Raw genomic sequence first — 60,948 nt, forward strand, 5'->3', positions numbered from 1 at the left:
CCCTAATCCTCTTTGTTGTTCTTCTCTGCACTCTTTCTAGAGTCTCAACATCTTTTTTACATCGTGGCGACCAAAACTGAATGCAGTATTCCAAGTGTGGCCTTACCAAGGCATTATAAAGTGGTATTAACACTTCACGTGATCTTCATTCTATCCCTCTGTTTATGTAGTTATGCAGAACTGTGTTGCCTTTTTGGCAGCTGCTGCACACTGCTGACTCATATCTAAATGGTTGTCCACTAGGACTCCAAGATCCCTCTCACAATTACTACTATTGAGCAAGGTACCACATATACGGTACCTGTGCATTTTGTTTTTTTTGCCTAAATGTAGAACCTTACTTTGAATTTCATTTTGTTAGATAGCACCCAATGTTCAAGTCTGTCCAAAGCACCTGAGGGTAGAACAAGAAGCAATGGGTGGAAACTGATCAAAGAAAGAAGCAACTTAGAACTAAGGAGAAATTTCCTGACAGTTAGAACAATTAATAAGTGGAACGACTTGCCTGCAGAAGTTGTGAATGCTCCAACACTGGAAATTTTTAAGAAAATGTTGGATAACCATCTGACTGAGATGGTGTAGGGTTCCTGCCTAGGCAGGGGGTTGGACTAGAAGGCCTCCAAGGTCCCTTCCAACTCTGTTGTTATGTTATGTTATGTTAAGATCTTTCTGTAATTTGAGCCTATCTTCTGGAGTGTTGGCTATTCCTGCCAGCTTGGTGTCATCTGCAAATTTGATGAGTTCCCCATCAAAACGACGCTATAGAGCACTGCACAACAGAACAACTACACACAAGAACAGTTTTTTCCCGAAGGGCATCACTCTGCTAAACAAATAATTCCCTCAAGACTGTCAAACTATTTACTAAATCTGCACTACTATTAATCTTCTCATAGTTCCCATCACCAATCTCTTTCCACTTATGACTGTATGACTGTAACTTTGTTGCTGGCAATCCTTATGATTTATATTGATATATAGACCATCAATTGTGTTGTAAATGTTGTACCTTGATGAACGTATCTTTTCTTTTATGTACACTGAGAGCATATGCACCAAGACAAATTCCTTGTGTGTCCAATCACACTTGGCCAATAAAAATTCTATTCTATTCTATTCTATTCTATTCTATTCTATTCTATTCTATTCTATTCTATTCTATTCTATTCTATTCTATTCTATCTATCCCCTCGTCCAAGTCATTGAGGAAGATGTTGAAGAGTACTGGGCCTAAAACAGAGCCTTGGGGTACTCCACTGCATACTTCCCTCCATGTGGATGTAGTTCCGTTGAGGACTACACGTTGAATGCGGTTGGTCAGCCAGTTACAAATCCATCTGGTGGTGGTGCTGTCTAACCCACATTTTTCTACTTTATCTAGTAGTGGGTTATAGTCTATTTTATCAAATGCTTTACTGAAGTCCAAGTAAATTATATCGACAGTATTCCTCTGGTCTACTAATTTTGACACTTTGTCAAAGAATGCAATAAGATTAGTCTGGCATGATCTGTTTTTGACAAACCCATGTTGGCTTTTGGTCATTACTTAGTTTGCTTCTAGGTGTTCGGTGATTCGTTGCTTGATTATCTTTTCCAGAATCTTCCCTGGTATTGAGGTCAGGCTGATAGGTCTGTAGTTTCCTGGATCTGTTTTTTTTCCCTTTTTTGAAGATGGGAATTACATCAGCTCTTTTCCAGTCTTCTGGCAGCTCCCCTGTGCTCCAGGATCTTTGAAAGATATAGTTCAGTGGTTCTGAGATCACGTCTGCCAGTTCCTTCAGAATCTTGGGGTGTAATCCATCCGGTCCTGGTGATTTGAACTCGTCTAGGGTAGACAAGTGTTCACTTACCATTTTCTTCCCTATTTTGTTTCTAATCTGTTTGTTGTGGTGCTGTTTTTGATAGATTGGATTATATTTTCCTTTTGTGTAAAGACAGATGCAAAAAATGAGTTAAGTAGATTTGCTTTCTCCCTGTTGCTTGTCATCTTCTTGCCACTTTCTCCCAGCAATGGGCCAATTGTTTCCTTGACTTTTTTCTTGTTTTTAACATGTTGGAAGAAGCTTTTTTTTGTTATTTTTTACTTTTGTCGCTAGCCTTTGTTCATTGTGAGCCTTAGCTTTCCTCACTTCATCTTTACAGGCTCGGGCTATTTGCTGATATTCTGCCTTAGTTATCTGCCCCTCTTTCCACTTTTTATATTTGTCCTTTTTGTCTTTCCATGCCTTATCCTTGGCCTGGTCTCGGGGTGCTCTTATCTGACCATTGCTGTGGTAGTGAATCTTCCTCCTGGCCCTCAAGGCCAGCCCCTCCACATTTTACATAAGATGGTAGGCTTCAGATACCCAAAATGTAAAGAATAGGCAGGGGCTTCTCCTTCCTTGTTCCAGAAAGGAAGAGCAGAACCGGCCAGTTGAAATCACAGGAAAAGAGGCTCGGTTTGGACGACACCAGGAAATTCCTGAGTTGTCAACCTGTGAAATAGGCACTAACAGGAAGACTGAGTTCTCCCCCCCCCCCGCCCGAGGTCTTCAGAGCTGTTTTAAAAGATCCTGCACTGAGGATGACTTCAGGACCCAGATCTAGGATTCTATCATCTCAAAGGGGAGGCTTCCTCCATCTTCTGGACTAGGCTCTGCAGGGCTGGAGAGAGTGCTTAGGGGTTTCAAGAGCTTCTGGTTCCACCCTTCCATGGCTCCACGAGGTCTCCAGAGGACCCTCCTCAGAGAGGTCCAGAATCATCAGGTTCTGCTCCTGGCCTGTCATGCAACCAGGCATCTCCTGCAGTGTAGACCTTGGAAAGGTCCAAGCAGATGCTTGGGAGGATGCACTTGTCTTGTGCCACCCTACTAATACATCCCCGTTCCTCTTTTGTTGGTGGTAGCTTCCAAGTCAACAATGGGACCAGCTGAACTAACCCATTTCTGTTGTTTTCCCCTGATTTCACAACTGTTGTCTTCTGGAGCCACTTCAGTATCAGCTACCAGGTTCTACCAGCTGTTTCCAATCTTTCATTCACAGGAGTGACTCTCTTCCACTCAGTCACTCCTGTCTCCCCATAGCTGGGCTCTTGCGCATTTAACTCGATGAGGCAAAGGCCTCATGACCACATGTGCAAGCTTATGAATCCAACCACTTAGATGTGTTTATGAGAGAATATATAATAATAATAATAATAATAATTATTATTATTATTATTATTATTATTATTATTATTATTATTATTATTTAATTTTTATACCGCCCTTCTCCTGAAGGACTCAGGGCAGTTAACAGCCAGATAAAATACAGTACAATACAATACAATAAAATCACTATTAAAAAACTTATTCGATATGGCCAATAAAATTAAATTATAAAATACATATTATGAAATAAAACCCCATTTAAAATCCAATTTAAAAACCCCTCTTTATGCCAGTCCTGCTTGGAAGAATAAATACGTCTTCAGCTCGTGGCGAAAGGTCCAGAGGTCAGGAAGTTGTCGAAGTCCTGGGGGAAGCTCATTCCAGAGGGTAGGTGCCCCCACAGAGAAGGCTCTCCCCCTGGGGGTCGCCAGCCAACACTGTTTGGCTGACAGCACCCTGAGGAGACCCTCTCTATGGGAGCGCACCGGGCGGTGGGAGGCATGTGGTAACAGAAGGCGGTCCCGAAGATATCCCGGTCCTAAGCCATGGAGCGCTTTAAAGGTGGTAACCAGCACCTTGAAGTGCACCCGGAAGACCACAGGCAGCCAGTGCAGCCTGCGCAGGATAGGTGTTATATGAGAGCCACGAGTGGCTCCCTCTATCACCCGCGCAGCTGCATTCTGGACCAGCTGGAGCCTCCGGGTGCTCCTCAAGGGGAGCCCCATGTAGAGAACATTGCAGTAGTCCAGACGAGAAGTGACGAGGGCATGAGTGACCGTGCATAGGGAATCCCAGTCTAGAAAGGGGCGCAACTGGCGAACCAGGCGTACCTGGTAAAAAGCTCTCCTGGAGACGGTCGCCAAGTGATCTTCAAAAGACAACCGTCCATCCAGGAGGACGCCTAGATTGCGCACCCTCTCCATTGGGGCCAATGATTTGCCTCCAACAGTCAGCAGTGGTTGCAGCTAACTGTACCGGGATGCCGGCATCCACAGCCACTCGTGCAACCGCTGTAATGAGCCCTGTCAGTAATCAGCTTAAATAGGCTGTGCAAAGGCACCCAGTTAAGGCCTTAAGAGTCTTTTGTCAATTTTGAAATAATATAGTAGTTGTTTTAGTAAATGTAGACATCCAGTGCTCACTTCTAGCTGGGAAAATCACTCATGATATATCAGAAAGGTGATGTTTCATCAGCAAAGTTAGGGGAGTTTTTCTGGGTCTCCTGCAAAATTTGAATCCATTCCTTTGTGCCTGCTTGTTTTTGTAGTCCTGGATTTAATCTTGCTTTCCTTCTTCATTGACTTTGTCATTCTAGCTTAAATCCAGTCTGGTTCAACTGAAGGCTCTATGTCTGTCGTTGAAGGTGCGAAGAGGGGAGGCAGTTACCAAAGGTGGTCAGAAGATGGAAATGCTTCTTCCTGGGTTCCTGAGCCTGCTGCTTCCCCCCCCCCCCATTCTAGTTTGGACTTGGTTGTCACTGCAAAAACCAATTACCACATACGGTAGAGCTGGGGTGGAGATGTGGGGGAAGGAGAACCAACCATGCTTGCCAAAATAAGCTAGGTGGGTGATAAATGGGGAGCTGCTCAGACTTTGGTATAAGTTGGGCGACTATCTAAGTATTATAAAGTATTATAAAGAAGGAAGGAAGGAAGGAAGGAAAAATCCTTGGGGTCACCGTGAGACCACTTATCAGAGTAAAACTGCCTGCTACATAATCTCCTCCTGTTCCATCAATGGAACGAAGAAGAGAAAAACGGAAATTTATGCTTCCGCATTCAGCACCACGGACGGGGATCTTTTGCCTCCCCCCACCCCAGCCCAAATTCAGCACCTTGGACAGGAGTGCTATCCTGGCAACCTTGTCCAGGGTGGGCAAGCAGGATATGGAAACAATGTGGGAGAAATTGCCCCCTCTGCCCACCATCCTGGGGGTAAAAGAGTAGAGCCATTGTGTGAAAGCTGAAGACCGAGGATGATCACGGACCAAAACAGGGTGACAAGTGCCTCACTGAAGAGAGGAGCAGAAAGAATACAATTTCTTTTTTATTGGTCAAGTGTGATTGGACACACAAGGAATTTGTCTTGGTGCAGATGCTCTCAGCGTACATAAAAGAAAAGGAGTTTGTTTATGCAAAAGGTGTGTGTGAGAGAGAGAAGGAGGGGAAAGAGAGAGGAAGAGAGAGGGAGGGAGGGAGGGAAGGAGGGAAGGAGGGAGGGAGAGGACAAAGGTGTCCTTTAGTTGTACATGGCACAAAGCAAGTGACAAGAGCGCTGATCCCAAAAGAAAGTAACTCCAGCGCATCCACTACAGACCCCTTCGGCCGAAGAGGTTGTAGAAAAAATGCTTTTAAAAGTAAAAAAGAAAAAAAAAGTTGGCCACGCCCACCCAGTCACATTACTCCCCCACCAAGCCACGTCCACAGAACCAGTAGTAACAAACTTTACATTTAACCATTGCACTTCTCACCTCCATTCCCCAATGCAAGTCATCTATTATCTATCTACAGTATCTATCTATTTATCATTTATCTATCATATATCTATCATCTATCTATCTATCTATCTATCTATCTATCTATCTATCTATCTATCTATCTATCATCTATCTATCTATCTATCTATCTATCTATCTATCTATCTATCTATCTATCTATCTATCTATCATCTATCTATCATTATCTACCTACCTACCTACCTGTCTATCTATCATCTTTCTATCTATCTCCATCTATCTATGTGTAGTCTTCAATGGAACTATATCCACATGGAGGGAAGTATGCAGTAGAGTACCCCAAGGCTCTGTTTTAGGCCCAGTACTCTTCAACATCTTCATCAATGACTTGTACCAAGGGGATAGATGGGGAACTCATCAAATTTGCAGATGACACCAAGCTGGCAGGAATAGCCAACACTCCAGAAGATAGGCTCAAGATACAGAAGGATCTTGACAGACTTGAACATCGGGCGCTATCTAACAAAATGAAATTCAACAGTGAAAAAAGTGATGTTCTACATTTAGGCAAAAAAACCCAAAATGCACAGGTACCATATATGTGGTACCTTGCTCAATAGTAGTAATTGTGAGAGGGATCTTAGAGTCCTAGTGGACAACCATTTAGCCAGCATATGAGCCAGCAGTGTGCAACAGCTGCTAAAAAAGCCAACACAGTTCTGGGCTGCATAAACAGAGGGATAGAATCAAGAACACGTGAAGTGTTAATACCACTTTATAATGCCTTGGTAAGGCCACACTTGGAATATTGCATTCAGTTTTGGTCGCCACGATGTAAAAAAGATGTTGAGACTCTAGAAAGAGTGCAGAGGAGAGCAACAAAGATGATGAGGGGACTGGAGGCTAAAACATATGAAGAACGGTTGCAAGAACTCGGTATGCCTAGTTTAATGAAAAGAAGGACTAGGGGAGACATGATAGCAGTGTTCCAATATCTCAGGGATTGCCACAAAGAAGAGGGAATCAAACTATTCTTCAAAGCACCTGAGGGTAGAACAAGAAGTAATGGGTGGAAACTAATCAAGGAGAGAAGCAACTTAGAACTAAGGAGAAACTTCCTGACAGTATTAATCAGTGGAACAACTTGCCTGCAGAAGTTGTGAATGCTCCAACACTGGAAATTTTTAAGAAAATGTTGGATAGCCATTTGTCTGAAATGGTGTAGGGTTTCCTGCCTGGGCAGGGGGTTGGACTAGAAGACCTCCAAGGTCCCTTCCAACTCTGTTATTATTATTAGCATTCATCTAGCTAACTATCTAATGTAAATGCCGCCCATCTTGCTATCCAAAGTGACTCTGGGCAGCTTCCAGGATAAGCAAGAGTGTTTTCCAACCCAAAGGTAGGAATGGAAGGGGCACAAAGTCAGGATGGAGCCTTGATCTGTTGGGGAGGCTCTCTTCCCACAGACGGTATCTAGAGAGAAGCTCCTCTTGGGCTCCAGTTGCTCCAGACTCCAAGCTCTGCTTCTTTCTGCTCACCTTTCTCCATTCAAAAAGAAGCACAGCATGACAACTTTGTTGTCATGTATGTATCCTAATGTACAGGCTAAATGTTGGAGATGCGATTGTGAAGATGCCACTTATTACCATATATGGTGGACTTGTAAAAAAGTTAAAGCATTTTGGATTAAAGTATGGTGGATCATGCAGAATATTTTGAAAAAGAAGATTAAGTTTACCCCGCAGTTCTTTCTACTAGGAATAATTATGGATTGTACAGCTATAGAGACTAAATTGATTTTGAACTTAATAACAGCCGCAAGACTTTTGATTGCTCAATATTGGAAGAAAGAAGAATTACCTACAATTGAAGAATGGACACTCAAGGTATCAAATCTGGCAGAAATGGCAAAAATCTCTGCTTACTTGAAAGACTATACACAAGAAAAATATATTTTAGAATGGAAAATGTGGATTGATTATATTCAAAATAAGTATCAGATAAAAAAATATCGAATAGCATATGAGTAAATTTTGTATTAGATATATTTCTGAAGGAGAGGGGAATTGAGAGTGTGATTAAGTGTGGAGTGACTAGAAATTATAATTTAGGAATTATTTTGGATTATGATTGTTAGTTTTGATACCCTGCATTTTGTTCTGGGAAGTCGGGGTGGGGAGGTGGGGGGTAAGGGGGAGGGGAACTGGGGGGGGGTTTGAGGGTAGAGATGGAGTGATGGTTAATGTACAGGGATTATTGAAGATGTATAAATATAATTAATGTAGGGTCAGGTCTGCCCAGTTACCATTTTAGAACGGTGGGGAGGGAGAAAAGAGAGAGTAGGAGGTAGGAAAGAGGAGAAGAGGAAGGAAGAGGGGTAGAAGAGGGAGAAGGAGTGTGGGGTGGAGGGAGGAGAGGATGTAGATAAGAGAAGGAGAGGAAGTTGGACAATACTGGAAGAAAGAAGAGATACCTACAATAGAAGAATGGATACTGAAAGTTATTAATTTGGCTGAGATGGCTAAAATCTCAGCGTTTTTAAAAGACAATACGCAGGAAAGATATTTAATTGAATGGAAAAAATGGATTGATTATCTACAAAACAGATATCAGATTAAGAAATATCAGATTGCCTTTGAATAATTAGAAAGTTATTTTATGTAATGGGGAGCGGGTTGGGAGATGAAAAGCTTTGGATGTGGTTATTTGGATTGGAAGGGAAAATTTTATTCTATGTTTGGTTTATGTATAACAATACCTTGTGATTGACCCGGGAAGCCGGGGGTGGGGGAGGGAGGGGGGAAGGGGGGTTTTTTTTGGGAGGGAGGGGGAAAAAAGGGGGAAAAATGTTTTTGTTTTTTAAAACTCTTTCAATAAAAAAAAAAGAGAGAGAAGGAGAGGAAGGTTTGGAAAGTAAAAGAAGGTAGAAGAGGGAAGAGTGTTAAAAGGGGGGGTGGTGACTGGGCAAGCCCGACTAATTGTATATAACTGTACATTGGATGAATTATTTGATATGATTGTAAAAATAAAACTTTAAAAAAAAAAAAAAAGCACAGCAGATATTTAGCACTAGAAACTGGCTGGTTTGTTGCATTGCAGCTTGGCCTAAGCCAGGATTCCTCCAAGGCCGGAGACCATCCAGAGGGAGGAGGAACCTGGGCGCTCCCGGGCAGCACAACCTGGAGCTCTCTTCTCTAAAAGCTTTTGCGATGGAATTGTATATTATCCATAATTTAGGTTTCTAATATTTTAAATTCCATTCTGTTGGCTTTGATCCTCTGTGCTTCAACCTGAATCACTCTCACAAGAGGGGTGGTTACATAAACTGCTTAAGTAAATTGATTCTGCGAGCCTGGGAAGGAAAATGCATTTTCCAAAGAATTGCAGAACCAGAGCAAAGTTCTCAGTTTCCCAGTTTCTATATAATTTAATCTATTTCCTTCCCATACGCCAGTCTGCTCTAAATCAGTAAGAATCCTGCTCTCTGGATTATGTATTCTCCTTGAAGGAGACGAACATGAAATATATATAAATAAAAATGTAGAATAATGACCCAGGAGCATATAAAGAGATTGTATAATGTGTTGCTTGAAATAGATTCGGAAAAGGATTTGGTAAAGGATTGTATGATAAAATGGGCACAGAATATTCAGGAACCAATAATGTTGGAAACATGGGAGAAAATCTGGGTTAGAAATGTTAAGTTTACACAAGCACAGAATTTAAGGGAAAATTTTTATAAGATGTTTTATAGATGGCATTTAGATCCCAAAAAATTATCATGTATGTATCCTAATATCCAAGCGAAATGTTGGAGGTGTGATTGTGATGATGCTACATATTTTCATATTTGGTGGACTTGCAAGAAAATTAAGGTCTTTTGGATAAGAATTTGGTGGATTATTCAAAATGTACTGAAGAAGAAGATAAAGTTCCTGCCACAATTTTTCCTTTTGGGAATTATAATGGATTGTACAGGGATTGAGACTAAATTGATTTTGAACTTAATAACAGCAGCAAGACTGTTGATTGGACAATACTGGAAGAAAGAAGAGATACCTACAATAGAAGAATGGATATTGAAAGTTATTAATTTGGCTGAGATGGCTAAAATCTCAGCGTTTTAAAAGACAATACGCAGGAAAGATATTTAATTGAATGGAAAAATGGATTGATTATCTACAAAACAGATATCAGATTAAGAAATATCAGATTGCCTTTGAATAATTAGAAAGTTATTTTATGTAATGGGGAGGGGGTTGGGAGACGAAAAGCTTTGGATGTGGTTATTTGGATTGGAAGGGAAAATTTTATTCTATGTTTGGTTTATGTATAACTTTACCTTGTGATTGACCCGGGAAGCCGGGGGGTGGGGGAGGGAGGGGGGTGTTTTGTTTTGTTTTGGGAGGGAGGGGGAAAAAAGGGGGAAAAATGTTTTTGTTTTTTTTAAAACTCTTTCAATAAAAAAAAAAATGTAGAATAATGTTTCCCATCCTTGGCCATTTTAAGATATGTGGACTTCAGCTCCCAGAATTCCCCAGCCAGTGTGCACGCATTTAAAAGTCCACATATTTTAAAGTTGACAAAAACCAAGCTAGAGAGTGAAATTGTGCGGAAAGCCCCCTCCTCTTAAATGCGAATTGACCCAACAGAGATCTGAGTGTGATTTTCCAGAGTCAGATTCCTTTGCAGTGATCACTAGGCCCCAATCAAAGTGAATTCGGAGCTCCAACCTGAGGTCCAGAGAGAAAATGCTCTCTGTCCCACAGTGCATAACTGCTTGTATAACTCAGCCCCAGTCTTACGTCGCTCAATAGGGCAAATAAGTGGACCCAAAGAACGAGGCTTGCTGGTGGGTTTTCTCTTTTCCTGATCTGCCCCACTGAGCAGGGCAGCCCTCCTTTGGGTTGCTCCTGGCTGGGCCTCCTCTGGGTTCCACTAAGGTGGCCGGCCAGCTCCTGCAGGCTTTGAAGATTGAGTTTTGCATTTTATGTTCCCTTTGTGTCTCACGGTCGCTGTGGTGAGTTAACAGGGTCAGAAAACCTCCTGTATTCCCTGCTTGTTGCTTGGGTTACATGGGTGGATATTAATGTTAATACCTGCACAGAAGGGATCAGTTTCTTATTTGCTGGGCAAGTGAGAATAAAATCCGACCATCGGATGCCTGACAGGAAGTGGGGCTGCCTTGACCAAGCTGGGCAGCGGCTGTTTTGGAAGTCCAGAACACCAGATAACCTTGGGAGGCAGCTCAGACAGGCACCTCCCTGATTCACCGATGGAGGAGGTGGGGAGGAGGGCAGCAGGAGGGGGAGGAGAGGGGGAAGAAGAGGTCCAGCATAATCAGAGGATTCTGTTCTTAGAAGCCATCTCAATAAACGCAGTTTTTGTGCAGGAGTTCATTTCCTGGTCTGACTTATCAGGAGGGCTGACAGTTACTGTATAAGATGTGCTTTGTCACAGATGTGCATGCAAAGTTCCTGTTGCCCTGATTTGCTGTGGACCAGGCCACCTCTGCCCAGGAACAGCCCCAGCTATTAAAGCTGGCACAGCCGGCTGATGCTCCCCCCCACCTTCAATACATTGGTCTTCATGCAGCCTACCCATCCAATACCTGCAGGACCTCACCTGACTCTGGTGGGATCATTAAAACCTTGGAAACTAGATGTGATTTTTAGAATAGAAGAGTGGAATTCTGAAATGTGGAAATTAGCTTTAAATGATAAAATGACATGTGATATTAAAATTAGAAGTGGTGTGTATAAAGAAGATATTTTCTGGAAGACTTGGAAACCATTTGTGGACTATGCGCTTGGAACATTGGACGCTTCGGTACCTGTACCTCGAGAACGTGGATTTTGGCAATCATGAGGACATATCCGAAGACCCAAATCTTCCTTTTTTTTTTTGTATAGCACAAGGGTGGAAAATGTATTTTCTTTTTTTGTTTGTAACGTTAAAAATTTATAAAAATAAATAAATAAATAAATAAATAAATAACCTTGGTTGCACCCCAGCCCCAGCCCCACTGACTTATGGGCCCTTGAGAAGACCATCCCCTAAGCAAAGCCAGGGCCAAGCAAAAGGCTCCTAAAACCAGCTCCACTACTGGTCCTGGAGTAGATGTGGGACCATTGAAGAAGACCCCTTCTGGTCAGCTCCAGCTACCATCTCACCAGGACCCCACGGCAAGCAACCCCATCCAACTGAGAGCAAGCCATAGAGTTGTACCCCCAAGCAGGTGATTTGGGCCTGGAGCTCAACTGGAGCAGGAGCAGATCACCCTTGTCCTCCCTGGGCACATGCCTGCCTTTATCCCTCGTTCCTAAGGTTGTCTATATCTGGCCACCGGTTGCCATAGTGCCAGAATGGTATCCATGGTGCCTTCATGCACTGACCTTGGGGTCTGAATAAGCTCTTCATCCTGACTGTGGTGGAGGAAGAGCAGGAGAAGCTCTCCGGCCCCCAGAGAACCGACCCATCTGCCAGCTGCCACCCATCCACCTGCACCGAGGACAGAATGGGGAGACGGTGGCCTGGGTCCCCTATTCTGGGCCGGAAGGGGAGGCTCCAGCTGTGCTGTTCCCTCTCCGGCTGGGACATTTCTTCCACGGGAACAGATTCATCCTCTGCCATTTTCGCATTCTCCCAACTCTCAAGTCAAATGCAGGCACCAATATATGGGCACCTTTCATCAGCTTGTTTGCCAATCAGCAGCTGAGGAAAACCCCACAAGCCATTGCGAGGCACCCCTGCTGATCGCTTACATCCAAGGGAGGTGGATTGGGAGGTCTTTGCTGCATTCACTGACCTCCATGGGTGACACAATGGCTGCAGGATCTCTGATTACCTGGAACCATCAGAGGGAAGATCTGCCAACAAGGTGCCCGTGAATCCAAATCAGGAGCACTTGAGGCCCGCCTGCTACTCATGCCAACAGAAGAACATCTTGTCATAAAAATATCCCAATAAAGAGGAACAAAGACAAACCACAACCAACAAATCTTACTTTAAAATAAAGAGGTTTATTTCATGAGCAATTTGGAACATGAATAGCCAATATAGCAATGCAATTTCACAACAAAACTTACATTATTAAACCATTGCAATGGAGTCCAATGACACATAGCAGATCCTAGAAGGACTGCTATTGGGCAAAGGACACCATTCCCATCTCAAGCCACATTTCTTATACCTTCTTTTTTACTGATATATGCATTCCATAGTTTCACTTCCTCATTCTTTCTTATATTTTTACTGACCGTCACCTCTGCAAACACCCGTGTACATCTCACACCTCTATCCATCGACTACTTTCAGTTCCCTATTTCTCACAGTTTCAACGTTCTGATTCCAAATATATCTCAAAACTACGTACTTTGCAAAATCACTTTTCACATTTCACAGCAACAGCTCAGCAGGATTACAAATAGTTCTGATACATTTTGAAATCTTTCTATCTAAAACTTTGGTTCATGTAGCTTTTTCAGGGCCTGCTATCCTTCTGAGACCTACGGACTCTGGGAGACCAATAGGCTACTTGTCCGTTTCTCACAATCTGTAGGAGGAGGAATGTGGCGTTGTAGCTCCTTTCCTTGATCTCCAGGGTTCCTGTCTGGGGCTGAGATGTTCCGGCCACATCTAGCCATTTCCAGAAGAGCCTTCTGGGGCCCACAGGCTGCCTGCAATTCCTGCTGAAGCGGAGAAGAGCAGACACCTCGTCACTTCCCTGATACTGGTGTTCATTTGGGAAACATCTAGAGAATTTAACCAGCTCTTCCTTGGTCCTTCTTGCTCCTCCCTGTCTCATACGGCCTTCTTGGCAGAACTTCCTCAATGTAAGCATTGAATCATTTTGTTGTGTTTCACTTAGTTCTTCCCAAATTTTCCAATGGTATTTTGATTCTTGACAATGATCGTCAAATGGAAAACCAGCATCAGTGACTGATGAGATGGGAGCCTTCTACCCGGCCCCTTACCGTTTCTAATAACATCGTCACAAGCCATCAGGATGAAGCCACAAGCATCTGGGCATTCTGCAGTTGGGTGAAGCATGGACAACTGAAACATGTGACTGGTAAAGAATACATCTAAAGGGTGAGAAAAGTGCTCAAGACAGAGATGAACAGTGGAAACACCATCAGAGCTGTCAGTGCCTGGGCACATCTCAGATAGGATACACTGCTGGGATTATTCAGTGGACAGAAGCTGAACCAAACCAAAGAAACATGAAAACCGATAACAATTCACTATGCATTACATCTCAGTAGTGATCTGGGTAGATTATACCAGCCCCATAGAAACAGAGGCAGAAGTGTGCTTCACATCAAGGAAACCATACAAGAAGAAAAATGTGCATTGGATAACTGTGTAAAAGACAGCCAAGTACTTTAAGCACTGATGTAAGTTAAAAGTTGGAACTTGCTGAATAGGCAAAAAACTTGAATATCAAAATAATGTAATCAAAACTCAAACAGAATGCTGGCAAGTAAAAGCATTATACAATCAATTTCTATAAAAGGTTGTAGGGAAATGGATAAAGATAAAATCTGGAAATCACTCACAATTGGAACACACACACATATATCAGAAAACAAATATATATATATATATATGTTTTCTGAGGTTTTCACGGGTGTTTGTATATAGGTCTTTGGTTGTTCGGGTTTTCTCCCGTGTAAAATTGGAAGTGTCTTGGCGACGTTTCGACGAAGTCTCATTCGTCATCTTCAGGCTTCAGCTTCGTGCTTCTGGGAGCAAAAAACCAAAGACCTATATATATATATATATATATATATATATATATAGGTCTTTGGTTGTTCGGGTTTTCTCCCGTGTAAAATTGGAAGTGTCTTGGCGACGTTTCGGAAGTCTCATTCGTCATCTTCAGGCTTCAACCGTGCTTCTGGGAGCAATGTGTGATCAGCTGTTTCTTCCTTTTAACTGCTAGTGGGGTTTGAACTGATTGGGTGGGAGCTTGGCTGTGCTCTGATTGGATGGGGGTTTTGTGCTCTGATTGGCTGGGGTGTGTCCTGTGTTGGTGGGGGCTTGTTTGTGCTCAGTTTAGTCTGTGTTGCAGGGGATCTGAGCTGGTGAGCTGCATAGCTGCTGTTTGGCTTTGTGGTCGTGCTACATCATCATAGTGGGTGTTAGTCTGCTGCATGTATGGATTGGAGGGTTTGAAATGGCTAATGTTGCAGCTGCGGTCTGGCTTCTGGTCCTTGGTCGTGCTTCATGATCAGTGTGGGTTTGGGTCTGCTTTCTGGGTGGATGTGCGGTGGTGACATCCTGTGTGGACCTCGTGAGTGTGGGTCTGGTGTCATTCATCGTGTTAGGGACTCGTTTGTCAATAAGGCGGGTTTCCAAATGGCTGGTAGGCGGAGGTGTCATCTCGTTTGTTCATGCTGTGTGGGCGTTTTCTATCTCAATGGCTTCTCTGATTATTCTGTTGTTAAAGTGTTCAGTTTTGGCGATAGTTCTGGTCTTTTAAAGTCAATATCGTGTCCTGTGACTTTAAAGTGTTGGACCAGGAAGAAGTTGGTTCCTCTTTTGAATGAGTTCTTGTGTTCTTCAATGCGTGCACTTATTCTTCTGTTGGTTTGTCCAATGTATGTGGTGGGGCAGGCGGTGCATGGGATTTCATATACTCCTTGATTTTCTAACTCAATTTTGTCTTTGGGGTTTCTTAGGATGGTGGATATTTTTCTGTTTGTGCAGAATGCTGTCTTGATGTTGTGTTTGTGGAGGATCTTGCTGATTCTGTCTGTGGTGCCTTTTATATATGGGAGGAGGGCTGTGCCGTTTTCTTGTTCTCTGTCTTGGATTTTAGTGGGGGGTTCTTTTTGGATTAGCTTGGTAATCTTATTTCTTTGGAATCCATTGGATGTTAGTATGTTAGTGAGAGTGTCTAGTTCGGGTTTTAGGTGTTGTTCATCAGCTAAGCATTTTGTTCTCGAGATGAGTGTCTTGGCTACGGAGTTGATCTGTGCTGGGTGGTGGTGTGAGAGTGCGTGCAGATAGCGGTTTGTGTGTGTTTTCTTCTGGTAGATGGTGTGTCCTAGGGAGCCATTGGGTTTTCTGTAGACTAAGACATCCAGGAAGGGAAGTTGGTTATTAACTTCTGTTTCCATGGTGAACTGTATTTTGGGGTGTAGGCTATTCAGGTGTGTGAGGAAGTATATATAATGTTTTCTGAGGTTTTCGCGGGTGTTTGTATGTAGGTCTTTGGTTATTCGGGTTTTCTCCCGCGTAAAATTGGAAGTGTCTTGGCGACGTTTCGACGAAGTCTCATTCGTCATCTTCAGGCTTCAGCTTCGTGCTTCTGGGAAAACAAATATATATATATTATATATATATATTTGTTTTCTGAGGTTTTCGCGGGTGTTTGTATGTAGGTCTTTGGTTATTCGGGTTTTCTCCCGCGTAAAATTGGAAGTGTCTTGGTGACGTTTCGACGAAGTCTCATTCGTCATCTTCACCCAAAAGCAACTTACCCAAAGAGGAACAGACAGCACTACTTAACCTGAAAAAAGACACCAGCATAATAATCCTACCAGCAGACAAGGGGAACGCCACGGTGGTTATGAACACATCTGACTACCAAACCAAATTAACCAACCTACTCCAAGACCCTGCATACAAGCCCCTAAAAACAGACCCCACCACCTACCTAGAAAAAACCACTAGATCCAAAATAAAAGCCTCCCCCATCAGCGAAGAAATCCAACAAAGAATCATTCCCAGAGAGAAATCATCCAGATGCCCTAAGCTCTCGGCCTCCCAAGAAACACAAAGAGGGACCCCCACTCAGACCCATAGTCAGCTCCATAGGCTCACCTCTACAAAACCTAGCCAAATTTCTCGCCAAACAACTACAGCCCTATGCAGAATCCATTGCCTCACACGTAAAAAACTCATTCCAGTTCATAGATATCATAAAGAAACAAAACTTACAGCCCAGCGACCTACTCGTGAGCTTTGATGTCATATCCCTCTTCACCCAAGTGCCAATCAAAGAAGCCTTGACAGCTATCCAAAACAAATATAACCCCCCCAAGCACATCCTAGATCTGACCAACCACTGCCTATCCAACACATACTTCATCTATAACGGACAAAAATACAAACAAATAGAAGGCGCACCCATGGGATCACCCCTCTCACCTGTCATTGCCAACCTCTATATGGAACACTTTGAAACTCAAGCACTAGAAAAATCTGATCACAAACCCAAACTCTGGCTCAGATATGTAGACGACAACTTCATAATCTGGCCACACGGGAAAGAAAAACTTGACAACTTCCTCACACACCTCAATAGCCTACACCCCAAAATACAGTTCACCATGGAAACAGAAGTTAACAACCAACTTCCCTTCCTAGATGTCTTAGTCTACAAGAAACCCAATGGCTCCCTAGGACACACCATCTACCAGAAGAAAACACACACAAACCGCTATCTGCACGCACTCTCACACCACCACCCAGCACAGATCAACTCTGTAGCCAAGACACTCATCTCTAGAACAAAACGCTTAGCTGATGAACAACACCTAAAAACCGAACTACACACTCTCACAAACGTACTAACATCCAATGGATTCCAGAAATAAGATTACCAAACTAATCCAAAAAGAACCCCCCACTAAAACCCAAGACAGAGAACAAGAAAACGGCACAGCCCTCCTCCCATATATAAAAGGCACCACAGACAGAATCAGCAAGATCCTCCACAAACATAACATCAAGACAGCATTCTGCACAAACCAAAAAATATCCACCATCCTAAGAAACCCCAAAGACAAAATTGAGTTAGAAAATCAAGGAGTATATGAAATCCATGCACCGCCTGCCCCACCACATACATTGGACAAACCAACAGAAGAATAAGTGCACACATTGAAGAACACAAGAACTCAGTCAAAAAAGAGGAACCAACTTCTTCCCTGGTCCAACACCTTAAAGCCACAGGACACGATATTGACTTTAAAAAGACCAGAACTATCGCCAAAACTGAACACTTTAACAACAGAATAATCAGAGAAGCCATCGAGATAGAAAAACGCCCACACAGCATGAACAAACGAGATGATACCTCCCGCCTACCAGCCATTTGGAAACCTGCCCTTATTGACAAACGAGTCCCTAACACGAGGAATGACACCAGACCCACACTCACGAGGTCCACACAGGATGTCACCACCACACATCCACCCAGAAAGCAGACCCAAACCCACACTGATCAGGAAGCACGACCAAGGACCAGAAGCCAGACCGCAGCTGCAACATTAGCCATTTCAAACCCCTCCAATCCATACATGCAGCAGACTGACACCCACTACGAAGATGTAGCACGACCACGACCACGAAGCCAAACAGCAGCAGTGCAGCTCACCAGCTCAAATCCCCCTGCAACTCAGACTAATCTGTGCACAACCAAGCCCCACCCAAACAGGACACACCCCAGCCAATCAGAGCACAAAAAACCCCATCCAATCAGAGCACAGCCAAGCTCCCACCCAATCAGTTCAAACCCCCACTAGCAGTTAAAAAGGAAGAAACAGCTACAATCACACATTGCTCCCAGAAGCACGAAGCTGAAGCCTGAAGATGACGAATGAGACTTAATAAACGTCGCCAAGACACTTCCAATTTTACGGGAGAAAACCCGAATAACCAAGACCTACATACAAACACCAGCGAAAACCTCAGAAAACAAATATATATATATTTGTTTTCTGAGGTTTCAGTGTTTATGTTGATCTTTGAGTTATCAGTTTTCTCAGCTAATTGGTCTTGGCATTTGACAGTCTCGTCGTCATCTTCGAGCTTCAACTGCTTCTGAACAATGCTCCACACGAAGCTGAAGCCTGAAGATGACGAATGAGACTTCGTCGAAAGGTCGCCAAGACACTTCAAATTTTACGCAGGAGAAAACCTGAATAACCAAAGACCTACATATATATGTGTGTGTGTGTGTGTGTGTGTGTGTGTGTGTGTGTATGTATATACGAAGGCTTAATTTTGACTGCAAGTTATTCAAACCAATCTAATCAAGTCCAGAACTGAAAAATCATTTAATGATTCAAAGTGCACATTGTGTAAAGATGCAGAAAAAAATGTAATTGTAAATTCTGCTTGCACAAAATGATTGTGCAAACTGATTATAAAGAATGACGTAATACAGTCACAGAAAAGAGTGACTGGAATATCTACAATATCACGTGCCAGTAATAAAAATTAGTGGGAACATAGAGTTGAAAAACCAGTCCAAAATTAGCAGGTTAAAATATTGTGGGATTTCTGAATATAAATTGATTAGAATCTTGGCTCATAACAACCCAGGTTTAACTGTGATTGAAAAGTGGAAAGTGTGGATAATTGATGTGGTGACCCCAGGGGACCATGGAAGTGGAGCAGGAGGGGAAATCACAGTGGAGTTTTTGTGGCATGAAACACCCATGGTGGCCCTCTGGTCATTGGCATATTGAGCCCCATACCAAAAACTCTTGGACAGCACTTAGAAAATCTGGGCATTAACAAAATTTCCATCTGCCAATTGCAAAAGTGCTCGGATCCACACATAGATTTCGCCAATCCGTTGTGACATCCCATGTTCTTGGAAGGAATTTGATGCAAATGAAGGCTCACGCCAGCTAAAGAATCATGGGTAGCTGTGATTAATAATAACAGATTGCTGTACAACTCCCAATGACTCTGGTTGGCCAATTAAAACAAGGGAGTTCCAATGAAACCAATAAGAAACAGCAAAGATGGCTGGAGTGGAGCGACAGACCCAAAGGAACAAGGGCCTGGGGGAGAGCCAGGTCCAGTGGTGGGATTCACATATTTTTACTACCAGTTCTGTGGGCGTGGCATGGTGGGCGTGGAATGGCTTGGTGGGCGTGGCAGGGGAAAGGATACTATAAAATCTCTATTCCCAAATATAATATAATATAACAACAGAGTTAGAAGGGACCTTGGAGGCCTTCTAGTCCAACCCCCTGCCCAGGCAGGAAACCCTACACCATCTCAGTCAGATGGTTATCCAACATTTTCTTAAAAATTTCCAGTGTTGGAGCATTCACAACTTCTGCAGGCAAGTCGTTCCACTTATTAATTGTTCTAACTGTCAGGAAATTTCTCCTTAGTTCTAAGTTGCTTCTTTCCTTGATCAGTTTCCACCCATTGCTTCTTGTTCTACCCTCAGGTGCTTTGGAGAACATCCCGACTCTCCCTTCTTTGTGGCAATCCCTGAGGTATTGGAACACTGCTATCATGTCTCCCCTAGTCCTTCTTTTTATTAAACTAGACATACCCAGTTCCTGCAACCGTTCTTCATATGTTTTAGCCTCCAGTCCCCTCATCATCTTTGTTGCTCTTCTCTGCACTCTTTCTAGAGTCTCAACATCTTTTTTACATCGTGGTGACCAAAACTGAATGCAGTATTCCAAGTGTGGCCTTACCAAGGCATTATAAAGTGGCACTAACACTTAACGTGATCTTGATTCTATCCCTCTGTTTATGCAGCCCAGAACTGCGTTGGCTTTTTTAGCAGCTGCTGCACACTGCTGGCTCATATCTAAATGGTTATCCACTAGGACTCCAAGATCCCTCTCATAGGTACTACTATTGAGCAAGGTACCACATATACGGTACCTGTGCATTTTGTTTTTTTTGCCTAAATGTAGAACCTTACTTTTTTCACTGTTGAATTTCATTTTGTTAGATAGCGCCCAATGTTCAAGTCTGTCAAGATCTTTCTGTAACTTGAGCCTATCTTCTGGAGTGTTGGCTATTCCTGCCAGCTTGGTGTCATCTGCAAATTTGATGAGTTCCCCATCTATCTCCTCGTCCAAGTCATTGATGAAGATGTTGAAGAGTACTGGGCCTAAAACAGAGCCTTGGGGTACTCCACTGCATATTTCCCTCCATGTGGATGTAGTTCCATTGAGGACTACACGTTGAGTGCGGTTGGTCAGCCAGTTACGAATCCATCTGGTGGTGGTGCTGTCTAACCCACATTTTTCTACTTTATCTAGTAGTAGGTTATGGTCTACTTTATCAAATGCTTTACTGAAGTCCAAGTAAATTATATCGACAGCATTCCTCTGGTCTACTAATTTTGTCATTTTGTCAAAGAATGCGATAAGATTAGTATGGCATGATCTGTTTTTGACAAACCCATGTTGGCTTTTGGTTATTATTTTGTTTGCTTCTAGGTGTTCGGTGATTCGTTGCTTGATTATCTTTTCCAGAATCTTCCCCGGTATTGAGGTCAGGCTGATAGGTCTGTAGTTTCCTGGATCTGGTTTTTTTCCTCTTTTGAAGATGGAAACTACATCAGCTCTTTTCCAGTCTTCTGGCAGCTCCCCTGTGCTCCAGGATCTTTGAAAGATATAGTTCAGTGGTTTGTTTCAGTATAGTTTGTTTCTTCCTATTTGTTCATAAGAACGAATAAGAAGAAACAAAAATTGTGGAAAGGAAATTGGGTACATGTGTATATCTAAGTATATATGTAAATAAAATAATCAGAATAATATAATATATTATAGTGATATATAGGTTTTGGTGACCATCTTCAAAGCGCTCCATGGCATAGGGCCGGATTATTTACGGGACCGCCTACTGCTACCGAATACCTCTCACCGACCCGTGCGACTACAAGCAATGCACACCTCCCTATCTATGTGCAAACACTCCTTACACACATACACAGACAGACAGAGAGGGAAGGGGAGGGAAGGGAAGGGGAGTGGGGGGCATTCAAATTTGCTTGTTGAGTACATGGAAGCCAAAGGGAAGAGATGGCCCAGCCTCCCAAAGCAGCAGGATCCGGTTCTGCCCCGCCCTCTAGTGGATATGCCAGGTATTGCTGGGGGTCCACAAGGACCAGCATTTTCAACTCAAGGGTCAACTCAAGCTCTGAAGAAGCTTACACAATATGAGCAGAGTCTGTGTGTTGTGTGAACTCAGCCTCTGCTTCCATTTCTGCCTATATGTCAGCGGCAAAGAGGGGAAAGAATAGGCCGAGCTACCACACAGGCAAGGTCATGGAGCGGGAATTTGCTTAACACAGTGTAAGCCACCCTGAGTCTTCGGAGAAGGGCGGGATATAAATGCAAATTAAAAAAAAAAAAAAGAATGCTGGGGCAAAGCTGCCAGTCCTGAGTCCTTCTTGGAGCAGCTGCTCTGTGCCTCTCCAGCCCCATCTCCTTGTCCCTGGGAGAAGAAGGGTCTCTCCTGGGAGGAAGGCAGAGCAAACTGGGGCGGGTGGGGGGACAGTACAAAGCCTCCAGGATCCAAGCTACCCGCTTCTGCCCTTCGCAGGAATCAGAAACACCAAGGCTTGATGGAGACTGGCCCCCCCAGCCCCGGGACTCAGCTGCTGAGCCCGTTTTCTGTTTGGAGACAGCAGAGAACTAGAGGAGGAGGAGGCTGGCTAGCTGGCTGGCTGGCTGAGGGTCACAATCCAAGCAAGACTCTCCTTCTCCTGGAGGCCCCATTCTGCTCTAGTGGGGACAGCCAATGTTGGGCCCAAAGTGGTTGACTTCAGGCTGATGCTTCCCTTGCTCTAGTCCTCTGCTGTTCAGGCAGAACCGTGTAAGGAGAGCCGCTTGCCGCTTCTTCAGTCTTCAAGAAATGAAACAGTCAGCAAAGCCCCTGAGGAAGCAGAAGGACCTCGCCATCTTGGCCAAGTGGCTGCTTCCAATAGATGTCTGGCTGGTGGGCGTCTCCCATGAAACCTTTGTCCCTCCAGCCTGACATCCTTTAATCTGGTTGGGGGAGAGGGCAAAACACACTGGTGAGAGCACTCGTGTTTCTTTCCCCTTGCTCCTTGCTCAGATTCTTACCTCGCTGCTCTCAGCTGAAAAGCCGGGTTGTCCTTCCTCCACAAATGAGGCCACCTTCCTCCTTGGAGTAAGCTCTACCCTTCACCCCTTCATCTCACTGGAGTTTGGGATCATGTAACCTTATTGGACTTCCTGCACTGAAACATCTGGTCCTTCTGGTTTGTTCCCTGTACTCTGGCGCCCGCAGGGAGGCCTTGGCATGCAACCCATTTCCTGTACTCAGGTGCCCATTAGTCGCTGCCTTCTCATTCTGTGACTGGGATTGGTGTCAACCTATTTTCTGGACTGTCCCATAGAACAGGCCGACCTGGTCCCCTCCCAGCCCATCTCTTATCTCACTATGTCCCAGCATCCCAGTGATTTCCACTGGCCTCTTGGCTTCCCTCCTCTTCCTTTGGCCCATGGTCCTCAAAAGCAAGGTGGGAGGGGGCCCCATCCCTGCTCCTGCCCGTTTGGGCTCATGGCTGGAGAAGGGCTGCTTTCTCATGTGGTGTCTTCTTTTTTTAAAATATTTTTTTATTCAACATTTTTCATCTTTAAAAACCCAATTATATTTTTACAGCTTTCCGTTATCGGAACATTTCGTAATTTCAACATTATCCTTCCAGTGGTGATGTCATGCTGGTGCAAGTAAGCTAACGGGGCTCCATTTAGTTTGCTCGATTTTTCGTTTTTTTGAGGCCCATAGGGAGCAACGGAATAGAGGGGATACCTTGGAGCTGACGGTGAGAGATGCAATCTCCCAGGAAAACAAGAGGAAGCCCTCAGATCAGATGCGAAAGAAATCGGCCTTTATGGCCAATACGGAGGCATGACGACCTGACTGTTCAGTGGAGTAGGAAGAAAAAAGAGGTAAAGCAGCTTGAGATATCGGTGAGGAGGGACAAAAAAGAGATTGAAACTTGAAAGACATTCAGCAAACTTGAATAAAGGCATTACATCAGCAGCCTCAGCAGCCGAGTGAGACTCCAAGAAGGTCGTAAAGTGGTGAATTAGCGGTGGGAATGGAGTTAAAGTAAGGAACCATATGGCGTCTTCTTTTCCTGCTGTTGACACAACAGCCACGGGTGCGCTTGGCCTGTGCCAGAAGGAGGCAAGTTGTTCCACTGGTTAATTGTCAAGACTGAAACTTCCTTCTGAATTCAGAGATCTTTTGGAAGACTCCTGGGGGGGGGGGAGGGAATGATGTCACACCATGGCAGAAAGACCCTGTCTCCTGGGTCCCTTCATCATGTTTCTTCTGCCAGACCTGGTAGGAAGGGAAGAGGTCATCAGAGAGAGGCAGTGACCCAGGGAAGGGGGTCCTGTGCCACACAGGGGTTTTTAGGTCCTTATCAGCACCTTAAATGGGAGCCAGGACATGGACAACCAATGCAACTCACAGAGCAGAGGTGTAATGTGGCCAATGAGGAGCATCCATGACTTGCCATGCAGCTGCATTCTCTTATCAAATAACCACTGTTATTTATGTAAAGGCTCTGTGTGCTGTGTTTTGCTCCTGGGTTTATCTCATAATACTAGTTATGCTGCCTAAACTCTGACAGTGCTGCATAGTGGCTCCATGATTATAGAAAGGCCTTCAGTTATGCAAACCATGCCAAGCTATGGAGGGAAAGTGCTCAGAGAAACAGAATCCCAAAACATCTCATGGCTCACATGCAAAACCTACACACGGGCCAGGGAGTCACTCCGTGGGCGGAAGGTGGCAAAGGAGCAAAACAAGGCAATTCAGTCTCTCCCTTTTCATTCAATCTGTGTGCTGAATTTATTGGGGGGGGGGAGGTTCAGCCACTCACTCAAGCCTTGGTCACCTCATGGTTTGAACACTGCAATGTGCTCCACAGGGAGTAGTCCTGGGTGTTCTTGGGAGCTTTGAGTGGTCCCGAATGCCACAGAGAGGACAATGATTCTAAAGCAGGGGTCCCCAAGGCCTGGTCCACAGCCATCTGTTTGTTTGGAACCAGGGCATGGAAATGGTGGGCAAGCTGCATTCATGAAAGTGGCACATGCAGCACTTGCAAGACAATTCCCCCTCCCACCTCTGCTGGGCCGGAAAGGTTGGGGAACGCCATTGCAAAGGATGTGAAAATTCTCCTGGTGAAAGTTAAGGAACACAGTGAAAAAATGGGACTGTGATTAAATATACAGATGGCATCAGGAACAGCATCTGGCCTGAAACGGTGGAGAACTTCTACTTTTTCTTTCTTTTTCTTTTTCTTTTCTTTTATGTACACTGAGAGCATATGCACCAAAACAAATTCCTTGTGTGTCCAATCACACTTGGCCAATAAATTCTATTCTATTCTATTTTTAGCACTGGCCTTTGACAGGAAAGGAACCAGCAAATGTAGCTCAGACCAGAGCTTGCCATGCAGTGACTGTAGAGTAGAAGACGGCCTTGAGGGGCAGAAATGAGATCAATTGTCAGGGCAACAATCAGATAAAGTCTCATTCCAGGCCAAAACTGTGGTTTATGGAACTGCCTCAGTCATCCCCCTACCCTCCTTTCCTTCTCATTCAAGGCACAAATGACCAGGCTCAGATTATCCTTCTTTGGACACTTAATGCAAACACTCAGCTCCTTGGAGAAGGCTTGTATGCTGGGAAAGGTGAGGCCATACAGCATTGTACAAAAGTTTTAGGCAGTTGTGCAAAAATGCTGTAAATTAAGAATACTTTCAGAAATAGAAGTGATAGTGGTTTATTTTTATCAATTGACAAAATGGTAAGTAAATGAACAGAAGAGAACTCCAGATCAAATCAATATTTGGTGTGCCCAAGTTTTGCCTTCAAAAAAGCCTCAATTCTTCGAGCTACACTTGCACACCATCTTTGAAGGAACTTGGTGTGGTTTCTTCGAGGTGGTTCCAAACATCTCGGAGAACTAACCATAGATCCTCTGTGGATCTGCGCCAGATCCTCCTGTCATCAATTGATAAAAATAAACTATTTCCACTTCTATTTCTGAGAGCATTCTTAATTTATGGCCTTTTTGCCCTGGCACTTTTGCACAGTACTGTAAATCATCCAGGTCTGGTTGAGCCTGAGAGACATGAAAGCCGGCTGGGTGACTTTGGGCCGATCACTCTCTCAGGGTGTGGCATGGCTTGGTGGGCGTCGGTTGGTGGAGGTGGCAGGGGAAGGATACTGCAAAATCTCCATTCCCTCCCCACTCCAGGGGAAGGATATTGCAAAATCTCCATTCCCACCCCACTCTGGGGCTAGTCAGAGGTAGTATTTGCCGGTTCCCCGAACTGCTCAAAATTTCCGCTACCGGTTCTCCAGAACCTGTCAGAACCTGCTGGATTTCACCCCTGATCGAAACACCCGGAATCATGGACCTGACCAGCCTCTGCCTCACTACCCACTTTCAGATTGATGGACACATAGGCCAACAAATCAGAGGGACACCCACTCTCAGCATCTAGAAACCACAGCTCTCCCATACATGCAAACAAAAATACACTGATATGTAGTTATGTAGGTTGGTATGCAAATGGAACCTTCGTCCTAATGAAAAAGAAGAACCGGAGGAGACACATGGAGCAATCAAGAGTATCTTCAAAGGAAGAATATTCACAAGGAAGAAGGAAACAACAACACCCAACCCTTCCTGGATAGCCTCATCAGCAAATTAGAAAGGCATGCCCACTGAAAAACCACCCACACTAACCAAGTGCTCCATCATCAAAGCAATAACTCAACCACCCACAAAAGGAACTGCGTAAGGACATTATTCAGATGAACACAAACGCATTGCAGCAGCAACCCACAACACCAGAAAAGGGAAATAAGACCGCCTGTACAACATGTTGCAAGAAAATAGAAACCCACACAACTTTATCAGAAGGCGTCCCACCACTCAATCTGCCACAGCATAACCAACATAAGCTGTGAAAAGGACAAAAATGAACTGGCAGAGCACATCCACAAAGACCAAGTCAGAAGACACAACAGAAACACCTTAATCTCACAATGGGTGGACAGGTTCAGCCTAGATTCAGCTGGTAAACTGAGCATCCTTGACCAGGCCAGGCCAGGTAGGAAATTCCTGGAAGTTTGGCATTCCCATAAATCAGCCCTTAAAGGGCCACCCAGAGACAGCTTTACATGCCTTGCAGAAGAGGAAATAAAAAGACTCAGAAACAAACAAGCCCAGAAAACAGAAGCCCCAGAGAAGCAGCCCTCAACACCAGACCAACAACAGCCGAATCAAGGAACTTCCAAAGAGAAGCCCCCACCCCCCCACGCCCTCCCCGTCGGGCCAAGCCGCTGCAGATAATAAGCAGGGCGCAAAGCTCGCCTCCCCCCCCCGAGCTGCCGGGTTAGCTAGTCTGCTAAGGAAACCCCTGGAAGGGACCCCCGCAGCGGGGAAGCTCTCCGACTCCGGGCCCCTTGCGAGGCGCCCCGCCGAACGAGACAGCCGGGCAGAGGGAAGGCCGCCATGGGCCGCGGGGATCGGGGGTCCTCCTTGACGGGAGGCTTGGGGGGAAGCTTCCCTGCCGCGGAGGAAGGATGCTTCTGGCCGGCCGGCCTGCCCCGCAAGATCCGAGCCAGCCGGGGACGAGGTGGCCCTTCCCGTGTGCGGGACCGTCTGCAGGAGCTGCGCCCCCGCAGCCCCCGAGAGCCAGCCGGGTGGAGGCCATCTTGGGGGGCGGGAACTGCCAGCGCTCCTCCCGGCTCCGGGCCTCGCTCCGCCCGCCGCAGCGCCTTCCCTGCTGGGCGCCCGGCCGGGCGGCAGTGGCGAGGCAAGGCCGGGCGGAGCGAGGCTCGTTTTGCGTGCTGAGCAGCCGAGCTGGGCCGGGCGATGCGGGCGGCGGCGTTCCGCCTGGTGCTGGCCGGGGCGCTGGCGCTGGCGCTGGCCGTGCCTCGGGAGAGCCGGCCGGCCCTGGAGACCCTGCTGCCCGCGGCCGGAGCGCGCTTCGGCTGGACTAACCTCAGCTGTCCCGCCTGCAGGCTGGTCTTCACCGCCCTGGACGCCAGCATGCAGGTGAGCGGCCCGCTCCTTCCGCTCCACGCGAGACACCGGCCCGACACCCTCCCCTGAGGCCGGAGCCGCGCTTCCGCTCCGGCAAAGCGGGCCCGGCTTGCCCCTTTCCCACCCCTGGCTGAGCTGGTTTCCCGGGCGGGCGGCTTCTTGGGAGCAGCTGGGGCGCTTCTCCCACTCGCGGGGCCCTCCAGGACTGGGCTGGGGAAGGTCCCGGTGGCCAAGGGCCCCTTCTGGCCTGGAGGGGGGAGATTCGAGGCAAGGAAGCTGGCAGAGCCCGATGGATGCCCTTGGCCCTCTCCCCTTCCGAAGCTTAGAGCCGACTTCCCTGAGACCCCGGGCGGAGGGAAGGTGGGGAGATGCCTCCACCCACCCACCCACCCAGGTTCTGGAAGTGTCCGGATGCTGAAGAAAGACATGCAGTCCATGGGCCGAAACCCCCTCCCGCCATTCCCGGGATGTCCAGAGAAGGTTGGCAAGTACCAGCACAGCCTTTTCCGTCCGGCCCCCTCCCCCATCTTCTGGAAGGGGTCAGAAGAGCTGCAAGACAAATGAGAGCCTTTCTGTCCTGCTCCTGACCAGAGCCACTTTCTCTCCCCACCCACCCCGGCAGTTGTGCCAAGGGAGCCCATCGTGGGCCTGGGTCTCCCCCTGTGGGGTCTTGTACGGCCCCTGACTTGCCTCCTCCTTCCCTGCAGTCAGCAAGAGCAACTGCTGTGGGGGGGGGAGGCTGCCCTTGGGCCCACAACCCTCCTTTTGTTGACGGCCTAATTCCCAACCACCAGCAGGTCACGAGCTCTGTGGAAGCCAGCTGGAGGCTGGGCAAGGGAAGAGGGAGGAGGGGGAACCACCAGGAAGCTCCTCAGTCCACACAGCTCAGAGATTTCCTCATCAGCCTGTGCTGCAGAAACTGGAGCTTTTGGGGAGAGAGGAAGAGAGCCCCTCCCCCTCCTTCCTCAGTTTCCCTTCAGTTTCTCCTGGCTTCAGGGTTGGTGGCCCAACTCCCAGCCTGGTGGAATAAGGTCTGTCAAGGCGGGAGTCTGGGTAATTTTGGGCCACTCACTGTCTCTTAGCCCACCACACGCACAGGGTTGCTGTTGTTATGGGGAAAATAGGAGGGGAAGGTGGGAGATGCCTCCACCCACCCACCCACCCAGGTTCTGGAAGTGTCCGGATGCTGAAGAAAGACATGCAGTCCATGGGCCGAAACCCCCTCCCGCCATTCCCGGGATGTCCAGAGAAGGTTGGCAAGTACCAGCACAGCCTTTTCCGTCCGGCCCCCTCCCCCATCTTCTGGAAGGGGTCAGAAGAGCTGCAAGACAAATGAGAGCCTTTCTGTCCTGCTCCTGACCAGAGCCACTTTCTCTCCCCACCCACCCCGGCAGTTGTGCCAAGGGAGCCCATCGTGGGCCTGGGTCTCCCCCTGTGGGGTCTTGTACGGCCCCTGACTTGCCTCCTCCTTCCCTGCAGTCAGCAAGAGCAACTGCTGTGGGGGGGGGAGGCTGCCCTTGGGCCCACAACCCTCCTTTTGTTGACGGCCTAATTCCCAACCACCAGCAGGTCACGAGCTCTGTGGAAGCCAGCTGGAGGCTGGGCAAGGGAAGAGGGAGGAGGGGGAACCACCAGGAAGCTCCTCAGTCCACACAGCTCAGAGATTTCCTCATCAGCCTGTGCTGCAGAAACTGGAGCTTTTGGGGAGAGAGGAAGAGAGCCCCTCCCCCTCCTTCCTCAGTTTCCCTTCAGTTTCTCCTGGCTTCAGGGTTGGTGGCCCAACTCCCAGCCTGGTGGAATAAGGTCTGTCAAGGCGGGAGTCTGGGTAATTTTGGGCCACTCACTGTCTCTTAGCCCACCACACGCACAGGGTTGCTGTTGTTATGGGGAAAATAGGAGGGGAAGGTGGGAGATGCCTCCACCCACCCACCCACCCAGGTTCTGGAAGTGTCCGGATGCTGAAGAAAGACATGCAGTCCATGGGCCGAAACCCCTCCCGCCATTCCAGGATGTCCAGAGAAGGTTGGCAAGTACCAGCACAGCCTTTTCCGTCCGGCCCCTCCCCATCTTCTGGAAGGGGTCAGAAGAGCTGCAAGACAAATGAGAGCCTTTCTGTCCTGCTCCTGACCAGAGCCACTTTCTCTCCCACCCACCCCGGCAGTTGTGCCAAGGAGCCCATCGTGGGCCTGGGTCTCCCCTGTGGGGTCTTGTACGGCCCCTGACTTGCCTCCTCCTTCCTGCAGTCAGCAAGAGCAACTGCTGTGGGGGAGGCTGCCCTTGGGCCCACAACCCTCCTTTTGTTGACGGCCTAATTCCCAACCACCAGCAGGTCACGAGCTCTGTGGAAGCCAGCTGGAGGCTGGGCAAGGGAAGAGGGAGGAGGGGGAACCACCAGGAAGCTCCTCAGTCCACACAGCTCAGAGATTTCCTCATCAGCCTGTGCTGCAGAAACTGGAGCTTTTGGGGAGAGAGGAAGAGAGCCCCTCCCCCTCCTTCCTCAGTTTCCCTTCAGTTTCTCCTGGCTTCAGGGTTGGTGGCCCAACTCCCAGCCTGGTGGAATAAGGTCTGTCAAGGCGGGAGTCTGGGTAATTTTGGGCCACTCACTGTCTCTTAGCCCACCACACGCACAGGGTTGCTGTTGTTATGGGGAAAATAGGAGGGGGAAGGTGTGTGGAGATGTTCCCCGCTTTGAGCTTTTTCTAAAAATAATACAGGTGGGATACAAATAAATAATTGCCAACTCTTACATGCAATATGTAATCTTAGAAAATATGGCATCCAGCCCTCACAATTCCTGGCAAATAGATGGGGAAGAAATGGAGGTAGTGACACATTTTATTTTCCTGGGCTCCAAGATCACCGCAGATGGGGACTGCAGCCAAGAAATTAAAAGACACTTGCTCCTGGGGAGGAAAGCTATGCCAAATCTAGATAGCTTACTAAAAAGCAGAGACATCACCCTGGCAACAAAAGTGCGTATAGTCAAAGCTATGGTTTTCCCAGTTGCAATGTACGGCTGTGAAGGTTGGACCATAAGAAAGCCTGAGCGCCAAAGAATTAAGGCCTTTGAACTCTGGTGCTGGAGAAGACTCCTGTGAGTCACTTGGACTGCAAGACGATCCAACTGGTCAGTCCTAGAGGAGATCAACCCTGACTGCTCTTTAGAAGGCCAGATCCTGAAGAGGAAACTCAAAATACTTTGGCCACCTAATGAGAAAGAAGGACTCACTGGAGAAGAGCCTAATGCTGGGAAAGATTGAGGGCAAAAGAAGAAAGGGACAAGAGAGAATGAGGCGGCTGGATGGAGTCACTGAAGCAGTCAGTGTCAGATTAAATGGACTCCAGAGGATGGTAGAGGACAGGAAGGCCTGAAGGAACATTGTCCATGGGGTCACGATGGGTCGGACACTAACAACAACAACTAACACCCAACTAACAACAACAATAACATGCCATATTTTCACAGCCCCAGATTGGGAGGGAGACCCAGTGAGGAGGGTGGAGTGGAGGAGGGCTGTTTCAGACCTCTCCTCTTGGCCTTATTTAGCTGGTTCCCCCTCTCTTTGCTACAGGGAAAGGAGACCCAAAGGAAATCCAGAATATCTGCTGGGCTCCTTTCAGCTGCCTGGCTGCCCCTTGCCTCCCACCCCTTGTAGAGGCAGCAGCTGTGGCACAAAGCCCCGGCCTCTGATTGCACAACAGGCTGAGTGGCACCTTCCCTCCTCCCCACCTGGATGGCCGGCTTTGGGCCCCTCCAGAGCCCCCTTGCAAACCCCTTCCAGGCAGCTCTGGCAGCTCAGCTGGCTCTCCAGGGCCCAAGCAAGCATCAGGACCAAGGCTGAGGTTGGGGTTGGCTGTTCAGGGGGGCTGGAGAACTGCGACCCCTGTGTACGACCTGCTTTTCTGCTGAGCGGGCTGAGAGGGGCTGGGGGCCATGGGGAAAGCTTGGGCAGAGCACATGGTTAGGCTACAGGGAAAAGCCAGCTGGCCTATCGGAGGCTTTTCTTATCACACAAGGGGGCTGCTCCTGAGCTTCTTGGTGGTTGAAGTGGACTTCAGGGACAGGGGGTCTCCCCACACCAGAGCCTATCCCCCACGCCAAGGGACAACATGCCAGGAGGACCCTGGCAGGAACGTAGGAGGCGAGGGATGGCTAAGGCATCAGGTGGGGAGATTCCTCCAGCCCCTCTTTTCTGGACATTTCAGGGGTGCTTCTGCAGACCCTTCCCCCCAAATGCTAACTCCAGCCCTCTGCTTTGCAGTTGGAGACCAGCGTGGAACACCTCCAGCAGCTGGCAGCCAAGGTCTGTGTGACGCTGAAGCTGGCACCCCCCGAGGTGTGTCAGGAGATAATCCGTATCTTTGGGCAAGACATGGTGACCGCCTGGGTCCGCTCCATCCTACGCCCGGCTGAGATCTGCGGCCTGCTGGTGGGCACCCAATGTGGCCACTGGGACATCTACTCCAGCTGGAATGTCACCCTGCCCAAGACCCCCAAGCCACCCTTGCAGCCTCCAGTGCCCCCTCCACCCGGTGCCCCCACGGCCCGCCTGCTCTTCCTGACGGACCTGCACTGGGACCAGCAGTACACCCCAGGCAGCGACCCTGACTGCAAGGACCCCCTCTGCTGCCGGGGGGGGCAGCCGCGGGGCCCCGAGGCTGGCTACTGGGGCTCCTACAGCAAATGCGACCTGCCCCTCCACACCCTCGAGAACTTGCTGCAGCACTTGGCATCTGCAGGGCCATTTGATGCCGCTTACTGGACAGGCGACATCCCAGCCCACAACATCTGGCAACAGACGCGCCAAGACCAGCTGCACGCTCTCACCACCATCACTGGCCTCATCCAGAAATACCTGGGGCCGCTGCCCGTCTACCCAGCAGTGGGCAACCACGAGTCGGTGCCCGTCAATGCCTTCCCCCCACCCTACGTGCCTGGGAACCAGTCTTCTGCCTGGCTGTATGATGCCATGGCTGACGCCTGGCAGCAGTGGCTGCCCCCCGAAGCCTTGCACACCCTGAGGTAGGAGTGAGGGTCTGGCGGGCAGGGAGCACCAGGAAGGCAAGGAGGGGGGAAGGAAGGCTGCCTGAGGATGTCAGGAGGTCTCTTCAAGTGGGGGCAGAGCAGCCTTGGCCAGGGTGGCCTCTGGCCTGCAGACCCAGGTGATTCACTCTCCTGGGGGTCCAGGCTGGGCTCTCCCCCATCTTTCCTGGGGACCAGATCCTCACTCCCCCTTCCCCATTTTCCAGGTGGTCTTGGCAGGGACCTGCCTTAGGGGTCACCAAGACATAATAACAATAAATAAAATTCACCTGCTGCCTGACTCCAGTGGCCGCCTTCCCCTCTCCCTGGCAGCTCTGATGTTTATTTCATTTCCCTCCCTCCCTCTCGCTTTGCTGCCCATAACCAGAGCTGTCTGGGAGGAAGGCCAGCCGGTGGAGCCAAACTCCAGGATTCTGGATGTTAGAATTGTAAGCCCCACCCCTGCCACCCCCACCCCCAAGTCACTTGGCTGAGCTGGGTGGGCATAGAAATCAAATTGATTGATTTTCGTGGCAGGAAGGTTTTGCCTCTGCTGCAGTCCTGACTGGGCTGGGTGCAACCTGCTCTCCTGGTTCTTCCTGGGCTGGATGTTGTTGGCAAAGCAGCCAGCTGCTCCGGCAGTTGCCTTCCTTTGTGCTCAGCAAAACATCTGGCTTTGCCAGGCACGAGAATTAGGGCTGCCGGGCTCACCAGGTAAAGCCCCACAGCTGCTAAGTTTCTGTGGCCAGGCTCAGGAGATGCTTTGAAACAAGGCTGTCCAACCTTGGCAACTTTTAAGAACCCTGGACTCCAACTCCCAGAATTCCTCATCTACCCAGCTGGGGAATTCTGGGAGTTGAAGTCCACAGGTCTTAAAAGTTGCCACGGTTGGACGCACCTGCTTTAAAACCACCTTGAATCAGTGGTGGGTTTCAAAAAATTTTACTATTGGTTCTGTGGGCATGGCTTGGTGGGAGTGGCAGGGGAAGGATACTGTAAAATCTCCATTTCCTCCCAATCAGGTGGGACCTGGGAGGCAGAGAATAGATGGGGGTGGGCCGGTCAGAATTTTTACTACTGGTTCTCTGAACTACTCAAAATTTTCGCTACCGGTTATCCAGAACTGGTCAGAACCTGCTGAAACCCACCTCTGCCTTGAATGCTATAGAAACGAGATTTGAAACCAGGGTCGTCTTTGGGATTGTGGTGTATGTGATATTTTCTTCCACTTCCCTCTGCCCTTGCATTGTTGCCTACGGAAAGCTTTTATTTATTTTATTTATATCCCACCTTTATTATTTTTATAAACCTCTCAAGGCAGCAAACATATCTATTATCTCTGCCTACTTTCCCCACAACAACAGCCCTGTGAGGCGACTTGGGCTGTTTTTGTGACCATTCTGTTGACGTTACTACAAACTTTTCTGCAATGCAAAGCCACCTTTGAAAGGTCCTGGGTGCTCTCTGAGCTGGGTTGTTTTCTTGCAGACGTTTCATGGCCCAAACTGGGCAACCTCATCAGTGGGAGCCGGCTTTCTTTGGGGTGAGAATGGGGCCCAAAGAGCTGCTTAATTCTGCCATGTGTCCATCGGAAAGTCGCTCCTGGTCCCCAGGGTTAAAATTGCTTGTGGGATGGGAGCCCTGCGTCCTCAGAGGAAAGGCCGCCTCCTTTGCTTAGTTAAGAATTCTTCGGCCTGGGTGTCGGCAGGTGGCAAAGCCCTGTGGCACCAGTCAGGCGGCCTCTGCTCCGGGGCGCAGACAGAGCTGGGCAACTAAGGCAACTGTACAAACTGAGTCCTTCGGGAGATAGGGCGGTATATAAATTTGATCAATAAATTTGATCAATAAAATAAAAACTGTGGAGTTCAACTCCCAGAATTCTGCACTTTGCTCTGCTGGCTGAGATTCTGGGAGTTGAAGTTGCCGTAGGTGCCTACGCCTGTTCCGGAAGCATGTGGGCTCCATTACTGAAGGTTTTGAGGTCTGATTGATGGCGATGAGACGAAGGAGACCCTCCCCAAGGGTTCTGGGCCCCCCGGATTCTCCCGGGAGAGAGGCAGGGGCCTGGGGTCACCGGGATGGGGGGAGGCGGGATTTCTGAGAGTCCATCCATCCCTGAAACTCTCCTGCCTTCTCCCTGGCAGGCTGGGGGGCTTCTACACCGTCCCCATTTGGCGGGGCCTCCGCCTGGTTTCCCTCAACATGAACTTCTGCTCTGAGGCCAACTTCTGGCTCCTGATCAACTCCACTGACCCGGCAGGGCAGCTTCAGTGGCTGGTGGGCATCCTACAGAGGGCGGAGGAAAGTGGTGAGAAGGTGAGCCGGGGCAGGCAGGGATGGTGCTGGGCAGGAACTGGGCCGGGGCGGGCCAGGTCATTCCCAGAGCATGAGGTGACCTCCTTCAGAAGCAGGGCAAAGAGTGAGCGGGGAACCTCAGGCAAGCACCCATCTCCGGAGGGTGCCCTTGCTGCTGCCCCCGCTGACACCCCGCCTTCCTCTTCAGGTCCACATTATCGGCCACATCCCGCCCTCCCACTGCCTGCGGAGCTGGGGCTGGAATTACTACCACATCATCAACAGGTACGAAGTGCCAGCTGCCTGCTCTGCCCTGCCCAGCCTGGCACCCGAGCAAGTGCTGTCCCCAGCAAGTGCTTGTGCCAGGCTGACTGCAGAGAACCTCGCAGGCTGGTGCCTCTTGCGCGTCTCAGCCTGGATGTGTCTCTCCTCCCTCCAAGGACGGTCACTGACTGGGGAGGCTTTGCGTGGGGTGGGGGGAGGCTGAAGGCCTCTCTGGCTCCTTCCTCTCCATCGCTCAGGTGCTAAGCCCCCCCCCCCACTTTACTTCAGCTGCCCCAGGCTCAGTTGTGGATCACAGTTATTGCTGCTCTGATTTGCTGATGAGCAGGCCATCAAATCCCCCAGGTTTCCTGGATGATTCCTGAAGTGGGGGGGAGCAGTCAGAGTGGGGCTTCCATTCTCAAAGCTGATGAGAAAATGTTGTTTCTGGGAATTTTTTGGGTGGCTGGAATTTGAGCCTTGTCATACAACCTAGGTAGCAGGTCAGGTAAAGGCTGAGCGGCTGCCTTTGCACAAGGAAAGGTTCCTTAATGCCAACCGTGGTTTGAGTTCTCACGGCTCAGGGGGCTCTGCAGACCCTCTTCCTTGGGGGGTATATGCACCACAGCCTAGATAACCCCCAGAAGGGCCTGCCTGGGGGGGTGGCTTCCCACTTCCAAGGCCCAGACCAGCTCCTGATGACTTCCTGACCACATAAAACAGAATCCTAGGACTGGAAGGGACCCTGGAGGTCATCTAGTCCAACTCCCTGCTTATACCACCCTGGTCAAATGGTAGCGCTGTCTCCTTGGCCATCACCAGGAACTCAGGACCTCTTTACTGCTTTCTGGGGAGGCTTTCAATTCTGTACTCCACTCTGCAAATTTGGGGGCTCCTGGTGGGTCTCCAGTCTGATCATCAGCAGGTCCAGCTCTATTCAGTCTTTCAAGGTTGGGAAAGGCCAGCTCTCTCCAGCCACCTTTCGCATTCCACCTTTGATAAGGCCTTATGCCAGGCTGGTTATGCCCTGGGCACCAGCAGTGTTGCACAACTGCACACCATCTCTCTGAAGATGGGACGCCAAAGAAGGGCTTCAGCTCGCTTGCCATGGAACCCATCACATCCTGGAATGGAAAAAGGAACTCCCCATCTGGGGGTCCCTGCTGACCTCCTTGGCGTCTCCTTCAGAGAGACGGTCTGCAGTTGTGTAACACTGCTGGTGCCCAGGGCATAACCAGCCTGGCATAAGGCTGAGACTTGGCTGCCTCCTTGCCAGTCTTGTGATCTTGGCTTTCTCGGAGGCCAAACTGCTCGGGTTCCTGGGGTAACTCTTCTTACCATCACCACCCAATCTTCAGGGCACCCAACACAAGGCCCGATTCCTGCTCAGTCCGTTTTAGCTGCCCAGCCAGGGCAAAGCTGGGCAGCCCCTGCTCAGGCCTGTCTCTCCCTGCAGGTTTGAGGGCACGGTAGCCGGGCAGTTCTTTGGCCACACCCACCTGGATGGGTTTGAGATCTTTTACGATGAGGAGACCATTTCCCGGCCGGTGGGCATTGCCTTCCTGGCTCCCAGTGTTACCACCTACATCAAACTCAACCCAGGTGAGGTGCTGCTGTCTTCTGCTCCCTCCCTCCCACGGTGTCTTCTGCAAGGGGCCCTTCCTGAACTGAGCCAGTAACCCCTGCCTGCTTTCCAGGGTACCGGATCTACCACGTGGACGGGATCCGCTCTGGCAGCTCCTACATGGTCCTTGACCACGAGACATTCATCTTGAACTTGACGCAGGCGAACCAGCCTGGTGCCGTGGCTCGGTGGCAGCGCCTCTACGGGGCCCGGGAGACTTATGGGCTGCCCGTCGCCTTCCCGGAGGACTGGAACCGACTCCTGGACCGCCTGCAGGCCGATGAGCGGCTCTTCCAGCACTTCTGGTACTTGAGGTTCAAGGGCCACCCACCCGCCAAGCCCTGCGGGGATGCCTGCAGGAAGGCCACGCTCTGCGCGCTCCGCACCGGCCGGGCAGCTGATCCCAAACTCTGCCAGACCCTTAAGCTGCCCTTCCCAGAAATCCAGGCCTGGTGGCGGCAACAGCGGTTCTGCTAGCTGGGGGGCAAGTTGAGACCTTGGAGTTCCAAGGGGCGCAGTGGCCTTGCCCTCCATCAGGCTCTGTGGGCATGGGCACAACATGGTGTCCTTTCTCTTGGGCACAGACAAGCCCCTCAGCCCTCCAAATCACACCCCTGAGATGCGGAAAAGACCCGGCCATGGCCCCTAAGAGAGGGTGGGGTGCCCTGGCTGCCCTCTATTGCTTGGCAGCTTCTCCCCTTCCAGCCCTGCTCAGGCCTGTCTCTCCTGCAGGTTTGAGGGCACGGTAGCCGGGCAGTTCTTTGGCCACACCCACCTGGATGGGTTTGAGATCTTTACGATGAGGAGACCATTTCCGGCGGTGGGCATTGCCTTCCTGGCTCCCAGTGTTACCACCTACATCAAACTCAACCCAGGTGAGGTGCTGCTGTCTTCTGCTCCCTCCTCCCACGGTGTCTTCTGCAAGGCCCTTCCTGAACTGAGCCAGTAACCCCTGCCTGCTTTCCAGGGTACCGGATCTACCACGTGGACGGGATCCGCTCTGGCAGCTCCTACATGGTCCTTGACCACGAGACATTCATCTTGAACTTGACGCAGGCGAACCAGCCTGGTGCCGTGGCTCGGTGGCAGCGCCTCTACGGGGCCCGGGAGACTTATGGGCTGCCCGTCGCCTTCCCGGAGGACTGGAACCGACTCCTGGACCGCCTGCAGGCCGATGAGCGGCTCTTCCAGCACTTCTGGTACTTGAGGTTCAAGGGCCACCCACCCGCCAAGCCCTGCGGGGATGCCTGCAGGAAGGCCACGCTCTGCGCGCTCCGCACCGGCCGGGCAGCTGATCCCAAACTCTGCCAGACCCTTAAGCTGCCCTTCCCAGAAATCCAGGCCTGGTGGCGGCAACAGCGGTTCTGCTAGCTGGGGGGCAAGTTGAGACCTTGGAGTTCCAAGGGGCGCAGTGGCCTTGCCCTCCATCAGGCTCTGTGGGCATGGGCACAACATGGTGTCCTTTCTCTTGGGCACAGACAAGCCCCTCAGCCCTCCAAATCACACCCCTGAGATGCGGAAAAGACCCGGCCATGGCCCCTAAGAGAGGGTGGGGTGCCCTGGCTGCCCTCTATTGCTTGGCAGCTTCTCCCCTTCCAGCCCTGCTCCATCCCTTCGTGTGGGCATGAAAAGCAGGCCTGCAAGACATGCACACCCTGCTTCCCCAATGTTTGAACTGCCATCCGCAGCGGAGCAGAGCAGTGGTGGGTTTCAAAATTTTTTACTACCGGTTCTGTGGGTGTGGCTTGGTGGGCGTGGCATGGCTTGGTGGGCGTGGCAGGGGAAGGATACTGTAAAATCTCCATTTCCTCCCAATCAGCTGGAACTTGGGAGGCAGAGAATAGATGGGGCGGAGCCAGTCAGAATTTTTATTACTGGTTCTCCGAACTACTCAAAATTTCCACTACCAGTTCTCCAGAACTGGTCAGAACCTGCTGAAACCTACCTCTGGAGCAGAGGCTCGGAAAGCCAGGGACCCTGGGGGCTCTGTTGCCAGGACTCCTCCGCAGGACTGCTCTGCTCTGCAAAACTGGGCAGGGTCTGTTCTCAGACTCTTCGTCCCAGCTTCTGCCAGCATGGGATTCCTCAGCAGGCAGGGGGCGCCCCCCTTCTGTTTTGTTTCTCTCCCCCCCCCCCCGCAATAAATGGCTTCCTCCACTGGCAGAAGACTCCTCTTTCACCCACTCCCCTCTCCCCCGTCCCCCTAAGCTGGGGTCAGCTGCTCGCCTGGATCCTCTGGGCTTGCTCTCCCATGCGTGACCAGCTGGCTGCCCCCAAGGCCAGAGAACAGGGAGACATGGCACAACATCTTCCCCATGGCAGGAGGGAGAAGAAAGCTCTGCCTTACCTGCGCCATATCCTTGGAGGGGGAGGGGAGGTTGTCCTGCACTCCTCAGATCACCAGTGCACTCCCCAGCCCTGCCAGGCACCCATCATCCCCCGAATCGGACTTCAGCAGCTTCTGGGGTGGGGAGAGGGACGTTGGCAGCTCCCCCCTCCCATCACAAGACTACGCCAGAGATGGACGGGGGTCATTGGAACAGAGTTTATTTGTGGGTTAGTACAACACAAACAGCAGAGGCAGCAGCTCCCCCCTCCCACCTAATCTGCTCCTGGTCAAATGGGGAGATTGCTGGGATCCTGACCCCTCCCCAATGCGTGGCCAGATGCCAGCAAGGTCCTCTGCAGCAGCTAATTCCAGGACCTGGGGGGGTGGGGGGGAGAGGTGGGAGGGGTGAAGGGATCAGGTCTGGCAGCTGCAGCACAGCTGCCCGAAGAGGAGCCCTCCCCCTCCCTTCTCCCACTGGCATGAAGGTGACATGCCTGTGGAGATCCACGCATCCCTCACAAATAGACACCTTGCACTCATGCAGAACACACACGCACCAGGGGAGGCCAAGCGCTGCGAGGCTGGCAGAGGCCAGGGGCACTGCTGGCACGGAGGGTCCAGGTGGGCGGGCAGATGCCCCTCTCTCCTGCCTGGAGCTCATGGCGTCTCGGACCCCTGTTGCTTGGGTTGGAGGGTCCCCAGCAGGGCCTGGATGCCCTTCCTAACCGTGGAGCCCACACGGCGAGCCACGGAGTCAGCAGGAGGGGCTGGGAGGCAGGAGCTGCCGGTGGACTGGGGTCGCGCATCCAAGCATTTCTGGTAGCGAAGCTGAAAAGGAGGGATGAGGCGGGTGATGGGGCATCGGTGCCAATATGGGCATCGGGGGCATAGGATCCTCCCAGCCATGCCCTGCGATCCGGTCTTCTACAGCAGGGCACAGATGGACTGGGGAGGGGGGGGGTAGGCACTGGTGGGATGGACTGCTCGGTGGGGAGTGCAGAAATGGCCAGCCAGCAGATTGCAGAGAACTGGCAGAGTCAGCTTTTGGCAACGTGACAGAGCCTCTGCCAAGCAGGTGGGGGGGGGGGAGAACAGGAGCGCCTCAAACTCACCATGCAAGCGGCCTGAACGGCTTCGCTTAGCCCCGCAGCGTTGGGCTCGCACCAGATCATGTGGCAGGAGAAGCTGCTTGTGGCCGTTGCCATGATGAAGGCAAAGGAGTGGGGGTCCTTCCCGATGCCCATGAAGGAGAGGAAGCGCACGCGGCACTCGCAGAGCACAGCGTCAGTCTGCAGGGAAGGCGGGAGTCGGGACAGACCCAGAGAGCAAGGGAGTGCCTGCTCTGGCTCCTCCCAGGGCTTCCCCGCCCCCAACTCTCAAGAGCTCATTCCCAAGCACGCCCTTACCTGCTGATGGGTGAGGGTTAGGGTGGCTGGTGCCACGCTGAATTGAGCGGGTGCCCACTTCTCCTTGCTGCCAGATGCCAGGGCCGCCTCCAGGGCGCTGTTGATGACCTCCATGCCTGGAGAAGCAAAGGCAGGAACGGCCTCACCAGGGCGGGCAAGGGGCCAAAGCTTGTGATCAAGCCCGGTCCCGATGGGAAGAACAGCAAGGCAGGGCCCCGGGAGCCCCAACAGCAGCTAAGCCAGGATGATGGTTCCGGTTTCTGGGATCTGCTGGGGGTGAGGGAGAAGCAGAGCATCTCCACCCAGGCTGGCCTGGGCCCTCTGGGGGATGGGAAGAAGGGTGCCCACGGGGGGGTCTGCTGCAGCATAATGTCCGTCAGGTTCCTGACCTGCATATGGACGACTTCCAATCTCAAAGGGAGAATGGAGATCTGATCTGCTGGCCTTGACACCCCCCCACCCCCGCTTTCGGAGTCATGCCTTTGGGGAAGCCAAAGAGGTCAGAGGTCCTGGCAATTCAGCAGAAAGAGCCCCCCTCGCCAAGGTGGCCACGTCCAGGGACAGTGGGAGGAAGGGACATGCAACCCAGGGGCTGATAAGCACCCAGACACGGGGAAGGTCCACCCGGAGGAAGCCGAGGAGGGTCTCCTTGGTCACACTAGCAGGACAACTGTCGAAGAAAGGACAGGTCCTTTAGAGCAGGGGTCCTCAAACCCCCAGGCTGTGGACCGGGACCGGCCCATGGCCTGTTGGGAACTGGGCCACGCAAGCAGCGGGCAAGCATGCAAAGCCAAACCACCCCTCCCCCCTCCGCCTGCTGCTGCCCCGGGTCCATGGAGCCAGAAAGGTTGGGGGCTGCTGCATTGGGGGGGGGGTGTCTCATGAGGAAGTGGTCAAGATGAAATTGAGCAAGGTTGCTGCCCTTCCTGCTTTCCAGTGCTGGTCCCCTGGGATGCCGCCTCTCGGGTTCTCTGCCCCACCTCTCCCCATGCCTCTCTTACCCACAGGCTTGGCCACGGAAACGCTCCCCAGGTAATAAACCTGGAATTTCTGGACCGATTCACTTTTGGGTGCTGGAAACTCAACTGGAGAAAAGAAAGAGGGAGCAAAGTGCAGTCCTCAGGGAGTTCTCGACTTACAACGGATTGCTTAGCGACCATTCAAAATCATGAGACACACACACACACCGTTTCAAAGTTCCAATGTCACATCTCTCCCCCTCCCCCCCCCAGGTCACACGAGCGCTTTCTGGGTGCTCAGAGCAGCCCTTGAACACAGGGCCCCACTTTAAGATGGTTTGGCCACTTAACGACTCCTGCAGTCATTTTACAATTGCCACAATGAGTCATAAAATCAGGTCAGTTGCATGATGGCCCACTATATGAGTGTCACAACTCACAACCTTAATTGCCAAGCTCAATAACGATTGTAAACCGAGGAGTTACCTGAACCAGCATGGCCACCCTCCTGCCAAAACCTCCAGGGTAGGTGCAGGCTCTGAGGGACCCCTGATGGGCCCCCTCCCTCCACACGAGAGCTTCGGACTCCAGGGGAGGGCTGCCACGCAGAGCTGGGACTGAAGACAAGGAGCACACACCCCCAGACCCCCACTCCTGGGCCTTCCTGTCCTGCCCATCCCCTACCTTGGAAGGGGATTTCCACCATCTTGGACGGGTCCAGGGAGAGTCCTCTGAGCAAGCTTTGGGCGCTGCGCTGCTCTGTTGCAATCTAGAGGAGAGGAGCAGATCACCCCCAATGGCCATCAGGCCGGCCTCTACAATCCTGCAAGTTCCGCCCCATGGCCTTAGGACTGGGGGGGATGCAGTGGGTCTGAGGACAGTGCCTGGCCCCAGAGGGAGGCTGCCTCTTGTGCCCACCTTTCCAGGAGTTGCCTGGGACACCCCGGAGGAGACGGGAGGGAGCGGGCCGAGTGGCCGGAGCTCCCCAAGGAAGAGGAGGGTGGGGAGGCACCCTGACCTTGGAACAGATTTCATGGAGGCTGGTGGCAATATTCTTGGCAGGGGCGTCGCACCGGAAGACGTGGCACTTCAGCATCTGAGCCAGCTGGTCTTGTGCCACGTAGGCAAACTCCCTGCACGGGAGGCAGAGGGTCGGAAAGCAGGTTACGGGATACCAGGTCAGTGCTGGGCAAAGCCCCTCCAGCGGGCAGGCGGGGAGGCTGGCAAGCGGGTTCCAGGGCCGGCTATTCCGATGTTCCTCCCAGCAGGGGAAGCTCTAGCTGAATGGAGGGGCTGGGCGTGGGGATGGGGGGATGCAGGGCTTACCTTTCCCTGGGTCCCGAGGTGAAGCAAAGGAAGAGAAGTGCGGGCACCAGAGAGTTAGCAGGGGGCAGGACAGCCTCGCTCCCTCCACTCCCGCTCACCTGGCCTGGGCAAAGGATCCTCAAGGGAAGCCCCCCACCCAGCAGCCCTCTGGCACCACGGCCGCCTACCTTCCACTGTCCCGCCCAACACCCCACACCCGGATGGCTGCAATGGGCAGGCAGTGCAGCTCCCTCCGCTCCTGGGGTTCCAGCAGCTTCAGCAGTTCCTTCTCCAGCACCAGCAGCATGGCCTTGCCCTGTGGGGGATGGGGGAGAGCTGCCACTCGGGCCTCCCTCAGGCCCTCCACAGCTCCCCTCCCTCAGCTGTCCCAGAGTCCCCAGAAGCCTCCCCCACCACCTGTCTGGCTGCTCTCGTCCACCCCGCCAGTCGCTCACCTCCACCCAGGAGCCCCCCAGGGCCGGCTCCTGCCCGGCCAGCTGCCGGATGCAGTTGTTGACGGCCACTGCGCTCCTGCCAGGTGCCAGCTCCTCCTCGGCCATCTCCATCCAGCCCAGCGAGTGGACGGAGAAGCACTATGGGAAGCGGCAGAGACACGTCTGTCCGGGGATGCAAGGCTGAAGCGCTCCCAGGTAATAAACCTGGAATTTCTGGACCGATTCACTTTTGGGTGCTGGAAACTCAACTGGAGAAAAGAAAGAGGGAGCAAAGTGCAGTCCTCAGGGAGTTCTCGACTTACAACGGATTGCTTAGCGACCATTCAAAATCATGAGACACACACACACACCGTTTCAAAGTTCCAATGTCACATCTCTCCCCCTCCCCCCCCCCCCTCACACGCGCGCCTTCTGGGTGCTCAGAGCAGCCCTTGAACACAGGGCCCCACTTTAAGATGGTTTGGCCACTTAACGACTCCTGCAGTCATTTTACAATTGCCACAATGAGTCATAAAATCAGGTCAGTTGCATGATGGCCCACTATATGAGTGTCACAACTCACAACCTTAATTGCCAAGCTCAATAACGATTGTAAACCGAGGAGTTACCTGAACCAGCATGGCCACCCTCCTGCCAAAACCTCCAGGGTAGGTGCAGGCTCTGAGGGACCCCTGATGGGCCCCCTCCCTCCACACGAGAGCTTCGGACTCCAGGGGAGGGCTGCCACGCAGAGCTGGGACTGAAGACAAGGAGCACACACCCCCAGACCCCCACTCCTGGGCCTTCCTGTCCTGCCCATCCCCTACCTTGGAAGGGGATTTCCACCATCTTGGACGGGTCCAGGGAGAGTCCTCTGAGCAAGCTTTGGGCGCTGCGCTGCTCTGTTGCAATCTAGAGGAGAGGAGCAGATCACCCCCAATGGCCATCAGGCCGGCCTCTACAATCCTGCAAGTTCCGCCCCATGGCCTTAGGACTGGGGGGGATGCAGTGGGTCTGAGGACAGTGCCTGGCCCCAGAGGGAGGCTGCCTCTTGTGCCCACCTTTCCAGGAGTTGCCTGGGACACCCCGGAGGAGACGGGAGGGAGCGGGCCGAGTGGCCGGAGCTCCCCAAGGAAGAGGGGAGGGGGTGGGGGGAGGGGGCACCCCCTGACCTTGGAACAGATTTCATGGAGGCTGGTGGCAATATTCTTGGCAGGGGCGTCGCACCGGAAGACGTGGCACTTCAGCATCTGAGCCAGCTGGTCTTGTGCCACGTAGGCAAACTCCCTGCACGGGAGGCAGAGGGTCGGAAAGCAGGTTACGGGATACCAGGTCAGTGCTGGGCAAAGCCCCTCCAGCGGGCAGGCGGGGAGGCTGGCAAGCGGGTTCCAGGGCCGGCTATTCCGATGTTCCTCCCAGCAGGGGAAGCTCTAGCTGAATGGAGGGGCTGGGCGTGGGGATGGGGGGATGCAGGGCTTACCTTTCCCTGGGTCCCGAGGTGAAGCAAAGGAAGAGAAGTGCGGGCACCAGAGAGTTAGCAGGGGGCAGGACAGCCTCGCTCCCTCCACTCCCGCTCACCTGGCCTGGGCAAAGGATCCTCAAGGGAAGCCCCCCACCCAGCAGCCCTCTGGCACCACGGCCGCCTACCTTCCACTGTCCCGCCCAACACCCCACACCCGGATGGCTGCAATGGGCAGGCAGTGCAGCTCCCTCCGCTCCTGGGGTTCCAGCAGCTTCAGCAGTTCCTTCTCCAGCACCAGCAGCATGGCCTTGCCCTGTGGGGGATGGGGGAGAGCTGCCACTCGGGCCTCCCTCAGGCCCTCCACAGCTCCCCTCCCTCAGCTGTCCCAGAGTCCCCAGAAGCCTCCCCCACCACCTGTCTGGCTGCTCTCGTCCACCCCGCCAGTCGCTCACCTCCACCCAGGAGCCCCCCAGGGCCGGCTCCTGCCCGGCCAGCTGCCGGATGCAGTTGTTGACGGCCACTGCGCTCCTGCCAGGTGCCAGCTCCTCCTCGGCCATCTCCATCCAGCCCAGCGAGTGGACGGAGAAGCACTATGGGAAGCGGCAGAGACACGTCTGTCCGGGGATGCAAGGCTGAAGCGCTCCCCAAAGAGAAAATCTCCCCTCCCCCGGGTGAAAGTGGCGGCGGAGGAACCGCAGGGCAGCTCAAGCAATGCCTAGGAGGGGGCACCAGAGGTCCCTCCCTGGAGCCTCCCCTCCTCAGGAGCCTCTGCCAGGCAGCTGGGCCATTCATGGAGGTTTGGGTTTGGGCACTTGGCCTAATTCCTGCTTCCTGAGGCTTTTGGATCCTCCCCATCCGGGGGGGGGGCTCCTCCTGCAATGGGGTCAGAAGCCAGCCTGCCTGTGGCTCAACAGAGCCTGCCATCCTTGTGGCCCCAGGCAGCTTTACCTTCGATCCTGGGGAAAGGCCGAGCAGGCCAGCTGCTTCCTCCCCTCCTGCTTCCAGGGAAGACCTGGAAGACAAATGGCCCAGGGTACTATCAGTTGGGCTGTCGCTTCAACATGTCCCCCCCCCCAGCACCCAGGGGCCACCCGCAGCCCAGGCCCCTCAGGCCAAACCACACATGCTGCAGCTTTGCAGACACAACCTGATGCCCCCTAAGGGGGAACAAAAGAGACCTGGAGGCAGGATGGCTCTTTGTGAAGGACCCTCCCCAGCCTGGCAATGCCCCAAAGCCTCCTTCACATCCTTTCTATCTCCCTCTGACGTGATTTGTCAGGAAGGTGCCAGGCGGTTTTTGATGCAGGGATGTTGGTGAGTGGGGACCAGCCCAGCTTGGGGCTCCACAGGGTCTCTGAGCTATGCCGGATCCCTGAGGGAGAGCCTCTCCCAGGATCACAGCCACGAGACACACCCCACAAACACACTCACCGTATGCCAGGAGATCCGAAGGCTGAGTTGGGCGGGCCCTCTTCCGACTGAGACTCAGGGGTTGCCCCCTCCGGCGGAACCTCCTGGGGGAGGAAAGCCATGAGGAGCAGCCGACCACCACCCCACTCGTGCCCCTGAGCCCCCACAGCCCAGGCAGCCACTCACCTTCCAGAAGTCTGGATTGGGGGTTGGGTCGGTCTGCCCAAAGTCCATCCAGGTGAGCTGCAGGGAAGGAACAGGGTGAACAGACAGCCCCTTGCCCACAGACACCACTCCCCACTTCCCTCCATGTGGCTCTCCTGGGATCGAACAACCCTCCTCCAGCCGCCCCTGCTAGGCAGCCCAGCTCAGACCAAGCTGGCTCCCCACATCTCTCCTGTTGCAGGAGCCTTGCACCAACCCTTCCCCCAACCCCACCTGGCTTCCAAGAAAGCCCTGCTGGCAGCCCCTTCCTCCTGCTCTGCTCCGCCCTATAAAAAGGCCTGCCAATTTATTTTATAATTTTATTTTTTTATTCATCATTTTATTCTTATTTATCCTGCCTTGCTATTATAAATGTATTTCGGTTATTATAAATAATTCAAGGCAGCAAACATACCTAACACTCTTTCTTCCTCCCGTTTTCCCTACAACAACCACCCTGCGAGCTGGATTGGGCTGAGGGAAGGGGACAGGTCACCATCCACCCGGCTGGCTTTCGTGTCCAAGGCAGGACTAGAACTCCCCATCTCCTGGTTTCTAGCCAGGGGGCCTTAATCATTAAACCAATTGCAGTGAGAGGGGGGGCTTCCATGGGGCCATTCCCTGCCAGGAGAGGAAAGAGAAGAGCCCTTCAGCCACTGTCCCAGAGAGTCTCCGCCCGGCCTCAGGTCAACTGGTTTAGAGAGGACCCATCTTTCCCTGCCAGGCGGACCTGTGTGGGCAGAGGGGAGTTGCTGCCACAGGAGGGGATCCCTCTTGTGCTCGGTCCAGGCCTCCTCAGAGCAGTGGACGAGCAAGGGCTGCACCCCCCCCCCACCCCCATGAGTGGGAAGAGCATCTCCCACCTTCAAGGCTTACAGGAACCACAGCGACTCTGCAGGAGGTTCCCAGGCAAACCCCTCCGACAGCCCCCAACCAACCGCCAGATGCAGAGCTGCTTGCCTGGGGCTGGGATGCCGCTGGAGGCCCTGATAGGCAAGAGGGGGGGCTTGGAAGAGTGACACTAGAGGCTCCCAGCTGCGCACACGCACACAGACACACACGTGTGTGCGCCCCCCTGCTGCTCAGAGTAGAAAGCTTCTCAGGAGGCTCCCCCTTTGCAGAGAGGTCAGCAAGGCTCCCCTTGGAATGAGCCTACCGGAGTGTAAATACAGGCCCCCATAGCCTGGCTGGGTTCACACAACTGCCCCCCGGCAACTGCCAGGTAAAGCCCCCCCCCCTCCCCGTCAAGGCAGGAGCCCTCACAGGTAGCCCTGCTTGCTGGAGGGAACCCCCCCCCTCCCACCCAGCTGCTTTAGGAGTTCCTCCCCCCCACCCTTGCCTGCCATCCTGTATCTGGTGCCCAGTCCTGCCCTCTTGAGTAATAGTCCTGGGGTAACCTTTCAACTACTGGAGGGGGCTGCTATAACCCAGAGTCACCTGTTTGGTCTAGTGGCTAGGGTACCAGGCCAATCACCAGGAGACTGGGAGTTCTAGTCCCACCTCAGGTATGAAAGTCAACCAGCTGGGTGACTTTGGGCCAGTCAGCCTCTTCCAATACACCTGACAAGGTGGTGGTGGTTGTTGTGGGGAAATAAGAGGAGGAAGGAGTATCAGTTATGTTTGCTGCCTTGAGTTATTTATAATAAATAATGAAGGCTGGATAAAAATAAAAACTAAATAAATAAGTAAATCATTGGCTGCTTTGGAGGCCCTTCTTGATGTCCCCTTTGGCCCAATCCCTCGGCCACCCAAGGCCGGGGATCTGAGGAGGGGCCCCGGTGCCAGAAAGGAGCCAAGCCCCCTAGCCTTTCACCTGGGTCTCCCGGGTGGGGGTGTTTCCTGCTGAGTCGCCCCTCCCACTGCACAAAGGAGGCTCCCATTGGGTGGTGCCCGTCGGAATGTGCCAGTAGTAGGTGCCGGACGTGTCTTGAACCCGCATCCATCCCGCTGGGAGGTCAGAGTCTGTCTCCAGGGAGTTACACAGCCAGAAGGAGTCTGCCAAAAAAAGGAGCGAGGTTGGCTGGGGCGGCGTCCCACAGTGGGGTCCTTTGATGGGTCTGGGCCTCCCCGATAAGGCATCTCCTAGGGCGGGCAGCAGGGCTGGAAAGCAACCATCCCTTGCCACTCCTGCCACCCCATGATGGGGGTGGGGAGGCCAGAGGAAGGGAGTGAAGGCGAGTCTCCTGGCTGTTCAGCTCAACCCAGCCTTGGAAGAAACGTTTCAAGCCCCCACCCCCCAAGGGGCCTTGAGCCTCAAGGGTGGGAGATTCTGCCTTGACCCTGGGACCGAAGTGAAAAAGCCTTCCTGCACCAGGGCCGGTTCCTGCTTCTTGCCATGGCACACACACACATACACCCCCGTGTGGATACATGCGTGCCTGTGTCAAAGGCTCAGGCTTAATTGTGCCAAAGCAGCATTGGCACGAGGCTCTCCCAGGGCCACAAGGTGCTCCAAGCGCTGCTGCCCCAGGCAGGGCCGGGGATTATGGACTCAGTGCTTGTTGCCCCGACCCTCCCCCTTCCAGCCTGACTGGATCCCAAACTGTCCATCAGCCAGGGCAGCTGGGAAGGAACCAGGCAGGGGTCCCCTGTCAACTCCCCCTGCCAGTCCTGGTCCATCCCCACAGGCAGCAGAGGGGCCCCTGGCTCCTGCTGGAAATCCCGCCAGGTCTCCCCACACCAAGCCCAGCCCTCCATACTGACCCCCAAAGGGTGCTAGAGAGCCTGCCAGTCTCCCCAACTCCACCTCCTCTTCAGCAACTCTGGTCTGCAGTGGGGCAGGCAGCCTCCTTAGTCACCCCTCCTCCCCTCCCCAGCAGAAAAGCCACGATCCCCTCCCCCACCAAAGGCAAAGGCAAAGGCCAGCTGACAGTCATGTTTCCCTGGGAGAGGGGCAAAACCAAGGCAAGGGGGGCTGGATTGCAGCCGAGTCACAAGAAAGGGAGAGAGGGATTTTTCCCCCTAAGCGTCCCCCCCTCCATTCTGTTGCTGATGGGGCCTCCCCTCACAGCCCCCGCTTCCTCTCTGCACCCAGGATAAGACAAAAAGAGAAATTAAAAGTACAATCATTGCATTAAGTCAACCTTAATTTCCCTTTAACACCCCCCACACCCGCCATGCTCCCTACCTCCTTCCCCTGGCCTCCCCAGCTCCACCTAGCCCCTCCGCCCTACTCAGCGGCTCCCAACCCCCACCCCAGGAATAAGGCCAGCTGCAGTACAGTCAGCTGGTGATTCTTTGCTGGTAGCAACGGGCAGGAGCCGTTCTTGGAGCCTGACATATATAAAGGTTTCACAGACTTAAACCCAGAATAATTTAAATAGTTGCCCCAGCCCCAGCCCTAGCCCTACCCCACACCCCACACCCTGCAGCCCCAGGGCCCACCAGCATCTTGCCAGTCCACATCGTCGCTCAGCCCACTCCCCGTCCAGTCCGAAAGCCCCCCTTCCTCTTCCAAGGCGAAGTGCATCTCACCAGGCAAGCAACAGCAACTGGGCTCCCCCAGGGCTAAGAGGAAGGTGGGGGAGGGAGAGCGGGAAGGGGGTATGGAAAGCCTCCCCTGCCCATGGGAGGCCGCTGGAGACAGCCACAGCTGCAGCGGGCAGGATCCCAGGGCTGGTTGCTGGGCACTGGGCAGTCCCTGGGGGTGAGTGGTGGGGGCTGTGCCAAGCACCTGCTGACATCACTGCTCCCCCAGGGGCCTTCGGAGCCTAGCTGAGCCGGCTCAGGAGCAATACCGCCAATTGACGGGGTGGGGAGGCATATTAGAAAGCAGCCCCAAGCTGCCCAGCATGCACCCCAACCAAGAACCTCTGCGCTTGCCCTCTTAAAACTTCCCAAAGGTCAGTTTCAACATGCAGGGAAGAGGGAGTGAGAGGTGATTCCCCCCACATTCCCTCCTCCCGTGTGACTTGTCCAAGCCCCCTGGTTCTGCTTGGCACAGGAAGAGTGTGCCTCTCTGCCTTTGGGCTCCCCTCCAGCAAGCCGCTGATGGTCCCTCCTACCGTCTGCTGTGCTTCTGCGCCCCCCCCCCCCAGTGACCTACCGGCTTCATCCAGGGAGCTGCCAGTCGGACTGCCCTGGCTGAGTGTGGCCCAGCTGGAATCTTCGTCGCTGGCTGTGCTGTTGCGAGTGGCAAAGAGGAGGCTGGCGCTGCGGCCTTGCTCCCCCCGAGGCAGTGCCCGCTCCGAGCTCTGCTCCGACTCAGTTACAGGCTCACTCTGGACCGGTGTGGAGCCTTCCTCCTCCTCCTCCTCCTCCTCTTCCTCCTCCTCTTCATCTTCTTCCTCCTCCTCAGCCTCTGGGTCCTCTGCTCGGCCCTTGCCCTCCTGCCCCGTCAGAGGGACCAGCAGCATGTTCAACTCCTTGCTGGGAAGGCTTAGTTCATTGCGGTTCTGGTCGCGGCCACGCTCCGCTGCCTGCCGCAGCTGGTTCTGCCCTTCCTTCCTCCACTTGCTGTTGGAAGGCTCCTCCATGGAGGGCGGCAGCCCCAAGATGCTCTGCAGCTCCCCGCAGCTGTAGGCGCACCGCCCCTTGTTTGGCAAGACAGCCCCCCCCGGCGGGGCTACCAAGGCCAGGCTCAAGCCCAGGCAGCCATTGTCGTTGGCCAGGCTGCTCCGCTTGCTCAGTGAGCTGGACATGGTGCTGGGCGCTGGGGAAGACTGGCAGGCAGGGGAGGAAGCGACCGGTCACGAGAGAGCAACCCTCATGCGCCCCTGACCCCCATGCACCCCCTCACCACTCTCCTGGTGGGGAAAGGGGTCCCTCAAGGCCAGCAGGGCCCTGGTTAGGGCTGGCTTTGATTGGTAAGTATAGCCTGCCGTGTAGAGAAAGGAGCTAATCTGGTCACCCAACTAAACTCCTCGGATGGGCCCAGCTTGGCCTTTGGTTGTTGGAATTAAAGCTGGAGATGGATTTTTGAAGATCAGAGGCAGGAACAGTCTTCAGGTCCAGAAAATCCCCTCCATCCATCCCGTCCTCAGTGCTAGGCGGGCCAAAGCTCTGGACTGCTCTTCACAAGCCCCCCATCCCTGCCCCCCAAGTCAAGACCTGACACCTGCAAGACCTCACCGGGTGCTTACCGATCCTGGGCCAAAGGGAGAGAAGCGCAGCTACATGCCTCGGGGGAACCCAGGGGGGGCAGTCCAAGGAAGGCCAGGCAACATTCAGCTCCTGGGGGCAACACGGAGAGGCAGGGGGTCAGTCCACCCCGGCAGCCCCAAGGCAGAGGAGCGGCTGGAGGGGCTCAGCTGGAGCCAGCTGGGCTCTTCCTGGTCTGGTCTCTGAGTCTCCTCTGGGCGATCAGATGTCGCTGGGGGCTGGTGGGGGGGAGGCTTATTTGTTCCCTTCCCCGGCAGTTGGAGGGAAGCGCTTAGATGGACCCAATCCGACTCCAGCCCTCCTTAAGGGCAGCCTCCGGAGTGAGGATGAGACCCATTTTGCCTCTTGCCTCCCCTGGTTAGGTTAGTGGCTGTGGCTGGCCCGCTCCTCCCAGGGGCCAAGCCAAATCTTTTGGGGGCCAGGAGATGCTGCCAGGGACCCTCTCCGACCCAGAGGCAACATGGAGCCTTTGAGATGAACCCCCTTGGCAGTCTCTGCCCCATGCGGGTCTATGACAATTCCCCACGGCTGACTCGCCACAACCAACTTGCTGCGGGACAAGACTTACACTAATACCAAAGAAATGGCGGAATAGAATCATTAAAGAAAGGATGCAAAAGGATGGAAAAACAAAATGTGAATGGCAAAAGTTAAAATATTGTATTATTTATTTTAAATAATTAAATTGAATTGTTCAATTGTCCCATGGCGAGTCGGCCGATTCCAGCCCCACGGTTGGAGCCGATCCCCTTTGATTATTTGGGTTGCCTTGGCTTCCTCCGGCTCCCTTGCAACCTGTTGCAGGTGTGCCGACCGGAACCACCTTCAATGACCCCGACCGGCCCTGGAACCAACAGGCGGGGGCTGCCACTTCCTTGAGCCCCCGGGAGGGCCCGCAGCCCCCTCCCCCAGGAAGGGCTCCTCGGTGCCGCCGTTGGGCCTGGGGCTCAGAGAGGCCATCTGGACGGGCCCGGGGCGCTTGCCGGTTCCACCTAGCCTCCCCCCGGGCCATCCATCCCCAGCCTGCGTGCCGGCCTTGAAGGGGCCCCCGAAGGCCTCCAACCCTCCGCCCGCCCCGCTGACAGCGTCGCCGAGAGCGCGGCCGCTAGCGGAGCGCCCGGCCTTCCCAGCCGGAGCCGGCCGCGGGCCTCGCATCCTCCCGGCCAGGCCGCCCCTGTGCGGGGGAGGGACGGCGGGCAGGTGGCCGGGCGGGACCGGGGAGACTCTGGCGGGGAGGACGTGGCCCTCGGCCCCTCCTGCGCCCCGACCGACTCAGCCTCGGCGGCCGCTCCGGAACCTCCGCGCCCCCCCCCCATCTCCCCGCCCGCCCGCCCGCCCGCGCTGGGTACCTGCAGCTGCAGCGACGCTCTCGGGAGGGAGGGAGGGAGGGAGGGAGGCGGGCGATGGCGGCGGCGGCGGCGGCGGGGGGGAGGCGTCGTTTCCGCTTCCGAGACCGAGCAGCCCCTCCCAGAGGCGGCGGGAAGCGGAGCGCCGGACGCGGCCCCGGGCAGGGAGGCGCCGCTTCCTCAGCACCTTCCGCGGGATCCGCCGTTGCCGCCCGGGGCTGGGAGCGGAGGGAGGGCGCCCGGCAAGAAGCCGGCCAGGGCGGTGGCTGCGGACCGAAGGCGGGTCTCCAGCCCAGCCCGGGACGGGACGGGACGGGCGCTGAGACTGGCCGAGGCCGGAGAGAGCCGGCCCGGAGGAGCCTCGGCGGACCACCGCCTGCTTTCTTCGCCAGCCAGCACAAGCCAACCTCAGCCAAGCCCCCGTCGGCCTGCCTCCCCTGGCTGCCGGCTCCCTGGCTTCGGTTCTCGGCCAGGCAGGCGGGGGCAGCCCCGCAGTTCCCCAGAAGGCCGGGCGCTGCTTTGGAGGGGGGCGCCGTGGACGTCAAAGTAGGGCTGTCGAAGTAGCTCTGGGGGAGCCCCAGGAAAGAAAGTGCGGGTCAGGGGAGGGGGGGGGCATTCTGGGCTCAGAATCGTAGGTCAAGAAGGGACCTTGGAGGTCATCTAGTCCAGGGGTCCTTTTGGACCTCAGGGACCATCAAATCCATAATTTAAAATCCCGTGGACCACGTGGGGGGGGGGTGAGGCTCAGCCGCCTTTTCGGGCCTACCTCTCTGCTTCTGTGAGGCCTCCAGGTGGGAGGCCCGAGAGAAAGCGCCTGGTCCAGGTGTGCAGCTTGGAAACCTCTTTTGTGTTCCTTCTCTCAAGACGCTTGGTCAATCTGAGTGAAGGAAAACAAAGACAGGCAGACTGATGATGGCTTGCTGATGTTGGTGGGAAAGTTGGTCCCAGAGCTGTAGTAGTCACAGGACTGGCCCTTTGGTCATCCCAGAGCAGATCCTCCACCCAGGGGCACCAGCCTGCAGGCCACTGCACCCAGGATGCACCCGGGATGACCAAAGGGCCAGTCCTGTGACTACTACAGCTCTGGAATATTGGACCAGCCCGTGGTGGGGCTGGAGATCTCTGCCATAGGGGTGGTACCTGCAACGTGCAATTTTACACGTGTGCAACTTTGCAGGTGGTGCAATGTACAAAAAGGAGAGCAGCCCTCGCTGGCTGGAATGAGGTAATGATGCTTTTGTGGCTGGGGGGGGGGCGTCCGAAACCGGTGGGTTGAAGGCAGTGGTAATGGCTGGAAGGTGCGGGAATGAAGTGCTACTTGCATTTGCGCGGCATCAGCATTCCACCTTTGCTGCGGTATATTTGCACCAGCTGGTGGTACCAAGGCAGCTACCAAGGCAGCCCTTGTCTCCTGCCGCTTGGAGCTTGGAATGGTAAACCGTGACTGGGAAGCACTACAGCAGAGAAGCAGCCAGAGTCAACCCTAGCTTTGCTGTCCATTGCAGATGCTAAATTGGCCCCCTGCAAACTCTCGTCTCTTGAGGAGCATTAGTGGAGAGAAGCGCGAGGGGTCAACCCTAGCTTTGCTGTCCATTGCAGCTAGAAATCTCAAATATGGCCGAGAATGAACGTTTCTCTTGTAGCCAGCCCGGACTCTAGATCAGCCCCCTGCAAACTCTCCCCTCTCAAGGAGCTCTCGCTGAAGTGCAATATAAAATGCAAATATTTCTGCTGATCACCAAAACTTTCTCACAGACCACCAGTGGTCTGTGGACCACCAGTTGGCGACCACTGTCTAGTTCAACCCTCTTTCCAAACGGGAGTCCTTATAGCATCCTGGTCAAATGAGTGTTGAATCTTAAAAACCTCCAGCAATGAGAGGCAAGCTATTGATTGTTCTAGCTGTCAGGAAAGTCCTTTTGGATTTGTCTTTGATGATCTTCCACCTGTTGTCCCACCCTCAGGTGCTTTGGAGACTAGGTCAACCCCCTCTTCTCTGTGACAGCCCCTCAAGTACTGGAAGACAGCCATCATATCACCCATTCAGAATAAGAGTTGGAAGGGACCTTGTAGATCATCTAGTCCAGCGGTTCTCAACCTGTGGGTCGGGACCCCGTTGGGGGTCGAATGACGATTTGCCAGGGGTCGCCTAAGACCATCGGAAATATGGGAAGTATACTTGCAAGTCGAAGAACCGCGCTCCAATGGTTGACTCCACAAGCCAGCTGCAGGCTCTTCAAATTGCTAGCCGAATTCGGCTTCAGGCGCGATGAATTAAAAAAGAGAGAAATCTTTGCTCTGATGTCTCCCTCTCAAGCCAGCTGCAATCACTCCCAGTCGCTAGCCTAATCTGGCTTCAGGCGTGATAAACTTAATAGGGGAGGAGTCTCCGCTTTAATGCCTCCGTCCTCAAGGCAATCGCAAGCAGTTCAGATCGCTAGCCAATACGGCTTCAAGCACGATAAATTCAAAACGAAAATAATTAAAAAAAAAAAAAAGTTTTATTTTTACAATCATATCAAGCAATTCATCCAATGTACAGTTACATACAATTAGTCGGGCTTGCCCAGTCACCACCCCCCTTTTTAACACTCTTCCCTCTTCTACCTTCTTTTACTTTCCAAACCTTCCTCTCCTTCTCTTATCTACATCCTCTCCTCCCTCCACCCTACACCTTCCTTCTCCCTCTTCTAACCCTCTTCCTTCCTCTTCTCCTCTTTCCTACCTCCTACTCTCTCTTTTCTCCCTCCCCACCGTTCTAAAATGGTAACTGGGCAGACCTGACCCTACATTAATTATATTTATACATCTTCAATAATCCCTGTACATTAACCATCACTCCATCTCTACCCTCAACCCCCCAATTCCCCTCCCCCTTACCCCCCACCCCACACCCCGACTTCCCAGAACAAAATGCAGGGTATCAAAACTAACAATCATAATCCAAAATAATTCCTAAATTATAATCTCTAGTCACTCCACACTTAATCACACTCTCAATTCCCCTCTCCTTCAGAAATATATCTAATACAAAATATTTCCTAAATTTACTCATATGCTATTCGATATTTTTTTATCTGATACTTATTTTGAATATAATCAATCCACATTTTCCATTCTAAAATATATTTTTCTTGTGTATAGTCTTTCAAGTAAGCAGAGATTTTTGCCATTTCTGCCAGATTTGATACTTTGAGTGTCCATTCTTCAATTGTAGGTAATTCTTCTTTCTTCCAATATTGAGCAATCAAAAGTCTTATGCTGTTATTAAGTTCAAAATCAATTTAGTCTCTATAGCTGTACAATCCATAATTATTCCTAGTAGAAAGAACTGGAGTAAACTTAATCTTCTTTTCAAAATATTCTGCATGATCCACCATACTTTAATCCAAAATGCTTTAACTTTTTTACAAGTCCACCATATATGGTAATAAGTGGCATCTTCACAATCGCATCTCCAACATTTAGCCTGTACATTAGGATACATACATGACAACTTTTTGGGGTCTAAATGCCATCTATAAAACATCTTATAAAAATTTTCTCTCATATTTTGCGCTTGTGTAAATTTAACATTCCTCACCCAAATTCTTTCCCAAGTTTCCAACATTATTGGTTGCTGAAAATTTTGTGCCCACTTAATCATACAATCCTTAACCAGTTCAGTCTCTGAGTCTATTTCTACTAATACATTATACAACCTCTTAATATGCTGTTGGCCTTGATCTCTCATTTGTTTTAACAAATTATCCTCAGTTTGCTTAACACCTATTTTTTGATCTAGTTTCCATCTAGCTTGTAATTGTCCATATTGGAACCATGTATAATTTTTCCCTTCTTCCCCCATCTTTTCTCTAGATTTTAATTGTAATTCCCCCTTTTCCATACAAAGAAGTTCTTTATAGGTAACTACCTCCATCTTTTGATATATATTTATATTTTCTATCATGTGTCTCGGGATTGCCCATATTGGAATCTTTCCATCTAATTTATATTGATATTTCCTCCAGACCCTCAATAATGCATTTCTAATTATATTATTTTTAAATATTTTATCTACTTTCTTATATATAATAAATAGGCATGCCACCCATATAACAAACCATAACCTTCTATATTCAAAACTCTTTCCTCCGTTAAATTAATCCAATCAGTAATTAATGATAAGACAACTGCTTCATAATACAATTTTAAATTAGGCATTTTAAGACCCCCCCCCCTTTCCCTTGTATCCTGCATTATTTTTAATTTTATTCTTGGTTTTTTGCCCATCCATACAAAGTTATTAACCCCCTTTTACCATTCCTGTAATTTGATATCATTCTTTTTTTTTTATTGAAAGAGTTTTAAAAAAAAACAAAAACATTTTCCCCCTTTTTTCCCCCTCCCTCCCAAAAAAAAAAAAAAAAACAAAACATCCCCTCCTCCCCACCCCGGCTTCCCGGGTCAATCACAAGGTAAAGTCCAATCCAAATAACCACATCCAAAGCTTTTCGTCTCCCAACCCCTCCCATTACATAAAATAACTTTCTAATTATTCAAAGGCAATCTGATATTTCTTAATCTGATATCTGTTTTGTAGATAATCAATCCATTTTTTCCATTCAATTAAATATCTTTCCTGCGTATTGTCTTTTAAAAACGCTGAGATTTTAGCCATCTCAGCCAAATTAATAACTTTCAATATCCATTCTTCTATTGTAGGTATCTCTTCTTTCTTCCAGTATTGTCCAATCAACAGTCTTGCTGCTGTTATTAAGTTCAAAATCAATTTAGTCTCAATCCCTGTACAATCCATTATAATTCCCAAAAGGAAAAATTGTGGCAGGAACTTTATCTTCTTCTTCAGTACATTTTGAATAATCCACCAAATTCTTATCCAAAAGACCTTAATTTTCTTGCAAGTCCACCAAATATGAAAATATGTAGCATCATCACAATCACACCTCCAACATTTCGCTTGGATATTAGGATACATACATGATAATTTTTTGGGATCTAAATGCCATCTATAAAACATCATAAAAATTTTCCCTTAAATTCTGTGCTTGTGTAAACTTAACATTTCTAACCCAGATTTTCTCCCATGTTTCCAACATTATTGGTTCCTGAATATTCTGTGCCCATTTTATCATACAATCCTTTACCAAATCCTTTTCCGAATCTATTTCAAGCAACACATTATACAATCTCTTTATATGCTCCTGGGTCTGATTTCTAATTTGCTTTATTAAATTTTCCTCCTTTGCATTATACCAATTTTTGATCTTCTTTCCATCTAGCACTTATTTGCCCATATTGAAACCAAGTATAATTCCTCCTTCTTCATTTAATACCTGTAATGATTTTAATTGCAATCTACCTCCTTCAGCATACAAAGTTCTTTATATGTAATCATTTCCTGTTTCTGTTCTATATTTATATTCTCTATTGCATGTCTAGGGCTCGCCCATATAGGAATCTTATAATCTAATTTATAGGAATATTTTTCCAGACCATAAAGAGCACTTCTCAACACATGATTCTTAAAAGCCCTATCCACTTTTTTCCATAAAATAATACGCATGCCATCCATATAACAAGTCATAACCTTCTATATTCAAAATTCTTTCCTCTGTTAAGTTAAACCAGTCACTTATTACTGAAAGGTTACTGCTTCATAATATAGTTTAAAATTAGGCATTCTTAAACCACCTCTTTCCGTGAATCCTGTATTATTTTCATTTTAACCCTCGCCTTTTACCCTGCCATATAAATTTATTAATCCCAATCTGCCAATCTTCCAAATTTTTATCCTTTTTAATTATAGGTATCATCTGGAACAGAAACAAAATCTAGGTAACACATTCATTTTAATAGCAATCCTTCCCAATAGGGATAACTGCAATTTCTTCCAGCCATTCATATCATTCTGAACTTTTGCCATAGCAAGTCATAATTATTCTTATAAAGTTTCTTGTTCGATGAGCTAATATAGACCCCTAAATATTTAACCTTTTTTACTACCTCAAATCCTGTCATTTCCTCTAGTTTTTGTTTCTGTTGTATAGACATATTTTTAATTATCACTTTTGTTTTTTTTCTGATTTACTTTAAATCCTGATACCTTTCCATATTTATCAATTACTTCCAACAAAATCTACTTGAATTTATAGGATTCATTAACGTAACCACTACATCATCTGCAAAAGCTCTAACTTTGTACTCATATTGTCTAATCTTAATTCCCTCTATTTTCATTAATTCTCGTATTTTATCTAATAATGGTTCCAGAGTCAAAACAAACAATAATGGTGATAAGGGACATCCCTGTCTTGTTCCTTTCGCAATCTTAATAACTTCTGTCAAACTACCATTTACTATAATCTGTGCTGTTTGCTCTCCATAAATCGCTTTAATTATTCTAATAAAACAGTCTCCAAATTGCAATTCTCTATTAATTTAAATAAAAATCCCAATGCAATCGATCAAAGGCTTTCTCTGCATCCAAAAAATAAGTGCAGCTGAAGTATTCTTCTTTTCCAAATATTCCAATATATTAATAATCTGTCTAACATTATTCCTCATCTGCCTCCCTTTTATAAAACCAGATTGATCAGTATGAATTCTTTGTTGTAAAACTAACATTAATCTATTTGCTATTATTTTACAAAATCTTATAATCATTATTTAAAAGTGAAATCGGCCTATAGTTACCAGGTTTAGAGCAGTCTTGCTCCTCTTTGGTATCAGTGAAATAAAAGATGTTTTCCATGACGGGGGTATTCCCACTCCTAATTGTATCTGATTAAATAATTCTTTAAGTGGGCCTAATATTTCATCCTGTGTTTTTTTATAATAAGTTGCTGTAAGACCATCTGTACCAGGGTTTTCCCATTTTAATTGTTTAATTGCCTCCACTATTTCTCCAGTAGCTATCGGCCGGTTCAGCTCCTCCTCTGTTCTAATGTTAGAATATTCACCTTATAATCTTTCAAATAATCATAAATGTCCCTATCAATATTTTGTCTTTTGCATATAGTGCAGTATAAAATTCTGAGAATGCCTTTTAATTTTATCCTGTTGATATCTCTTTACCTTTATATTCTATTTTTGTATGACACGTGCTTTCTGTTTCTTCCTTAAATTATATGCCAACCATCTCCCAGGTTTATTTGCATTACAAAAGTATTATGTTTAGCATATTGTATATTCGTTGCCACCTGGTCTGCCATTAACATATTAAATTGACTCTGTAATATTTTTATAGCCTCTTTAAGTTTATGATCTTGTGGGTTTTGAATTAATAACTGTTGCTTCCTTGAATTTCTTCTTCCAAATATCTACGCTGCTTTTGTTTATTATTCCTTTGCCTGTTGTCCAAATAAATCAATATCCTCTAATAAACGCTTTGCTCGCTTCCCACACAGTTCCTATAGGTGTCCCTTTGTACATATTAAAATCAAAAAATTCTTTTAACTGTTTCTTACAATAAGTTACATTATCCTCATATCTAAACAGATTTTCATTCAACCTCCATGTTCTACCACCTTTTTCCCTTGTAATAATTCCATCCATACTGGGCTATGGTCAGTTAAACACCTCGAAATATCTTCGTTTTCTTCACCCTAGAAAGCAAGTCATTAGAAATTAAAATAAAATCAATCGTGAAAAGATTGATGCCTATCAGAAAAAAAGTAAAATCTCTCTCATCTGGATTCCGTAACCTCCATATATCTCTAAACTCAAAGTCTTCCATCATTTCAAAAAGATTTTGGTAATTTTGCATGTATAGGTATCTTCTTGGAGGTTCTCTTATCCTTCTTGTATCAATTACTCCATTCCAGTCTCCTAATAAAATAACGAACTATAATCCCAGAGGGTCAACCTCTCATGTAACATTTTGTAAAACTTTTCTTGTTGCTGATTAGGTGCATAAATACCTATCAACAAAGTCTTTTTGCATCTATCACCAGTTCAATAGCAATAAATCTTCCTTGAATATCTGCCTCAATTAAGCTTAGCTGGTATATCCTTCCTGATATATACAACAATTCCATGCTTCTTTTCCAAAGCTGATGCAACAAAATGGTTACCCAATTTTGAATTAATTAAATATTTTTGGTCTGATAATTTTATATGTGTCTCTTGCAAACAAATCACATCATTTTTAAATTGTTTCAAGTAGTGAAATATTTTCCTTCTTTTCTGAGCTGAATTCAAGCCATTAACATTCCATGACAAGATTCTATTTGCCATTACTGGCCTCCTGAAGCTTTGAAGCAGACAACGGAAGCTCCTCCTCCGGTATCTTCCGTCTAGCTCCTCCCACAGCTTCCATAATGGGATCCTGACTTTTACTTTGAGACTGTTGCTCTTCTTTACGCTTAAGGGCTCCTC

At 50.4% G+C, this 60,948-nt stretch overlaps 4 protein-coding genes across 7 annotated transcripts; 3 read left to right on the top strand and 1 right to left on the bottom strand.

The window, feature by feature from the left end:
* The first annotated feature begins 27,140 nt into the window (after nt 1-27,140).
* On the top strand, nt 27,141-37,321 carry LOC131199352 (sphingomyelin phosphodiesterase-like). The gene is made up of 6 exons (XM_058185053.1): nt 27,141-27,423; nt 31,674-32,434; nt 34,579-34,750; nt 34,938-35,014; nt 36,447-36,592; nt 36,688-37,321. Exons 1-6 carry the CDS (start codon nt 27,241-27,243, stop codon nt 37,089-37,091), a joined length of 1,743 nt encoding a protein of 580 aa, XP_058041036.1. The 5' UTR covers nt 27,141-27,240; the 3' UTR covers nt 37,092-37,321.
* Nucleotides 37,253-38,774, top strand: LOC131199351 (sphingomyelin phosphodiesterase-like). The gene is made up of 3 exons (XM_058185052.1): nt 37,253-37,269; nt 37,347-37,489; nt 37,582-38,774. The coding sequence occupies exons 1-3, from the start codon at nt 37,253-37,255 to the stop codon at nt 37,983-37,985; spliced, it is 564 nt and encodes a 187-aa protein (XP_058041035.1). The 3' UTR covers nt 37,986-38,774.
* A 371-nt stretch (nt 38,775-39,145) lies between these two features.
* APBB1 (amyloid beta precursor protein binding family B member 1) lies at nt 39,146-52,636 on the bottom strand. Of its 2 annotated transcripts, XM_058185056.1 has the most exons (14): nt 52,573-52,636; nt 50,169-51,295; nt 47,937-48,118; nt 46,106-46,162; nt 45,941-46,023; nt 45,458-45,521; nt 44,962-45,099; nt 44,695-44,822; nt 44,220-44,334; nt 43,875-43,959; nt 41,351-41,434; nt 40,350-40,465; nt 40,056-40,232; nt 39,176-39,771 (listed from the first exon to the last, which is right to left on the bottom strand). In XM_058185056.1, the coding sequence occupies exons 2-14, from the start codon at nt 50,761-50,763 to the stop codon at nt 39,601-39,603; spliced, it is 1,995 nt and encodes a 664-aa protein (XP_058041039.1). In that variant the 5' UTR covers nt 50,764-51,295; nt 52,573-52,636; the 3' UTR covers nt 39,176-39,600. The 2 variants fall into 2 exon arrangements, with proteins under 2 accessions (XP_058041038.1, XP_058041039.1); XM_058185055.1 differs by lacking the exons at nt 43,875-43,959; nt 44,220-44,334; nt 44,695-44,822; ... (5 more) ...; nt 50,169-51,295; nt 52,573-52,636 and adding exons at nt 41,993-42,077; nt 42,327-42,441; nt 42,802-42,929; nt 43,069-43,225 and having other exon boundaries at nt 39,146-39,771.
* LOC131199354 (translation initiation factor IF-2) lies at nt 52,627-55,816 on the top strand. Of its 3 annotated transcripts, XM_058185058.1 has the most exons (3): nt 52,627-52,848; nt 53,747-53,794; nt 54,534-55,816. In XM_058185058.1, exons 1-3 carry the CDS (start codon nt 52,627-52,629, stop codon nt 54,720-54,722), a joined length of 459 nt encoding a protein of 152 aa, XP_058041041.1. In that variant the 3' UTR covers nt 54,723-55,816. The 3 variants fall into 3 exon arrangements, with proteins under 3 accessions (XP_058041041.1, XP_058041040.1, XP_058041042.1); XM_058185057.1 differs by having other exon boundaries at nt 52,627-53,794; XM_058185059.1 differs by lacking the exon at nt 53,747-53,794.
* Nucleotides 55,817-60,948: the final 5,132 nt, after the last annotated feature.

The sequence above is a fragment of the Ahaetulla prasina genome, chromosome 5 (genome assembly GCF_028640845.1).
Source record: "Ahaetulla prasina isolate Xishuangbanna chromosome 5, ASM2864084v1, whole genome shotgun sequence".
Lineage (NCBI taxonomy): Eukaryota > Metazoa > Chordata > Lepidosauria > Squamata > Colubridae > Ahaetulla > Ahaetulla prasina.

What these genes read in the sequence shown, in the direction of transcription:
- LOC131199354 (XM_058185057.1), top strand. Translation starts at nt 52,627, where the DNA reads ATGGCGGCGGCGGCGGCGGCGGGGGGGAGGCGTCGTTTCCGCTTCCGA.
- APBB1 (XM_058185056.1), bottom strand. Translation starts at nt 50,763, where the DNA reads ATGTCCAGCTCACTGAGCAAGCGGAGCAGCCTGGCCAACGACAATGGC. An exon ending in CCAATCCAGACTTCTGGAAG is followed by an intron (nt 46,024 to 46,105) that starts GTGAGTGGCTGC and finishes TTCCTCCCCCAG; the next exon opens with GAGGTTCCGCCGGAGGGGGC. An exon ending in GGTGGAAATCCCCTTCCAAG is followed by an intron (nt 41,435 to 43,874) that starts GTAGGGGATGGG and finishes TCTTTTCTCCAG; the next exon opens with TTGAGTTTCCAGCACCCAAA.
- LOC131199352 (XM_058185053.1), top strand. Translation starts at nt 27,241, where the DNA reads ATGCGGGCGGCGGCGTTCCGCCTGGTGCTGGCCGGGGCGCTGGCGCTG. An exon ending in GAAGCCTTGCACACCCTGAG is followed by an intron (nt 32,435 to 34,578) that starts GTAGGAGTGAGG and finishes TCTCCCTGGCAG; the next exon opens with GCTGGGGGGCTTCTACACCG. An exon ending in TACTACCACATCATCAACAG is followed by an intron (nt 35,015 to 36,446) that starts GTACGAAGTGCC and finishes CTCTCCCTGCAG; the next exon opens with GTTTGAGGGCACGGTAGCCG.
- LOC131199351 (XM_058185052.1), top strand. An exon ending in CTACATCAAACTCAACCCAG is followed by an intron (nt 37,490 to 37,581) that starts GTGAGGTGCTGC and finishes CCTGCTTTCCAG; the next exon opens with GGTACCGGATCTACCACGTG.